The sequence below is a fragment of the Leptidea sinapis genome, chromosome 15 (genome assembly GCF_905404315.1).
Source record: "Leptidea sinapis chromosome 15, ilLepSina1.1, whole genome shotgun sequence".
NCBI classification, from domain to species: domain Eukaryota; kingdom Metazoa; phylum Arthropoda; class Insecta; order Lepidoptera; family Pieridae; genus Leptidea; species Leptidea sinapis.
In genome coordinates, this window is record NC_066279.1 from 9,787,479 (window position 1) to 9,859,567 (window position 72,089).

Genomic DNA, 72,089 nt, shown 5'->3' on the forward strand with positions numbered 1-72,089 from the left:
TAGTAGACAAATTTCAATACCTTTAGATATACTCTTTAGGAAATCTTTACATTCAGATAGTTTACTATCAATATGGAAAATGTCTTTAATTGTCCCCATTTTTAAAAGTGGTGACAGACATAATATTAAAAACTATCGTGGGATTTCAAAGATATCGGTTATCCCAAAATTATTTGAAAAAATAATCTTTGACACTTTATTTCCTTTCTTACGACCACTAATTATTCCACTGCAACATGGATTTGTAAATAAACGCTCGACGGAAACTAACCTTTGCGAATTTCTAGATGAAGTATTGGATGCCTTAAACAATGGATTCCAGGTAGACACAATTTATACCGACTATTCAAAGGCGTTCGATAAAATTTCGCATGCCCGACTATTATTTAAACTTGAGCGTGTCGGTATTCAAGGAGACCTTCTAAGATGGCTGGAGTCGTATCTCCGTAACAGAACACAAGCGGTAGCTGTTAAAGGATTTATTTCTAGTTTTGTCCCTGTTACATCTGGCGTTCCTCAGGGCTCTCACCTTGGCCCATTGTTATTTAACATATTTATTAATGATGTTTTGCAATCTTTTCAAAATTCTAATATTTTACTTTATGCGGATGACACCAAAATATTTAAAATAATAAAAGAAAAACAGGACTGTGTTGAACTACAAAGCGATTTAATTGAGTTAGGAAACTATTATTCTGCTAATGACTTATACCTCAATGTTGACAAATGCTGTATGATAACATTTTCGAGGAAAAAAAATGCCAATTTTATTCAAATATAAAATAAACAATGAACCCCTTAAAAGGGTGTCAGAAATAAAAGACCTTGGGGTAACGCTAGATTCGGCTCTCTTATTTGAAAATCATATAGACAATATGACAGCAAAAGCTTATAAAATGCTTGGTTTTATATTCAGACAGGGAAATGACTTCAAAAATATTCATACTTTTAATCTTTTATATAATGCTTATGTCAGACCATATTTAGAATATGCTTCGACTGCTTGGAACCCACGTTATACAAAGTATATAGATGCTATAGAAAGTGTACAAAATAAATTTATTAAAAGATTAAATTATAAGTTTCAAAATTGTAATACTCCTCAATTTAATTACCTATCATTACAACAGCGTAGAGAATACAGAGATCAAGTTTTCCTTTTCAAAATATTATATGACTTAATTGATTCCAATCGTATTTTAAGTAACATTAAACTGAACTGTCCAAAACATTATACACGTTCTATCGATACATTCTTTATCCCTGTTCGTAGAACTAATTATACTAGCAATTGTTTTATTATAAGAGCATGCAACACTTATAATAATAATTATCACTCAGTCATTTTTCATAGCAGCTATCGAACTTTTACTAAAAAAATTAAAGAATATCTTAAACATCCTTAAAATATGTCCAACCGATAAATTTTGTTTCATTTGTAATTTTGTGTACTTTTTTCGCCTTATGTTTAATTGTATGTCAAATCGTTATATTTTGTATTACATTCACTCCTACTTTGTTTATATTTAAGTGGAAACTTTATTGGCTTGTGGAATATAAATTATGTGTTACAATGTGTATATAACTTAAGCTGTTTGTTTTCCAATAAATAAATAAATTTCAGTAGGGTTGACTTTTTATATAATGTACGCTTTGCTTCACGGTAGTGATTATCGTTTCATGAAGTGTAACGTAGGTCAATATTGTACTAAACAGACTATGACATATTTCATAAACTTCTTGAGGTGATAAATTTATCTGGTTTAAAATTGCTAAATCATTATACAAAGCGGTCTCATCTAGTCGCTTGTTTGCTGGTCGGCAAAATTATTAATTGAGGCATTTCTAATATCCTGCTCATTTTCGGGGATGCCATTTGAATTGAATGTACGCGTGGCATGTCCGGTAATTTTTTTAAGGATACCTTTTAATAAAGAACGGTTACTGAGTTTATATCCTGGCTCCGCTCTAATAAATTGGGCTACTAGTTGATCACACAAATGCACGAACCGCGTAAGTACGTTCGGATTTCCATCGAACTCGGGTAACAAGCGGAAGGCCTTGTAAACTTGGTGTACTAAATCTGCACTCATATTTGAATGACTATTATTATACAAATTCAATAAACTAGAACATTCTATGCTATCACTAGTTTATAATATATCCTCTATATTCCTACTTGCATCAATTTGCGAGATTCTACTAATACTAATTGACCTAGGGGTCCTAGATTTCGATTTGATACACGGAGGAAATTACACTGGAAAACAAAAGGAAAGAGAAAAAAATCACAGGAAAATTACAATTAAAATGGTGAGCAACTCTAGTAAGATTTAGGTACTTACCAAATTATCTGCATTTCTCTGCTGTATCGATTTTCGAATACTCTGCCTCGCCGCAACTCAAGTAGGTTCTAATAGCCCTTATCGGTGATCGATTCACTGACTCTATTATTTTAGAATATCCTACCGACTGCGCCAATTACGTTGGTTGCAGCCAGGAGATGCAAAAAAATGCAAATTTACTTAAACTTATTTATTAAAAGAAAGTTATAACTAATTACAATTAATTATCTTAATGTCTACTGATCGATGCTTGATCAAGTAATGAATACAATTATAATATTTTCCACGATCATTGACGGCGCTTACCCGAAACGCCGTCAATGATGTCACCTAAGTCACGTTTCTGCGGCTCTTGCGCCTCGTGCCTCAAATGCCATGTACAACGTTTATGGGACTATACTTATGCGGCGGTTCGCTAGGGTTAGCTATGCGTAACAAGTGCAAAAACTAAACTAAAATCATTATATAATCTATACAGCTAAGGTTAAATGTAATCCACTAACCTAAAGCATTCCTTGGTAGTTTATGTATGTGACCAATGATCGGCAACTTTCCATCATATGTCGGCAAATCACCCGGATCATAATAAATAGTAATGTAACAGTACAACAGAAACGTTATCAAAACTAATAAAATTAACGCAATCATCGTGTTGTCGCTATTGAATTTTAAAATAACAAATAATTAATACTCAACGAAGATCACAATTTATTGAACAATCATCACAAAAGCTTAATAATCTTACGATTGGATAAATTATTAAGTGCTCTTGCTTTAATACTGGAACCACACATGGTCAAATATTATAATAACAATTTAGGGTTATTATGTCTGTACATTTATAATATTAATAATATTTCGTTTTCATTTCTTTACACTCACTGCAAATAACTTAAATTACAATATGATATTGTTCTTAATTGTAATAAAATTCAAAAACGGTTTTGCAGTGATATTAAAAGGGGTGCACTTCTGTCCACCCCTTTTGATAACTAGTTAACTTATTTATTTATTAATTTATACATAATCACAGCTCTTAAAAATATTTAATTAATACATATAAATATGATCTGACAGCCAAAAGGGATTAACATTTTAAAGGCCTTAATTTTAAGCAATCGACACAGTAAAACACCATGAATGTATTCGGATATTTGCTAGTCAGTATACAATTATATATACATGTGTGTATGTGTGTATGTGTGGGTGTGTGTGTGTGTCTGTGTGTTTGTGTATGTATTCGTTCTAATGTGATAAAAACACAGGATTTAAACTATGAAAAGATACCTAACTAACTATGTCTACTGTGTTAGAACTGTATCTTCGTGGTCAAGTGATTCCTCGACAAATGACAATGACACAGGAAACAGTTATATATAACAACCTGCCCTCAGAAATTAGAAATGCCAAAACACTGACTTCTTTTAAAGCGAGCCTTCAAAGGCATATACTCAATAATTATGAAACGTTTTAATAACATAATATGTGGGTTGTTTTATGTCTTATCTATTAACTTAACATTTAATTGCATTCTGTACCTACCAAAATCATTGTTTGTAAGTACCTACTTTAATTGTTAAAATGTTAATTTCTCATGTTAGTGACAATAGGTCTAATGAGAATAAAGTTATTTAAACCTAAACATAATTATGATGAGTAATAAATGTATGTATGTGTGTGTGTGTTTAATTATTAGAAAGAAAGTAAGTTTTGCTTAAGTAAAGTCTGAGCAAGGAACTCTCAAAAAATGTCAGCCTCCATCTGCAACACTAACAGGGCAGATGACTAATGAGGACTGATACAGGGCCGCACGCTCCGTGTACTCTTTACTACTGACATTACGAGTTGGTTCTTTCATAAACTTTTACCGTTGGTTTGCCTTTGTTGCCAGTATTTTTGAGCAGGAAATACGCTTTCCGATTAATGTTGCCCTACTACGATTTACATTTCCGGAATTGTCGTAGGTACTGTTTTTGTACCTTTATATTACTACTCTGTTGGAATTGACTAGAGTACTTGAAAACTACATAATATGAGAGTGAAGCCGCGTGATTGGATAGTATGGATTGTAAATTAAATAAAATCTAATTTATTCGAGAAAAATTATTAATTGCTATGATATATTAAATCTTGAACAAATTAGTTTTTGACATTTTTTGTTATTTTACATTCATTTAAGATTTAACATATTTATTTATTAAATTCAGGACTTTTCTTTGTACCTATAGACATTTAATAACACGCTTAGTACCGACTAATCTACTCAGCTGGAATATGTGTGTCAAGTTAGTTACACATGATGGACACATATTTCTTCCATCAGCTGGGACCCACAGTTAGTGTTAGCCACTTATAAATATGGCAAGTGACCGAGTTTTGGAACGCATCTTAACCACTAAATAAGTTTGGAAATTGAAGAGGCAACATAGCCTGCTTCTTGGGTACCTCACCTTTTTTCATTTTCGTGAACAGCCGTAATTGACATAATTTAATACGACTCAAAATGTATTCATTAATCGCTAGGCTAACTTGAACTCACAACTATGCAGCATTCTTTAACTACGTTTCTGGGGGCACGCTAGCCCCTGCCAAGCAAGAAAAACAAGCAGCTCGGCCGTACCATCCTGTTCTTGAAGCAGTTCAGGCCACTTACGACCCCTGTGGATAAAACTAAAAGTCTAAGTTTTTTTGTATCTGTAACCATGCAGCCATTGTGTAAATACGGTATATTTAAAATTTCATTAAATTTGAACCAGTAGTTTAAGTATTATACTAGAAAAGTTGCTTAATTTTGTCATTCACTGACTGACTGACCGATGATCAAAAGTCTAAGGCACTTCTAGCAGACATATATGTTTCAAATTTACAACAAAAATCTTTAATTTTCCTACATTTATACATTAAATGCAGGAAAATTAAAGATTTTTAATATTGATATGATCACTGTAGGTTGTTGATAGGTTAACCCTTAAGTAGGAACCCTTAAGTAGGGACTGAATAAATTGACCAACTTGGTATCACATGGATCTCACAACTTTATACGGTAGAGGAACTGAGTTACGAGACGTGGTTTATTTACAAGTAATGTTTGTGATAGCTAAACTTATATTATCTTTTCATTTAAAATCCAGCGCAATGTCATGAAGATAGATCGTAGGACAAAAGATCATTAATAAAAAAAACATGGTTTATACGACTTGCTACAACTATTTATAAGAAAATAAAATATAAGACGAATAAAAAATAATGACGAATAAACCAAAGATTGCGAGGCACTTACTTTGTAAAACAATTTTATAACACATTTTAATATTTAAATAGTAAATGAGTAACCAACAATTTCTAAGTCTAAGTTTAATCTTTCACACACAGGTAAAACAAGGATCAGCGAAACGACCAAGGGTCGACATATGAGATGCCTTGTGTTTCCAATCTTCATCTACGGGGCTGAAAACTGGTCCCCTAGACTGCAAGACCGCCGCACAATTGATGCCTTAGAATTGTGGTGTTGCAGACGAATCCTGAAGATACCTTGGACGGCTTTCCGAACCAACAATTCCATCTTAAAAGGACTGAAGATAAAAGAAAAGCTATCGTCGACTGTGAAACTAAAAAGTTAAAAAGTTATTTGGCCACATCTCCAGAAATGAAGGATCGATTGGGAGGTTGATAGTACAGGGCTAGGCGGAAGGGAAAAGAGCGAGAGGACGTTAACCCACGCGATGGACAGTTCTTATCTAAGCAGTGACCGTCTGGGTCTCAATACAGAATCCCCATTTACCACAAAAAAAATGTTAAAAATATTAGAAGAAGCTTGTGAACATGTGACTAAAAGAGACTGGGAAAAGGTTGTGAATAGAACTGTTAAATTAATTATGAAGGAGATGTGAAAATAGATAATATTTTAGAAAACGAACTTATAATTAATGTAGGTGATGATAGCAGTGACGACAGTGAAAATAGCAGTATGGACGAATCTGATTAAATCTGGCCTTTTGCCCACACCTTTTTTTGATCTCTTTTTTTATTCATATGTTTCTTATGTGCATATAAAGATGTATATTCATTTTCATTCCAATATTCAGTTCGTTCAAATATATTAAGTTGTTCAGACTTAACGCCTGCACAAATATTACGCCAAAGCACCCGCATCAGGGGCTTGAAAATTCTTCATTCATCTGTCATGTAATCTGTCACTCTCAATCTGTACTCAATTACTCATGTCACTTGACCTACCATCATTGTACAATTCACATCCTTTTTTGAATTACATTAATTTATTAAGTATCTGGGCCTGGCATTTAATTTACACCATTCTATTCGCTAAAGATAGAACATGGTGGCCCATGAGGGGAACAAAGAAGAATCCGCGAAATAATAACAATTAATACGTAAATACGACAAGACACCGCTTAGCGCGGCGACCTAACGATCTTCAACATCACATCAAATCATTCCTGTGGATGGAGCCTTGCAGTGGATATTTCTAAAATCACGGGCTGTCAATACAGCCCGTGATCAGCGTTTCCAATGAAAGCAGAAAAACAAAGAAGATTCGAGCAGTGAATTAGCTAAAGTTTCACATCGAGCAGTTACGAGTTCGTCCGCTTAGATAAGTGTCCTTCCTTAACTAATTCCTAAAACACCTAATAACTAACAAAATAATATTCAAAATCGTTCGTCATTTGTTTAAATTAATTGTTTTTAGACAAGTTTTACAGCGTTTTATACACGTAAATTTGTTATTTAGTGCAAAATTGCATCATCTTTTTTACGTACCCACACGTATAAAAAAGTGAACAAAGGACTTAAATTTTTGGCTATTTATCGCAATATTATCAATTATAAATTAATAAATAAATCATTCAATTGTATGTTCACTATTACGTAAAATAGGTCTTTGGAAGTATATTAAGCAATTAAAGGTCACTCAATTGATATAAAGTTAAATTATTTTACGAAGTAACGTTGGTTTCGTATTTTAGGTTTTCTTGTTTCGTACATACAATATTTAGCGTATTTGCCGAATATTCCAGGTTAATTATTCATCGCCTTGCGCCGTTAGCAAGAACATACTTATCCCGTTGGATTACATTGGCCGGCCGCGGCTCCTGCACCAGCCGGGAGCGAACTCTTGAGCGTGCGCAGCCGGGTTCCCTGAGCGGCAAGTACCACCAGAACGAGGAACGTGAGCCATTTTAATTGAATTACGGAGGAATTGCATTGTTATTTAAATAAAGATAATCAATATTTAGTTAACTGACAAAAAAGAAAATTTTAAATTATATTGTTTTGTTGTTGCAGAAGAAATGAATTAACAAAGTTTACGTTTTTATTTAATCACTAGAAGAACGTCTGCCAAGGGACAAATTACAAAATTTAAAAATTATTTAAATAGCATTGCCTGTTTAATGGAACTAAACAACGCTCAATTAACGGAATTAGTTGATGATTTGCAGAGTGAAATAGAGGTTTTAAATTATGAAAATATTTCGGCTGAAATTGAGGAACGCGATAAAATTGAGCAAGATATAATTATGAATATAGCAAAGGCCAAAACTTTAGTTGAAAAATTTTCCAAAAAATTAGAATGCGAAAAAAGGCTCAATTCGGGTCACAACGCGTCATGTTGCATAGATGATCCTAATCACCCCCACGAAATAGGGTTGAAACTCCCTCAAATTCAAATAGCCAAATTTGATGGCGCATATTTCCGTTGGTTGGAGTTTCGGGATACTTTTGAAAATATGATACATAAGAATAATCGCATATCAGACATCCATAAATTCCATTACCTCGTATCTTATTTGCAAGACGACGCGGCCAGTATAATTTCAAATTCGGAAGTGTCAACCAACAATTATGCTGAAGCGTGGAAGATGATTTGCAATAGATACAAAAACAAAATAATATTGATTAATCATCATTTAACATCATTATTTAATATTAAACAGCTTCCACGAGAATCAGAGCGATCACTACGATTTTTATTTGACCACGTGACCAAAAATTTGCGCGCCTTAACAAGCCTAGGACAACCCACTGACAAATGGGATGTACAAATAATATTTATGTTATCATCTAAGTTAGATATTAATACGTTGTTAAAATGGAAGGAATATCGCAACAATTTGGAAGGCGACGTACCTACCCTCGAACAATTTTATAAATTTATGATAAACCGTGCTGATGTGCTCGAGTCATTGAATCGTAATAATCGATCTGACGTTACTAGCGTGTCAAAGGTGACCAGTGCCCCTGTGCGTTCTATAGCTAATCATAATTATATTCAAAATCAAAACAATGTCATAAAATCGTTTGCAAGCACCAGCAATAATTATAGCAAGAAACGAAATACTACATTTATGTGTATTATTTGCAATGAGCGTCATAGGATATATGATTGTCCAACGTTTAAAGCGAAGGGAGTTGACGAGCGAATGATGGATTTGACGAAGTATAAATTGTGTGTTAATTGTTTGAGACAAGGTCATCCTGAAAGCGAGTGTCGCATGGGTCCATGCCGTGAACGCGGCTGCACCGAGCGTCACAATAGTCTGCTCCATCGCCCATCATCCTCCTCAAGCCACCTCGCTCTCATTGATGAACAAGATGAAAATGAAATTATCGTTAACTATTCTAATCACAATACAAATCAGGTATTATTATCTACTGCTATAATTGAAGTATCGAATCCAGTTGATCATCAAAAGGTCAAATTTAATTTAATTTACACTCCTCTATTCGCTAAAGATAGAACAAAGTAAACATTTATATTTTTGTTTTATTAAACCTTTCTAATCAGTTACTACTTGCAACAAGGACTAATAGATTTGATTATATTTCTTTCGAGAATAAATAATTGACATGTCACATCACTATTATAATATATCAAAACGGCCATCGTGCCGCTAGTATAATGTTGCATCATCTTAGCGACCACGACAGCTCTGACAAGAGTGACCGATTGAGAAGAAGAATGTAGATATATATATAAGACAGATAAATTATTGTTAACAATAAATTCATATTATACATATTTTCATTTCCATAAATAACAAATTCGTAATAAATACCTAACAACGTGTCGGGCAGCGACTAGTTTTCAATATATTCTAAAGTATGGTGCAGACTTCATAATATAGGTATATTTATTATATGCACTTTTTACTACTATATTATTACTATACTTATATAAGTATAATAGCTTAGTAACCTTCTTTAAACTTTCAAATTACTTAATTATTTGTCTGCGTCTGGTGGTATTCGACGACTATATAAATATTGCTTATTAGCTGCTGCCCGCGACGTCGTCCGCGTACATTCTATAAACTTTTTTGGCTTCAAATATTTAATGTACAGTTTTTTCATTTTAATGATTTTATTATATGTAAGTATAGAAAATGTGTATGGATAGTTAAATTAAAAATATATGGAAATATTATTTCTCAAAGGTTTTTTTTCTTGGAAGGCCATAACTCCTAAAATTATTTATAAAATTAGATTATTCAAACACCAATATGAAGTTTATATTTGCCGCTATTGACGAAAAACTTAGATATTATTTAAGAAGTTTTAACGAATGATTGGTTACATTTTCTTTATCATAGCTCTAATTTATGTAAGTATCGCTCATCTCTTATTAAGTTATCTGTCGCACTATATGATCGGCCCATTGGCATTGAAATTTATTACAATAGTAATTGGCAATGGGTCAGTGTGTCTTTCATTATTTTATTTATTCTTTAGTAATAATAATAATAGTATGTCTATTCTCTCCACAACAGATCTACACTAATACACTAGATATATGAGTGTTACAGATATGACAGCTGGTATTCGTTGGGAGCTGGTCTGAAGTAGGTTTACATAAGTAATTTTCGATTATAACTTAATAATTTAATATAGCATTACGTTGAAGTCTATGAGTCCTTTGATGGGATGTATATGCTTTTACATGGTCCCAGAAAATATAGAAAACTAGTGTGTTACGAAGTACAAAATAACTGTTAAGAATACTTTTATGTGGTAAAGGCTACTCTAACATAAATAATTGGGAATGAAGCGACCTCCCTCGCGTTATTTACCTAATATTTTTTTTTGAAAAATATAGAAAAAAGCCCGCTGAGCTTTGGTTGTCATTAGTTACTTCCCATCGTTGACATGAAATAAAACTCTTCAAATTAATCAGATAAAAATAATATTCATTTCAATCGTTTACCATTCGTTTACGAATATTGTCAATGGTTCCAAACTTCGTCAATGAGTCCGAATACAAAATAGAGTAGGGTCACTACCGAAACTTCGTTAAAATTTCATTCGTTTACGAAGTTTCATTTCAATATTATTTGAAATTGAAAACTATGCCAACACTTAACACGTATACTATAATATATTACTTTGTAAAACCAGAAGGTACTGAGCAAATAGCCAGGTTTTCCCAGTTTCCTGGATTCCACAGATAAACCACTTTAGCACGAAACAAACACTCACGAGGTTTAATACTTAACTAAATTTAGCTTTGGTTTTGAGATAAGAAATAAAGTGAATTCATGAAGGTAGTTCTAAATTGGATAAACAGTAAATAAACATCAAGATACTGTTAAAGTCGTACATTATGAAATTCTGTTTCCAAAATAAAGAATAGCTCCGTGGTTTAACAAATATTTGTTATTTAATAATCCATTATCTATTGTATTATTAACAATAAGGTGGTTGTTGTTATCTAAATTGAATGTGCTAAATACTAAGTAATTATGGAAAAATAATACATTAAGTAAAGTATCTCTTGCACCAAAACATTGCTGGTGTTTTAAATAAGCTAGAATGGATTGAGCTAGCGTTGTCTGAAATAGAAGAAGATATAAGTATCATTTGTCTTACTGAAACTTTTATAAAAAGGGGAGAAGAATCTAATCTCATACTTCAAAATTATGATGTCGTTTCGACGTTTTGTAGATTGAATGAAAGACGAGGAGGTAGTTGTATTTTATTGGAGAAATCACTCGATTATAAGATTCTCGATCAGTGTACTGAATACTCAACCGAAAAAATATTTGAATGTTGTGCTGTTGAAGTAAGAGCGATAAATTGCTACATTGTTTGTATATACAGGACATCAAACTCAAATATTCCTTTATTTTTTGAAAAATTAGAACTACTTCTCCATAAATTAACCATCAATAATAATAAAAATATCATATTAGCCGGAGACTTTAACATTGATAAATTAAAAGAAAATCAGATATCCAATTATTTCAAAATATATTAAGTAATTTCAATATTAATATAAATATAACGGAACCAACTCGACAACAAGCATGCCTAGATATAATAGCGACAAATATTCCTACAGCAGAAGGCAAAGTAATTAAAGTTTTTCTATCGGATCATGAATCATGCCAACTAGTAAGTTTACCGAAAATATTTATAAATAAACCGAAAAATTGGTCTATAAAAATTAGGGATTATTGTCAAGAGAATATACATAAATTTAATATGTACTTACAATCTCTATATTGCATAGATGTAATAAATGAGTCAAATGCCAATACAGCCTTCAAAATTTTCATGATTTTTTCTGCCTGTTATACGATCTTTGCTTTCCCATATATAATAAGAAAATGTCCAATTATGTTGGCAATAATAAATGGATATCAAAAGGTATTAAGGTAGCTTGTATTAAGAAAAGACAGTTGCGATTTAATCACTACAAATCAAAGTCTCGTGAAAGTAAGATAAAGTTAAAGAAATATAGCAAAATATTACGGTCTTGTATTGACTGCTCTAAGAGACACCTAAATAATCAATATATACTAAACTCAAAAAATAAAATTAAAGCTACATGGAATATAATAAAGAAAAAAGGTAGTCATAATAATATGATAGCTAAAAATTGTATTGATCTAATTCATTATAACGACGTTGATATAACAAATCCATTAGACATTGCAAAAACATTTAATTATTCCTTTATTGATTTGACTAAAAATTGTAATCATAATTGGAATAATCAATATAAATACAAAATAAATTCAATCAATAATAGTATATATCTCTCTTCATGTTCCGAAAACGAAGTAATAAAGATAATAAATTCTCTTAAAAATACAAAGGCAACAGGTTATGATTCCATATCTACACATATACTCAAACACTGCAAGCACAATATCTCTCATATATTGACTTACTTAATTAATATATCCTTTTCACAGGGTGTCTTTCCAGAAAGCTCAAAGTTATCTGTTAGTAAGCCTTTACTCAAAAAGGGTACTAAAACCGATATCAATAATTATCGCCCAATTAATCTTATATCTATTTTCTCAAAGATAATGGATAAAGCAATGTATGTAAGAATAATGCATTTTCTAAATAAACATAATATTATAAAAAAAGAACAAACTGGATTTCAAGCTAACAAATCAAGTACTTTGGCTGCCTTTTATTTAATAGAAGAAATAACTTCATGTGTTAACAAGAAAGTACCTGTTATATCAACCTTTTTTGATATGTCAAAAGCATTAGATTTTGATGATCATCATATCTTAATATATAAATGTGAAAAATAAGGTATAAGAGGCCCTGCTCTAAAATGGATTGAAAGTTATTTAGCCGATAGACAACAAATTCTAGAAATAAATAAAATAAATGAGAAACTGGAGATGACTACATACAAGTCACCCTATTTAATTAGTAAATTTGGAGTTCCTCAAGTAAGTCTTATGGGACCCTTACTGTTTTTAATTTATTTGAATGATTTACCCGATGTGGTTGACTATAACTGTGTATTATTTGCAGATGACATATCCATAATTATTCCTGACGAGCATAGAGCGATAAATAATTATAATATGACTATTAATAAAAATTTTGAAACTATATTGACATGGTTCAATGAGAATAATTTATTCGCTAATATGACAAAAACTAAATATATACAATTTCCCAATTATAAAACAATACATAAATCTCTAAATATTCACAGTGACCAAACGATTAAAGAAACAAACACAATAAAATTTTTAGGCCTTATATTAGATTGCAATTGTAACTGGAAAGCTCAATGTGATACAGTGGCAGGCAAAATAAATAAGTTCGTTTTCGCTTTAAGAAGGCTCAGACAAACTGTATCCTTTAATGCTGCACTTACTGCATACCACGGTTATATTGCGTCAGTTTTACGGTACGGGTTAATGCTATGGGGAAACTCCACTAATATTTCAAATGTTTTTCTGGCACAAAAAAAATGTATAAGAGCTTTATGCAATGTCAGTCCTCTAGAATCGTGTAGACCATTATTCAGAAAGCACCGTCTGTTAACGCTTACTGGTCTATATACACTAGCCTGCAAAAGTAAGTATCACACATTTAAATTAAATTTTTTTCTTAACTATAGAAGGTAGAGATTTAAGATTAAAAACGTTTTGTTGCAAATTTTATAGGCTTTAATTCTTAGAAACTAAAATTATACATTAGTAACATTTTTTTACTTAAAAAAGATAAAACAATGAAAATATACATTTTTAGTTTAGTGTAAAAAAATTCAACTAAAATGTATTACATGTTATTTAATTTTTAATAACTGGTATTGCCTCCTCGAGCTCTGATAACAGCTTCGAGCCGGTTTGGCATACTGAACACTAGGTTTCGGAGCCGATGTTGGGGAATATTCTCCCATTCTTCTACCAGGACCTGCTTTACTGCCCTGAGGGTAGTAGGTGGTGGTCTGCGATTTCTGACTAGCCTCCCAAGCTCATCCCAGGCGTGTTCAATCGGTTTGAGATCAGGACTTCTTGATGGCCAAGCCATCACGCTGATACCGACCTCCTGAATATACTCTTGTACGTTATGAGCCGTGTGTAGCCGGGCATTTTCATGCATCAGCATCGATCCATCACCCATATTTGCTAAATACGGCCCTGCATACTCATTGAGAATCTTTTGAGCATATCTTTGCCCAGTGAGGGTGACATATTCTATGGCTACTAGCTCTGTGCGACCTTCTGAAGATATGCCAGCCCATACATGTACACTGCTTCCACCGTATTGGACTCTTTCTGAGATGCAGGCTTGAAGGTATCGCTCACCAGGTCGCCTGTAAACACTTCGCCTTCCATCAGAAGTGTAAAGGGAGAATCGAGACTCATCTGCAAACAAAATTCTTGACCATTCTTCTTCATCCCACTCCACGTGTTCACGGGCGTATCGCAGTCTCGCTACTCGATGCTGTCTCTCGAGTTTTGGGCCACTCGCTGGTCTTCGGGGTTTCAAATTTGCTTCAGCAAGTCTTCTTCTCACTGTACTGTCACTAATGTAGTCCCTCCGGGTCTGAAGTAGCTGTTGCTGGACTTCAACTGCATTTTGGTGGCGATTTCTTAACACAGTGGAAATAATATAACGATCTTCTCGGGCACTGGTACACCTGGGTCTGCCATTACAAGGTGTCCAGTCTCTTCGTACCTTCGCTTTACCTTCTGGACCGTTCGTACCGTCACACCTACCATTCTTCCAGTGCGACCCATACTGATGCCTAGTTCCAGAAAAGCCATGATCCTAGCACATTCTTCAACTGAAAGAGGCATGATAAATAAATGTTATGTATCGATCTTGAAAAAAATTTAAAACAGAAAGAAAAATGTGAATGGTAAAATTGTAATTCGGAAACGTCCACTTTGAAAAAGGAATGGTTTTGTTTTTGAAGTTTTTTTTCAGCCAATTCTTAAAAGAAGGTTACCGGCTATAGAGTATTTATGTACAAAATTAAATTCTCTTTGGAGTCCTTTTTATTTCGAAAGTATATCATGTGAACTTAAAAAGTTATCCCAATTTTAAAAGTGTGATACTTACTTTTGAAGGCCAGTGTATATTAGAAATTTTTATGTTCATTAAAAAACATGGTGAACTTTTTAAACCAGCAAAGGACTATTCCATATTAGGATTAAGAGATCCAACTCGCCTTCTGATGCCATACTGTAGAACATCGCTTCATCAAAATAACGCAAATGTTATGTGTATTAGGGTATTTAACCACCTTTCTAAAGAATATTAGAGAGATGCCTAAAACATTAATGCATAAAAAATTAAAATTATGGTTAATAGATAAATGCTTTTATTGTTTAAAAGAATTCTTTAGCCAAAAATAATAGTATTCAAATGTAATTTTTTTAGAGGTACCTACAAACTAATGTTTATTTTATATTGTATTATTGAATTAAAGCTATGTAATGTGTATTAAGAACGTATAAGTATAAATTATATATAATATTCCAATACTGACAATCAAATATTTGTATGCCGATATATTGGCGAATTGTGCTGTACACCAATTAATTGTTAACAACTATGTTACCACGATTCATACAAATAAATCATTTCATTTCAAACTTTATGTAGTAGTTTTTAAGCATGATAAAGTTTTATCCCCCAACACGTAGATAGGGTTGTAGAAATAAGTTTTCTGATACCTACATATAAAAGGCTTAATTGTAAATTGCTTTAATAAGTAGATTATAAGTAATTTTATATATATATTTTACTATCAAATATAGAAATTTGGAATTTGATTATTTTTTTTGAGCCAGAAGGTAGGTTGAGATTTTCACAGGCTGGTCTAAGATGTGGTTGTAAGACTAAGTTTAGAATGTATCGATGTACCTATTTATTATGTCTGACCTGAAAGACTTGTCGTTCTCACACTTTGCCTCACGTGGAAATGACGATTTGTAAATTTTATAAAACACATTGTTATATCGGCAATTTAAGGTTTCAACATGACAACTAAATTAGGTGTATAAGTTGGTGTGTACTAAGCTATATAAGCTACTATAGTTTTTAACTAACCCGCGGGAACTCTCTAATTTTCTGGGATGATGACCGGCAATACAAGGTATCAACATGCTAAAATTTACTAAATTAGATGCATAAGTTGTTCTGCACTAAGCTATATAAGTTTTTTTAACTTTTAACCTATAATATGGTAACTATTTAATTTACCGGGATGAAAAGTATCTAAGATATTGACCGGAAACATAGGGTATCTACATGCCAAATTTTACTAAATTAGGTGCATAAATTGTTGTGTACGAAGCTATATAAGTTGCTTTAATTTTTTAAGCTATCCCACGGGCACTCCTAGATTTTTCGGTATGAAAAAAAAAAGATGTTGACTGGGGATGCAAGGTAACATCACGAAAAATTTCAATTAAAATATGGGTCAAACAGTTTCAGAGGTTAGCCCGTACAAACAGAGAAACAAAAATTAAAAACAAGAAGTCTGGTATTGTTCTATATCTCTTCTTATATCTCCCTGACCTGATTTTTTTTCATTGTACTGAAATTAAATCTATACAGCTTTATTAGAAGTATAGATAATGTATGTTTATAATGTACGCAAATTACATAATACATTTGTAAAGTAATAAATATCTCTGTCAACAACGATTAATTATTGTGCTCAGCTTATAATATAAGAATTATTATTTATATTGTAAAATATAATTGCTTTACATGATAATGAATGTCTTATGGTCATTACTATTGTTGTTTGGCATTTTTATCTTATTTTACTATTTAGCGTCTGGTGGCGAGGGTCTTGAACAGCGTAGGTACTTAACATTATACATAACGGAACGTTTTTTTCTGGAGAGGAGGAAAGTACATTAACGTATTGAAGACCCCGAAACGGGGCCCATATTTAGGGCTCTCCCTGCCGACTAAAATCCACCTCAATGCTGTCAGCACTAAAGGCCATGCAAATACTCCGCAACAACAGTCGCGGGCCGTCTCTTAAGGAGACTTGAACTGTGGCTTATGGGAAGAAGGTGACAGAAGGTGTTGAGCACGGCTTTTGACACACATGCTCACGTCGTGGCGGCTATAGTACGCGAGTCAAAGAATGTCGGCGCCCACATACTAAGGTAGGATTAATACAAAAACCAAAACATAAAATAAGGGATATCTGGCAAGGGGTGAAGTGATTTTGAATAATATTCTGAAGATCACACTTTATTATTTGCCAAAGCCACGGTAACACAAACTCCACTATGGTCCATCGTTCTCACCTGTGTTGGGAGCATGCGCTGACAAACTTTTAGCTTTTATAAAGTAACGAAGTTCTGGGTTTCCCGGGCTATTGCTCTAATAGTATATGGACCAATTTGTAACTTATTTGTTATTGTGAAAACTAAAAACATAGATATCTATAATACATTACATAATATACATCTTAATTGTATATACCCGAATAATTACGGATGCCTGTTTAAAAATTAATATTATATTTAATACTTTTATAAAAAATGAATAAGTAATAAATATGTGTACTACTAATAATATAATTATTCAATATCAAGCGAATAATAACTAATTAACTAATAATAAATATTGAATTCCGATTGTGATTTAAAAAAAATGTACAACTTTAAATAATATTTATTTATTTATTCATGTTTATGAAACAAACAGTATTATGATAAATGTTAACAAATCTTAAAACTCACACTTTCACCAGTGAAGTTATCAACAATTTATACGACACTTTTAGTTAAAACGGTAAGGTAAAAATCACAAAACAAAAGTCATACAAATTAACAACTCATCACAAGCTTTATAAGTTACACAATACTATACACGCCTATTATACAATACTATAATGAAATAGTTACAATGAGTTAAGGATTCAAAAAAAAAATAAGAATGGGGTTAAAAAAATCAGTAATTATACTACTATAACACATCTTTACATCGGGATGTAGGCCTTTGGCCTATTTTACTTGGACATGGAGAATCAGCTATATTATGTAATAATTTATATAAAAATATTGTCTCTATGGGTGCGAGAATGGAATAACCATTCCATTCGGAAGCTTCAATGATTGGTTCCATTGTATGGAAAAATGTGTCAAATTTCGTGGAGAATACTTCGAAAAGCAATAAATACATTTTTAAATGGTAATGTTGAGTCACTACCTTGATTCCCGAAATTTTCAGTGCCGCCCTCGTATTAGTCGACACTTCAATTTTAGGAGCCATTAAGATAAATATTTTAATTATAATGCGGATTATTCAATAAGCTAGCTAGCTTTCATTTGCCTGATCTGGTTTATGACCCTAATTTAGTGTAATATGTTCTTATCGTGAATTAGCACTGAGTAAAAGTGAGTAACACATAGATTGGTGTGGTGTGAAATATTTCATGAAATTCGTGACTTTATGCGCCAGCTATCTGGATATATGTGGATATAATATACTGGTGGAATAATTTCTTTAACTTTTATCATAGTAAACATATGCCACCTTATTACAAAAACTTAAATAGACCTGGCTTAAACCCAGACTTTAAAGTCTTGGTTTATCTTTAGTACAGTCGTTTAAACTTGTTCTTATTACAAAACATAAATAAACCATGGTCTCAGTAACGATCACAGATTATATTATAACTCATTCATTCACACTGATTTCATTTGATTGTAACGTTCCGTATGCAACGAAAACAAAACCATTTTCTTATTTAATTGGCGATTGATATTATTTAGGATGACAAAAAGTAATAGGAATTTATATAAATCGAACAAAGATTCATTATTGCATGATCGATGACAGCATTTTTATAGTTCGTCCACTAGGTAATAGTTTTATGATATCAGGCATTTGCGTTATGTTAATTTTAATTTTAAATGTTTAATATTTTAATATCTCCCATTTTCTTTTTCAGATTTACCATCACAGAGCTGTTTAAAGATTAATTAATTGTGTATTAATGTAAATACAATGTTGTTTATAATTATTATAATAATATATTATTAACTAAAAGTGTATTTGAATCACACTGCCTCCTTTTACTATTTCCACGTACACTATTTTCCACTGGCAAAACTACTGTTCTGGATGAATCAGTCTGATTTATATCAAAATCTTCTGGAAAAAAATCTTCTTGCATATTAATTGCTAAATTGTATGTAGAACAGCGCATACCCAAATAATCTTTCTGGGGGTTTCAATAATACCAAATAATCCCCTTAATAAACAACGGAATCTTTGCTTCCACAAACCAAAACATCTCTGTATTGTATTTCTGGTGTGAATATGTGCACAGTTGTACCTTTCTTCTTGAGGTGTTGTAGGGTTGATTAAATGTGTAAATAAATATGGTGTGCATGCATAACCACTGTTTCCCAACAATAGCCCTAAAAATGCTTCAGCCTCAAATCATTGTTTCAAGCGACTCTCTAAATATTCTTGAGTCTTGAACACTACCATGCCATCGAGTGAAAATGTCCATGATTTTTAACGCAGCATCACATCTCTCTTCCCACTTGCAGCCGACAGACCGCTATAGAAGCGGTAGCAGAACAGTTGGTGACCATTACTTCGTTCGTCGTCGGACTGTGAACATCTCACCGAAACTCTGTCACTTTTCGTATTGATTGTTTGTAGTCAGTAATTATTTAAATTGGGTTGACAGTGACAGGTGGACAGGGTGAAGACATATATGTATAAAAGGCGACATCTCCCTAGCGTCGACACATTTTTGCTGCAACCGTTGACTAGTTAGGACGTTATTCTGCCCGATTTCTATTGAAATATTAGTCTTTGTGTTGTTTGAAATTTATTCTTAGAAGCTTAAAATCCCTTTTTGATCTTATTTCCTTTTTTATGGAATAGGAGGACAAATGAGCGTACGGGTCACCTGTTGTTAAGTGATGACCGCCGCCCACAATCTTTTGCAACACCAGAGGAATCACAGGAGCGTTGCCGGCCTTTAAGGAAGGTGTACGCGCTATTTTGAAGGTAGCCATGTCGTATCGTCCCGGAAACACCGCACAAGGAAGTTCATTCCACAGCTTTGTAGTACGTGGGAGAAAGCTCCTTGAAAACCACACTGTGGAGGACCGCCACACATCCGGATAGTGGGGATGATTAGGATATCATATCATCTTGTGGCGTGTCGTGCGAAGGAATTATGGGCTTTTTTTAATTTAGGAATTTGGTGGCAGGAATCAGGTGAAATAGCTCTTCGGAACTCTCCGTGATAAATGGGATGTGTAGTCGGCAGAAGATCTAATAAGGACGGCATGTAGCTATTCACATCCGGGAGCCGCGTTGGCCACTCAACCAATAGCGACAGACCATACGCCAATGAATAATTATGCACAGATCGTCCTGCATAGTCTGTGGTACGTGATCCAAGCCATTCGGCATTGTGCCCGTTGAAATCACCCAAGACTACGATTTCAGCGGAGAGGATCTGTGCAATGTGCCTGTGGTTTCTGCGTTACCACTATGGGACCTGTAGACACACGCATAGATGCGCACGCGGTCCTCAATCTACGCGGAGCCAGAGAGTAGACAGGTCACTACCCTCAAAATTGCCGAGACGGCGACAGCAGATATCCTCCCTAACGTACACACATACCCCGACATGAGGCACAAAATTTTGCTCAATTTTGTACCCGGGGTATGTTACCCAATGCAGTGCCGCTTAGAATTATTGATAAACGCAAAAACTCTGAGCGGCACTACAACTGCACTTTACTTACAACTTTGTACTCCCCAGAATACGAGGGTAGCCCGAGCTAGAGTGCTCGGGGAGGGATTCTCCGACTCTGGTAGAGCCGGTATCCTCCTGGGGTAAAATCTTTTTTAGATCCGCTGTCATATTCAGATGGAGGGGGGGGGGGGGTATGGCTACCGGTCCTCGATACTAACCTATGCGAAACATAGCGGCACTAGGCAAATGTGGTAATTAACCCGGACGAGTCTGGCCCGATTGTGCTGACTTCAAAAAGCCCTTAGTCGCCTCTTACGACACCCATGGGCCTGGGACTCCCCTATTCGTTTTACGCCCCGGGGAAAGTACAGGCTAATTATATTATTGATGAATTGAATCCTTTCCTATTAATATACAGTTGACCTCTGTTCAAATAATACAAGAATCATTGTTTAAAAAGAACTTAATACTTACTCAATTAACTAGATTGTTATGTTGATACCTATATTACAAATTTAATACTCACTTTATGTCGAGCCCAGCTTTGTAATGCACAGACCACTTGCATTTCAAAAGACGTTGGACATCCCCTTGTGAGGTAACTGTTATTTTACTCAATTTATAATTTTTATGGCAAAACGTTTTGTAAGCCTATGCTTTTCCATAAAATCTCTCACACAGTTCCTCAAAAGAGTTTAATGGAATACGATGTCTGATAGATCTGTGTGCCATCACAAATGACTTCGCAACTTCCATATCCTCAATATCATTGAAGTCAATGTAGTTAATATCCATTTTCAATTAATAAACATAACAAGAAATTATTAACTGATTCTAATCTCGAAACAATGAATTTGACGTAAAGTAAAGGACTACAATGAAAAACCATCGTAAAACCAGGGATCGCAAAGGTTTATCTTTAAACCATAGAAAGGTCTGTGGTTTAACGATAAAACGTGTTTTGTAATAAGACTTTTACTTAGACCATGGTTTAAATATGATTTAGCCCTGGTTTTTTAGATGGTCCATGTTTTGTGATAAGACGGATGAAGTACAGTATTTAGTATGTACCTGTGAACTCTAGTCGCCTAAACCATTTTAGAACAAAAACTTCAATGAAGTTACCTAGTTAAAATTATTGTGTGGACCCCAATGAACTGTATGATTCTGTCATTCATGTTATCAAAGGTTAATATAATGTATATGTAAGTCCAAATATGTACAGAAAAACAAATTAATGGCTTTCAGCGATTGGGCGACAATTCATATTAACATGAAGAAATTATACTCATATATGTGGAGAAATTGTATAATTAATCAGAGAGTTTTGCTACATATGTAAAAAAATATTCAAAAATATTTAACCGCTCATATATCCTAGCAAAATCTATCTATATAAATACTAAAATTAAAAACATTGTAACAATTTTCTAACATAAGTTACATCGATTAAACGTAAAGGTAAATGAATCATATGTCGTAATACTATGGTTCATTTATAATTGTATATTTTGCACAACACATAAAAAATTTTTTTTATTGTATTTAAATCGGAAAATTATGATTACCGATGATAGGAAATCCCTTCGTTGGACATATTTATATTGCGGCTATGATTTCTACAGTCCAATATGGCGCAATAAGGCATATTTGTATTTTTTTTAAATATAATAATGTTTATCAAATGACTGGTTTCACTTGAGCCTTGAGTAGGTACATTTGTACACAATAGTGGCGACAGGGTAACGTCCACATGCCACTTCCACTAGTTTTTTCCGTGCCGTGAGAAAAAACATTTCAAAAACTGGTTTTGACACAAAATAATCTTGCGGCAGCAAAAGTGTCGAAAAAAACCCACTATCCGACTTCAGTGATGGTTTGGTGGGGTATTAGCTATGAAGGAATGACTGAGCCATTCTTTTGTGAAATAGGAATCAAAACATCGGCACACGTGTCAAGATACCATTGTTGAGAAGGTAGTGAAGCCCCTTAACAACACCATGTTCAAAATCTAAGAATGTTCCTTCCAGCAAGACTCGGCGCTGGGTCATAAAGCTCGGTCTACGCAGTGCGGTTCGGTTGGATCAGAGCTGAAGACTGGCCATCGTCTATTCCATTCTTAATCCGCTGGACTATGGTCAGTTTTAGAGAATACGGCTTGCTCTAAGCGCTAAGAGGCCTATTTTGGAGTCCCTAAAACAATCTATACGATTGACAGTGAAGAATTTTCCCGTGAAAGAGTACAAAAACTTCTGTAGATAACTTGCCTCAACGTTTAATGCATTGTATTGCAGCCAATGGAGACCACTTCGAATAAGCTTTTTATATTTAAATTATTTTATATTTATGTATTAAACTAACGGTCTCTAATTATTTGTGGAGAAGTCCAGAGAAGGTATAAAAGGTGAATAAATATGAAAATTCTCGGTAAAAATAAATAGAAAATAAAATTTTGTTTTTCCTTTGATGTGGGGGACACACAAAAGGGTCCCCCTTTGTATCTTTCTAACTTTTTCAGGAGGTAAAAAATAAACTTAATTTTAGCTAACTTTAGTTTGTAGTTATACAGGTGTTGTTAACTATCTATCAGATTTTTTTAATGTAGACTGATAAATCATAAGTTTTGTCACAAATTAAATTTCCGAACCTAGCCATAATATTTCTCATTTGACAACCATATTGGTCGATCCATCCTCTATGTCGATTGATACCTTAGACAAAGAGTGCATCCTTCTATCTTTGTGAGTGACGATTACTCACTTTGATTAATTACAATTAACGATGCCGAGGAGAAGACTACCTGACTAAGGTCGACGCAGTCAACCAAATGTGTGAAGAGCTACCTCACGTGCTAACCGCAACGATGACCAGAGAGAGACAGATCAAGAAAAAAGTCAAGGAAGTAGATAGGCTTAGAATGCGTCCGTGCACATCAAACACAACAAACAGTGAGCACGACATAATGAAATTGAACGATTCCGCAGACGGAGTGCTCCTGTGATTCTAGAACCAGTTACATTCCGATTTAGTTTTAATTTTATATATTAATCCCCCCCCCCCCCCGCGCTGTCAACTCAAATAGTCGTGTTGAGTCACGTTGCAGCAAATTTAATTGATTAAAAATAGTTTAAAATGTTACAGGGCTGTGATTTCGTCTATGTCGAACAGCTCTGACAGCTCGAACATGAAGGCAAAGGCGCTGCCGCCTTGGTTGCCTGTTGCCGCGGACGCGGGCGCCGGTGGCCTCGGTCGCTTCGGTTGGGATCCTATTTTTGATCACCAACCAGCAGCCTCGGTCTCCTATAAAAATAGGGGGCGGGCGCTTGGTCGGAGGCGGTACGCGGGCTTTAGCGGGCGCGGGCGCGGGAGTGGAGATAGTGGTGGCCGCGGCTTTCTTGGCGGGCGTGCCAATGACAGAAGGCGATTCGCGACCGCGCTTCTTTTTACGGCTCACGGTGGTGAAGCCGTCCGTGTCCGACGCGACACTCTCCGCTCTCGACGGTAGAGCGGCGAAGGACAGGCGGGCGGGCTGATCGGGTGATCACTTTTCTCGGCTTGACCGAGGCCACGGAACTAACATCGGAGATGTTGCCTAATTCCATTTCGGATTCCCCGTCGGAACCCGAAACGTCACACAACGAGTTATAGTTTTTGGATTTCGCTTTGATAGCGGCATCCACTGTCTCGTTGATTGTTACTTTCATTAGCGGAGCGATCTTCTCCGTGGATAACCTATCTAGTAGGGCGCTTAGAAGTCCCTCGTCGGCAACCATTGGTGAAGACTAATATTCGAATAGAAATCGGGCAGAATAACGTCCTAACTAGTCAACGGTTGCAGCAAAAATGTGTCGACGCTAGGGAGATGTCGCCTTTTATACATATATGTCACCCTGTCCACCTGTCACTGTCAACACAATTTAAATAATTACTGACTACAAACAATCAATACGAAAACTGACAGAGTTTCGGTGAGATGTTCACAGTCCGACGACGAACGAAGTAATGGTCACCAACTGTTCTGCTACCGCTTCTATAGCGGTCTGTCGGCTGTGAAGAGTGATGTGATGCTGCGTTAAAAATCATGGACATTGTCACTCAAAGGCATGGTAGACTGAAGTGCCACTGCAATACCGCGCTTTACAGCCTGCAATAGGAGCTCATTCATTGCAAGCTTCATTTTCTAAGGGTTCGCTTGTATTATTTTGTACGAATTTTTATCTTCTTGGGTGCCCTCAGCAGTACGCCACGGCCGATCGGGCGAGCTTATCCCATTTGCGGCGCAGGGGGCAATCCAGACTAAATGTATTATGTTCAGTATGATCTAGTTTGCCTTTGATATAGTTTTGGGCATCTAGGCGGAACCCCCGCGAGGCGATCAACACATTCGGTGCGGAGATGAGGCCCCCCGCAGTGGCTGCACAAGTCCACTTGCTCCCTCCAAAAGCGCTTTCCGTGACGAAAGCCCAAGCAACGCGTACATTGCACGAGTGGGGATTGGTCTTCGACCCTTTGCAGGTCTATGTGCAGAAAGCCAATGTCCGTGGCCCTTCTCCATATCACAGGTGACACGCTTACAACTACATTGTTAATGTGTGGATTCCTCGCCCTTTTCCTATACCTGACCTCTACCCGATCATCTTCTTTTCCAAGGCTGTGAATTATGCCCTTATTTTGATTTCTAAGGGCCCTGATTATGTCATCGTCGGTATTCACTGTTAAAACTCCCTTAAGTATCAGGGGTGGGTCCTTATTTTTAATTTCCTCCACTATTAATCCTCCCCATTCCTCTCCTATACTTTCCCTTACCTTTTTCAGCTCTTCCTTATCCTCACAACCGATTATTATTTTCCTGTCTTTTGCCTTTCTTATTTTATCTATTTTTATCCCCTCTGTTTTGGCCCTTACTGCTTGCCTAATTTTCTCGATTACTTTCTCCCCTGTATCTTGATCATCTTTCAAAGTCACTATCACGGAGTGCATGCTCATTGGTGTTCGCTGAGAATTAGGAACTCTTCTGTCTCCTGCTACAACACTCGCGTATGTGGTTTTACCGAGTGCGGCTTGGTAGTCTGCCAACGCTACCTTTAACTCCTCTATTTGAACCATGCTTTCCGTTATCATTTTGCTGTGCGCACAGAGGAGAGAAAGTAGTATTTTTTCTTCTTCAGTATTTTCCCTTTTCCCGAGCGCCGGTACCTGGTGTGGTGATATTCTGCTGTTTTTACAGCCGCCGTCTCTTTTAATAATTGGTAGAGATTATCAATCGTCGTGATGATACCTTGCTTGAGGTCAGACTTCAGGTTTCGCGATTGACTTGTTTTTGCCCTTTGAACCCAGATGCGCGCCTGTGCCATCCTGTCTCCCTGTTTGGGCAGACTTGGGAATACTCCTGGATGGTCTGCGCTTCCCTGTACGTCCTTTTGGGCTGTCGTCTGTTGTGGCGGCTGCTTTTTAACGATATCAGCATGTTTTGTAGAGGTCCCTTCTCTCGCTACCGCTGTAGAAGCCTCCCACTTCCCAATGCTTCTTCTAACGGCCGAGATTGATTGTCCTGCGCTGGGGGGTGATTTGACGCTATCCGTCTCTTTGGGAGGGGGGGTTCGAATACCGAACATGTCGGAGGCGAGTGTCAATTTATAAAAAATAACTAAAATGTAAAAAGTGTAAATAGGTGTAAACAATGTGTAAATACAGTAAAAATAAAATGTAAATTCTTATATAGACGAATCTATAGCTATATAGATATATGGGTCTAGAGCTATATGGGTCAAAGATTGTAAACTCGTGAGAGTAAAATGGGTGTAATACTGGCAAGAGCCGTATGTACGTACGTAATAATAAAACAATTAGTTTATCTCCATTTACAGAAATGTCATCAACTAATATATAACTAATTATTAAAAAGAAAAAAGAAAAAAAATTTACAAAGAAAATGTATCTATACACTTGATTTGTAAGGACCCAGTCAGTATGTAACGCCAGATTACTAAAATATAAAAAGAAAAAAAAATTAAATTATCAATATTTTTACAAAAAGTATTTAAAACAAATAAAGAATTAGAATTTAGAAAAAGCTGCCTTTGCCGACCTCAGCGGTGAAAACCGCGTCTCGCTGCGATGCCTGGAAGCCGAGCTATTGCGATCTTTAACTTTTCAAGATGGCGGCCAAAAACGAAAAATGTGTATAACTCGCGTTCCAGATGCCGCACCGAGTCGTGTGATGGTTCCCTGAGATGGTCACGACGTACTCTACGCGTCTATAATGAGACTCTACTTAGTAGAGCTGTCAAAATATTTTGTTTCAAAACGCACAAAACGCATAGAGCTGACGTAGGGAAGCCAAAGACCAAAAACCTCGGCTTTGTAGGACATTTGGTTGCCGAGATATAATAGATTTAAATTTTTCAAAATGGCGGCTAATATGGTCGGTCTGGTCAAAATTTTTCTTTGTTTTTGCCCCCGTGGAGATAAAATACCCGTGTTTAGGCTTGTCTGAGAGGTAATTTTAAAAGGAGTTTAAAAATGAGCTTGAATTTTGACACTTTTCAAATTTTCCCACCCTCCGATTTAATATTAAGCAAAAACTAAGAATTTTAACGAAAAATTAATTTTAAAAATATAAAAAGACTTAAAAATTTTGAAAAAATTTGTACCGCTTAACAAACTGTGTTTCTATTTAATTGGGTTAAATTTAATTTTCTAACTTAAAGGGAAACACCCCCACGTGTCAACCCCAAAATTTAAAAAATTCATAACTTGGAAAGTACTGAAGGGAAAATTATAAAATTTGGTAAGATGTGTTTACAAATTACTTTAATAAACACTTATTAAAAATATGGGTCACCGATCTTCCCACCGAGATATGAATTTTTGAAATTTGGCCGAAATTTTAAAATCTTATAATTAAACTGCTGTTGGTTGCAGATCTTGGATAACACAAGCAGTGTTATCCAAGATCTGCAACCAACACGTGTCTTGAATAGCTTGATAGTACCGATGTGCGTCACTGGATCTGGTCCAGCACACGCGCAAGTGTGACCACGCCGCCACGTGGTACTTGTTTTTTTGTTGTTATTTCCTCGCTCGTCAACGGGAAAAATCCAAAACTTGTTTCAGGAGATAGATCTTGTCAAGGCGGATCCGGGAACATCAGTACCTTACCGCGCTTGTTTGCGCAGCGTAATTTTTTGAAGATTTTCAAAACTTAAAAGTTTGGGTTTTTTCCCCCTCCTACTTCGGGAGAGTGTATTTAAGAACTAAATTTATCACAGTCTTTTAGATCTTAAAATTGCGCAACTTTTGACGTATAGCACTTGAATGTACGTGAAACTTTTATGACTTTTTAGATTTTTTCAAGTATTTAAAACAAACAATTTTGCACGGATCGAACTCGGATCAACTGCGCGCGTGTGTTCTCGCTTCAGAGGGTGAAGGGGAAGAGGGTTAGGTTAGGTTAGTTTATTTTTTTTGTCCTATGCTGTTCCCTCCAACTCGGGGGTCGAAGCTCTTGTAAATCTAGCGACTCATTCACACCTGCTCTCTGTTCATCATTCTTACTTCATACAATATCTTTCTCCATCCATCCACTTTCTCACTATACAACGGTGGGGTGCCGATGCTATTACTGCCCTACATAAATGTGTACCTATTCTATTTTTAAGTTCTTTATTTATTTATTGCCTTATTCTACTTATTTCTATATACACTATATCCTTATTTTCTTATTTATTTTATTCTATTTATGCTTTACATTCTAGTTACATCTCTCAGTATATTACAATATTAATACATTAAGTTTTATCTTTGTTTATTACCCTTTCTATAATAACTTTACAAAATCTTAAAAATATATTTCTAGTTTTATCGTCCTCCATTATTGTACATATATTATCCTGCCTTATTTCTGTTCCTATTTCTATCTCTACCTTTGCTCTACTAATACTATATACTGGACATTCTGTGATTATGTGTGCAACTGTTTCGTCTACATTAAGATCACAGATACATAATGGGCTCTCACTCCGCTTAAATCTATTTAAGTAGTGGGAGAATCCCCCATGCCCTGTAAACAGTTGCATAAGTACTGGGTCAAGTTTGATGTTCTTTAAAATTTTATATGATTGAACTACATTTGGGAAGAATATTTTAGTAACCGACGCAGTCCCTCCTTCTTTGTACCTACTATCCCATTCTTCTATGGTTCTCATTCTTAATTCCCTTTTTATACACGAGATAGGTTACTTGTTATACTCGGGCTTTGTCTTTAATAGCAGAGCTGCGTCCTTTGCCAACTCATCAGCCCTCTCATTTCCCTCCAGTCCCGATTGCACCTTAACCCAAAATAATTGTACAATTTTGTTTTGCATTTCGATCTTTTATAAATTCTCGCGCGTTTGAACTGCCAAAGGATGGAGGGAAATTCCGCCCACCACTGTTTCCAGTGCCGAGCGGGAGTCGCTGTAGATATTCGCACTGCTCGTATTTCTCTTAAGAATTAGCTCGGTCGCTTTGCAGAGCGCTAACAGTTCCGCCTGGTAAACGCTGCAGATAGACTCCAACTTTGCTTTTCTCGGGCCAGTCTCTTTGCCGTTTTCCCACTGGGATAAATCTATATAATATAATTGTGCGAACACTTATGGAGAACGGGTCAACTGATTTCATGATTTTTATTTTAATCATTGAAAAATTTACGAAAAAAGATAGACTTTCCTTCATTTAAAATCAATATCACAATTTTCTAGATATTATGAGTCTATAGATGTCTCTCATCCATGATCCAATGTGAACTCTAATTATTGTAATAATATGTATTTGAAACATTTGTTCAAAAATAACTTTAATCTCAATCCATATAATAAACCTGTAGAGCCGACGATTGGATAATTTTCAAACTTATAAACTCAAAACACAAATTACTCAGTACAATCTGTCTGATTATCATTCAAAACTAATATTTTTTCTTCATATTGTAAGTAGGTGAGGTTAGGGTAGGTTCCCTTCCACATGTCTATTCCCACGGGGTCCAGGCCTTGTCGTGGTGGAAGGGCTCAGTACCTGGGGTGCAATCCAGCACCTTGGGGAAGCCAACTGGACTTAGGGAGGCTGCTCCCAACTAGTTCTTTCCTTAAGAACTATTTGGGACGCAACCTGACTGGGGGGGGGGGGGGCTCATAGTTGAGCATCGAGGACGGGCTCAGTGTGCATTCGACTTGCCTCCGAGCAGGTGGGAAAACCTAGCTTTCCTGCCACCGTCAGTAAGCCCGTCTTGGCTTAGCCGCCCGGACGGTGAGGAAGAAAACCTCTTTAAAAAATCACCCCGAATCCCGTGCTCTAGTGCGTGGCCAGGGGATGCATGGCTGATGGGTAGTTCAGTCGCAAGCGCACTCCCAGCCGGGGTACCTGCGGACCCCTCGGTTGGGCACAAATTTACGCTTGCCCGGGTATTGGGGGATCTCTGCCCGGGTTGACCTTTATTTCTCCCCCACTCGTGGGAACAAAGTCAAATAAATCAAATGAGAGGAAGAATACATGTGAAAAAAGCGGAAATTCGTCGACCGACGACGAAATTGAGGTGACTATATTAGAGGAGCCTCTAGCAGACGCTCGGAGAGGTAGTCGGAAATCAGAGCGCCTCCGCTCGAAGGTCGATGGGATCTTGAGAGGACGGTCTCCTAAACCACTGTCATCAGACACAATGGGCGGAAATGCGGAGTTTGATGCCGAGACCCGCAAGCGGGGTCACCCAAGGGAAGAGGAGGGTGACGCACCCCAAGGCTTGTTGCCTCCTAAGGTGGCAAGTAGCCTAAGAGGGCGGTCACGTACCCCAGTCCCGGCCCCAGCAGGTTTCGCATTCTCGAGAGCGGGAGCCTACAACAGAGCTCGTGTAGAAGGCGAGATCGTCGCCGAAGAGGAAATTGCTGATCTTCTGGAGAAGATCCGGGCGCCGGTGGTGGGGGATTCTGATTCCCAAGCACCGGCGTCTTTACAGGAGAGGATGAGCTATGCGGTGGCCATCATCACCAAAGTGGCCACCAAGTCCACTAACCTTAAAGGTCCCTTTCTTAGGGCCCTAAAGGACTCCTCAGCGACGATCTCTAGTATAGTGGACGCACTCGTGGAGGACGTGGTTCGTCTTCGTGCTGCGAATGAGCGCCTGACAGAGAAGGTCGCTGACCTAAGCGCACAATTCGCCCAATTTCAAGCACGAGCGCGGCCAGAGCACTCGGAGCAGCCGAATTCTGCTCCGGAACTGACTGCTCCGTCCCCTACGCCATCAGACGCACATCTGCGTCAAGTAATTGACGCAGTTTGGAGGATGATGGACGGGCGGCTCACCGGTTTGGAGGCTAGGCTACCTCCGGCACCTATAGTCCGGCCGCCACTCGCTTCATCCCAACCGAAGCCCGCTCCGGTCCCGAGACGGTCTCCCATCTCTGGAGGCCACGTCCTAGTGACTAATTTGGCAGCTACACCACCGCCAGCATCAGCCGTTGCTCCAAAAACAAAAGCAACACGCTCCATCAAGGCTGCTCCAAGGGCAGGTCTTGCCCCTGCTGTTATGGAAACTGAGCCTGGCCCATCCTCGTCTGCCTCCCAAAATAATGGCTGGACGGTTGTGAAAAGTGCCAAAAAATCCAGGGGGAGGAAAAAGACAGATACCTCCTCACAGCCCCAGGCGGTAAGTACGAAAACTAAGAGGACCCGAAAGCTACAGCCGCCAAAAACGGCAGCTGTAGTGGTGACCTTACTGCAGGAGGCGGCTGGCAAAGTCTCACCTACGCTGCAGTCTTCAAGAAGGCGCGAGACACCCTTGCGTCTTAATTCGGGAGCGTAGGTGCACGCCTGCGCCTCGCTCAGACGGGGGCTCGAGTCCTCGAGTATCCCGGGGCCGATGGCGCAAAGACCGCTGATACATTCGCCCAGAAACTGCGGAGTGTTTTAGCTGACTCTGAAGGAGTGCGGGTCGCCAGGCCCACCAAATGCGCGAAGATGCGCATCTCGGGCCTGGACGACTCCAACTCTGTCGACGATGTCCGAGTGGCAATCCAGTCGAAGACGGGTTGCTCCTCGGACAATATAAGAGTCGGCACCATCCGTCCCGGTCAAGGAGGCCTTGGTGCGGTGTGGGTCAGCTGCCCAGTGGCAGCTGCCAAAACCTTAGCAGACGCCGGCAAGATCCTTGTCGGTTTCGTCAATGCCAGGATCACAATCCTGGCGGCGAGACCGATGAGGTGCTTTAAATGCCTTGGGTTAGGACACACTCGTGCCAACTGCACGAGCCTCTTTGACAGCAGCGGAGTCTGCTTTCGTTGCGGTCAACCCGGGCACAAGGCGGTGGGATGCTCTGCTGCCCCACACTGTGCAGCATGTGCGGCGGGCAACTTGCCTGCCAATCACCTGACGGGACAGGGAGGTTGCAAGCCTGCCCAAGCTCCCAAGAAGACTTCGGGGGTAAGCCAGGCGGCCCAGGCTGCCTCCGGAATTCTTGAGACGCCGTTGCCCATGGAGGAGGCTGTAGAGACAGTCCAATAATGGACCAAGTCTCCAGCCTCTTTGTCCAGACGAACCTGAACCACTGCGCCAGTGCGCAGGACCTCTTCCTGCAAACTTTGGTGCAGTGGTCTATTAGTGTTGCCGTAGCTGCAGAGCCCTACTATGTTCCTCCCTGCACAAACTGGGTGGGCGATCGGGACGGTTCTGTAGCAATCGTCGGTTCCACGGCGGCTCATTCCCCACCGTTGTCGCTAAGAGACAAGGGTGCGGGATATGTTGCTGCAGATTGGGGGGGAATAACCATTTATGGTGTCTACTTTTCCCCCAACCGGTGTCTGAGCGATTTCGACGTTTTCCTGGGCAACCTGGAAACCTCGATACGGCAAATTGCGTCTGGGCACGTTCTTGTGCTGGGGGACTTCAATGCTAAATCCGTAGCATGGGGCTCCCCCGGAACGGACGTCCGGGGCCAGGCAGTAGAGGAGTGGGCGGCTACGATGGGCCTCTGCCTACTCAACAGAGGCTCTACAAATACGTGTGTGCGACAGCAGGGGGGGTCGATAGTGGACCTTTCGTTCGCTACCCCTGCTGTTGCCGCACGAGTAAGGAACTGGCGGGTCCTGGAAGAGGTTGAGACGCTCTCGGACCATCTTTATATCCGATTTGAGCTCTCCCGAACTCAGGACGCCAGAAGGGGTCACATGGCGCGGCATTCTTCCCGCTTTCCGCGGTGGGCTATTACTAAGTTAAATAGGGACCTACTGGAGGAGGCAGCCATACTTTTTTCTTGGCTGTCTCCTCGGCCTCCTCACGAGGAGGTAAACATGGGGGCAGACTGCTTTCACGATGCGATTACGCAGATTTGCGATGCAGCCATGCCCCGCATTCAAGGCCGCTGGCCTCTAAGGAGGGAGGTCTACTGGTGGTCCCAAGAGCTGTCGGATCTCCGTGCGGCCTACATTCGTGCCCGGAGGTCCTACACCCGCAGCCGGCGGCATCACCGCGATGCGGGGGAGGAGGACCAGCTTCACGAGGAGTACTGAGCTGCACGGAAAACTCTGAAGGTGGCCATATGCCGCGCCAAAGAAGACCAAAGAAAGGAGATGCTGGAGGGTCTCGATCGTGACCCCTGGGGTCGCCCATACCGTGCGGCGTAACAAAAGCTGCGTGCGCAGGCCCCACCCCCCTTACGAAGACTCTCCAGCCCAGCTTCCTGCAGGAAGTGGTTAAGGGCCTTTTCCCACAACGGGTGGAACACGCGCCCCCGTCGATGGCCCCTTTCGCCAGAGATGACGGGGAGGCCGAAAGAGAAGTCGTGCCGCCCGCTACAGGGGCGGAGATAGGGGTGGCTAATCTACGAATTCGTTCGAAGAACACCGCCCCTGGGCCGGACGGTATTCCTGCCCGAGTGCTGGCCTTAGCCCTCAACCACATGATGGACCGCCTCAGGGAACTGTTCGACGCGAGCCTGGTGTTCGGACGGTTTCCTGACTGCTGGAAGAGTGGGAATCTGGTTCTCTTGTCGAAGCCGGGGCGGCTTGCAGACTCGGTCGCAGCCTACAGTGCATACAGCCCATAGTGTTGCTGGACGAGGCGGATAAATTGTTTGAGAGGGTGATATTTACCCGCATCGTCCGACATCTGGGCGAGGTTGGCCCCGATTTGTCGGACGCCCAATTTGGCTTCCGAGCCGGGCGTTCGACGATCGACGCTGTTATGCGCCTGAGGGCTGTGACCGAAGAGGCAGTGAGCTGCGGAGGCGTGCTGTTGGCGGTGTCGTTGGACATCGCCAACGCATTCAATAGTCTGCCGTTCAGCTGCATTAGGGAAGCACTCCTTTATCACGGAGTGCCGCAGTACCTGAGGCGGCTGGTGGCAGACTATTTAGAGGAGCGTACCGTCATGTACGAGGACCGAGATGGATTGCTCAGACGTCGGCCCATGTCGTGCGGTGTGCCACAGGGGTCTGTTCTAGGACCACTCCTGTGGAACACGGGGTACAACTGGGTCCTTCGAGGGGATTTTTCCCCGGGGCTGGGGGTCATCTGCTATTCAGATGACACCTTGGTCACAACCCGGGGGAAAAACTTTGAGGAGGCGGCGTGCCTGGCTACTAGAGGCGTCTCTCAAGTGGTCGGGCGCGTCGAGGCGTTGGGCTTACGGGTGGCTTTGGATAAAACTGAGGCCCTTTTATTCCACGGGCCTCGTCGTGGTCCGCCACCCGGGGCCTCAATAGAGGTGAATTCGGTCCTCGTACCGGTTCAGGCCCACATAAAATATCTGGGCCAGATCCTTGACGGTAGATGGCTCTTCGACGAGCACTTCCGCCAGCTTTCACCAAGGCTGGTTGACGCTGCGTCCGCCCTTGGGCGACTTCTGTCCAATTTGGGCGGACCCAGCGTCGCTACGAGACGGCTATACACGGGGGTTGTTTGGTCAATGGCACTGTACGGTGCACCGGTGTGGGCGGCGGGTCTAACCGCCCAGAATAGGGCGCGCCTCTGGCGCCCTCAGCGGGTAATGGCGGTTAGAGTCATACGCGGTTATCGCACCGTGTCGACGGAGGCAGCGAGCGCGTTGGCCGGAACGCCCCCGTGGGACTTGGAAGCGGAGGTGCTCGCCGAAGTTTATCGGCAGACGGCTGAGTTTCGAGCGGGTTGTGGCAGTCGGCCCCCGCCCGAAGAGGTACGTGAGTGGCGAAAAGCCGCCCGCCGAGCCATCCTAGTTCGATGGTCGTCCCGGCTGGAGGCTCCACGTGCTGGATTTGCTGCCGTGGAGGCGCTCCAGCCGGTCATTGTCGAGTGGGCAGGGCGATAGCACGGGGCTTTTTCCTTCCGCCTGACGCAGGTGCTTTCTGGGCACGGTTGCTTCGGGAAGTACCTGCACTCAGTCGCCAGGAAGGAACTGAGTCCCGCCTGTCACCACTGCGACTGCAGTGAGGACTCGGCTCAGTATACGCTGGCAGTATGCCGGGCCTGGGTAATTCAGCGCCGGGTCCTCACTGCAGTCATTGGAGAGGATCTCTCGCTGCCGGCTGTCATACGCTCCATGGCCGGCAGCGAAAGGCATTTTACCGCGGTCGCGACCTTCTGCGAGGATGTCATCTCGCAGAAGGAGGTGGCGGAGCGGGCTCGGGAGGAAGATGTCCACTCGGACCGTATCCGCCGCTGGCGAACCGGGCGGCGGAGGGGCGCTTACATGCGCCACATGCCGCCCTGAGTGTGGCCGCGGGTGGGCTGGACGGGTTTACCCATCCACCCGCCTTAGTGGTCAGCCGCGAAGGGGCAACGTCCGCGTGTACCTGGACGCCGCCTAATTGAGAGTTTATATAGAAGATGGTGCCCGCACTCACGCGGGCACGCGCCAGGAGGTGTACCGGATGTGTTAATAACGCCGTTCCCGGATTCCTCCTACCAAGGCGTGGTATGGTACACCGTGTGGTTTTAGTCGGTTCGATTCCGACACACCACCCTGCTGAAAACCCCGGTGTGGTGACGGCTCGTGGGGTTTCCACACGTATAAAAAAAAAAGGTTAGGTTAGGTTAGGTTTTTTTTTTTAATTTTATTATCGTTCTACCTCCAACATAATCGGAGCCTATTGTAATCAGTTCAATCATTCATACTAGTTCTTGCATTTATTCCTCTCGCACTTCCATGCTACATACAGTTTCTTTCTTGCGTACTTCACCAAGCATGTTACATATGGGGGGACCACCCATTTACTTACACCTATGCTACTCTAGTTTCTATTTCTTTACTTATTTCTATAGGGGAATGATCTTAACAACGAGGTGTATATTTTATTTACATTGAACCTTAGTTTATACAAATATGCTATATCTACATTAATTCCATATGTTAAATGCTTAGCCGTTATATTGTACATAATATTAGATAAACATTTTTAAGATACTCTTATTTCTACTTATATCTTACATATTTTTTCACAAAAATGTATAAACTTTTGCTTGTTCTCACCTTTTATAATTCTTCTTATGGCATCACTGCTCAGTCTTACACCCAATTGTTGTTCTATATCATATCTCTCTCTAAAAAAGGTTGGATATTCCAATAATATGTGGAACACCGTTTTCATCTCGTCCGTCCGTCGTTCCACTTGAACCGATGCAGGTACTGAGCAAACCCACCGTGACCTGTCATGATTTGAGTTGTTATGTTTGTCGGTGTCTGCTTCCTAATTATCCTATACGCCTCCACTGCGTCCGGGAAAAACAGCTTGGTTGTTGAAGCTGTTTCTTCCACTTTGTACCTGCTATTCCATTACTCAAGCGTGGCCTCCCGGAGGCTACGCCTGACAAATTAGATTGGGCAGAGATCATAGTCGGGCCTTCGCTTTGAGTTAAGAGCCGCATCTTTTGCGAGTTCGTCAGCTCTCTCGTTCCCCATCAAACCTGCGTGGGCCTTAATCCAACACAAAACCACAGTTTTGCCTTGGAGGGACGTTGATCTTAAATTGTCCCTGGCTTGTACTGCTAGGGGATGCAGAGAGCTGTAACTCTTGGTCGTTTGAAGGGCTGCCATCGAGTCGCTCAGAATTGCAAACGATTGCTCCGCATATGTTAGGATCTCTTTCGTTGCCCTGCATATCGCCAGGAGCTCTGCCTGATACACGGTAGAATAGTTCGGGAGAGCAAGTTTGAGAGCTTTAGTTTCCGAGATCCCGGTCCAAAAGGATAGGGAGGCCCCAACTTTGCATTCAATCTTGCTTCCGTCTGTGTAGATACGAACATCATGTTCGTTGTCGGCATCAACTTGTACCTGATTTGCTAGAATTTTGATCTCCAGGGCGATATGCAGAGCACTATGCGGACTTCCATTTGCTGAGACCAATCGTTCGACTTCTCTGCCGCAGAGCTTGTGATAGGGCAGTCCCTTTCTGGCCTCATATAATGAGGCGGCCTCTTTCACTCTTAGTTCAAGCGGAAGCAACCCGGTTAGGAGGAGCGCAGAGTTCAAGCAGACGGTACGATACGCCTTACATATTTTTTGGGCAATGCCACGTTGTACCACTCCCAATTGTTTCTGGATCCCGAGTTTTTTGGATGCTGAGACCCACACACTAGAGGCGTATAGGATAATGGGTTCTATTTTTGCCACATAAATGGTTTTAATCACTTCGGGGTGGAGGACCCTACTAGCCTTGGCTGACCTGGATAGGTGTTTATAAATTCCCAAGGCATTTCTGGATACGCTGGATACGTGCAACTTAAATGTTAACTTATCGTCGATAATCACGCCCAATATTTTTATCTCGATATCAATTCCACCCATAGTCAAACGCGGGGTATCGTACTTTAATTTGCGGGTTAGTTTCCGAGTTTCTCGAGGGTGCAGAGAACAATTCTGCGATCATTTTTGAAATCCAAGATGGCTGCCACACACAATTATGTTTTCAGCAATATGAATATCGTGTCCGAGGATCTCGAGGGTGCAGAGAAAGATTTTGGTATCATTTTTGAAAACGAAGATGGCCACCGCAAAAAATTATGATTTCAACATTATGGGTATCGTATCCGAGGTTTTCGAGGGTGCAGAGAACAATTTTGGTATCATTTTTAAATCCAAGATGGCCGTCACGCAAAATTATGATTTCAGCAATATGGATATCGTGTCCGAGTTTCTCGAGGAAGCAGAGAACAATTCTGTGATCATTTTTGAAATCCAAGATGGCTGCCACACACAATTATGTTTTCAGCAATATGAATATCGTGTCCGAGGTTCTTGAGGGTGCAGAGAACGATTTTGGTATCAGTTTTGAAAACGAAGATGGCCACCGCACAAAATTATGATTACAATATTGAAGGTATCGTATCAAGGGTTCTCGAGGGTGCAAAGAACGATTTAGTGATCATTTTCAAATCCAAGATGGCCGCCGCACAAAATTATGATTTCAGCAATATGGATATCGTGTCCGAGATTCTCGAGGGTGCAGAGAACGTATTTGGTGATCATTTTTCAAATCCAAGATGGCCGCCGTACAAAATTATGATTTAAGTAATATGGATATCGTGTCCGAGGTTATCGAGGGTGCAGAAAACAATTCTGTGATCATTTTTGAAATCCAAAAGGGCTGCCGCAAACAATTATGTTTTCAGCAATATGGATATCGCGTCCGAGGTTCTTTTTGTGCGGCGGCCATCTTGGATTTTAAAATGATCACAAAATCGTTCTCTGCACCCTCGAGAACCTCGGATATGATACCCATAATGTTCTAATCATAATTTTGCGCGGCGGCCATCTTGCATTTAAAAAATGATCCCAAAATCGTTCTCTGCACCCTCGAGAAATTTGGACACGATATTCATATTGCTGAAATCATAATTTTGTGCGGCGGCCATCTTGGATTTGAAAAATAATCACAAAATCGTTCTCTGCACCCTCGAGAACCTCGGATACGATATCCATAATGTTGTGATCTCAATTTTGAGAGGCGGCCATCTTGGATTTCAAAAATGATCCCAAAATCGTTCTCTGCACCCTCGAGAACTTCGGAAACGATCTCCATATTGCTTAAATCATAATTTTGCGCGGTGGCCATCTTGGATTTCAAAAATGACCCCAAAATCGTTCTCTGCACCCTCGAGAACCTCGGACGCGATATCCATATTGCTGAAATCATTATTTTGTGCGGCGGCCATTTTGGATTTGAAAAATGATTACAAAATCGTTCTCTGCACCCTCGAGAACCTCTGATACGATACCCATAATGTACTTATCATAATTTTGAGCGGCGGCCATCTTGGATTTCAAAAATGATCTCAAAATCGTTCTCTGCGCCCTCGGGAACCTCGGACACGATATCCATATTGCTTAAATCATAATTTTGTGCGGCGGCCATCTTGGTTTTCAAAAATGATCCCAAAATCGTTTTCTGCACCCTCGAGAACCTCGGACACGATATCCATATTGGTGAAATCATTATTTTGTGCGGCGGCCATCTTGGATTTGAAAAATGATCACAAAATCGTTCTCTGCACCCTCGAGAACCTCGGATAGGATATCCATATTGCTGAAATCATAATTTTGTGCGGCGGCCATCTTGGTTTTCAAAAATGATCCCAAAATCGTTCTCTGCACCCTCGAGAACCTCGGACACGATCTCCATATTGCTTAAATCATAATTTTGCGCAACGGCCATCTTGGATTTCAAAAATGATCCCAAAATCATTCTCTGCACCCTCGAGAACCTCGGACGCGATATCCAAATTGCTGAAATCATTATTTCGTGCGGCGGCCATCTTGGATTTGAAAAATTACCACAAAATCGTTCTCTGCACCCTCGAGAAGCTCTGATACGATACCCATAATGTAGTTATCATAATTTTGCGCGGCGGCCACCTTGGATTTGAAAAATGATCTGAAAATCGTTTTCTGCGCCCTCGGGAACCTTGGACACGATATCCATATTGCTGATACCATAATTATGTGCGGCGGCCAACTTGGATTTCAAAAATTATCACAAAATCGTTCTCTGCACCCTCCAGAACCTCGGATATGATACCCATAATGTTCTAATCATAATTTTGCGCGGCGGCCATCTTGGATTTAAAAAATGATCCCAAAATCGTTCTCCGCACCCTCGAGAAACTCGGACACGATATTCATAATGTTGTGATCACAATTTTGAGCAGCGGCCATCTTGGATTTTAAAAATGATCACAAAATCGTTCTCTGCACCCTCGAGAACCTCGGATACGATATCCATATTGCTGAAATCATAATTTTGTGCGGCGGCCATCTTGGTTTTCATAAATGATCCCAAAATCGTTCTCTGCACCCTCAAGAACCTCGGAAACGATCTCCATATTGCTGAAATCATAATTTTGTGCGGCGGCCACCTTTGTTTTCAAAAATGATCCCAAAATCGTTCTCTGCACCCTCGAGAACCTCGGAAACGATCTCCATATTGCTTAAATCATAATTTTGCGCGGCGGCCATCTTGGATTTCAAAAATGATCTGAAAATCGTTCTCTGCGCCCTCGAGAACCTCGGACGCGATATGCATATTGCTGAAATCATTATTTTGTGTGGCGGCCATCTTGGATTTGAAAAATGATCACAAAATCGTTCTCTGCACCCTCCAGAACCTCGGATATGATACCCATATTGCTGAAATCATAATTTTGTGCGGCGGCCATCTTGGATTTAAAAAATGATCCCAAAATCGTTCTCCGCACCCTCGAGAAACTCGGACACGATATTCATAATGTTGTGATCACAATTTTGAGCAGCGGCCATCTTGGATTTTAAAAATGATCACAAAATCGTTCTCTGCACCCTCGAGAACCTCGGACACGATATCCATATTGCTGAAATCATAATTTTGTGTGGCGGCCATCTTGGATTTCAAAAATGATCCCAAAATCGTTCTCTGCACCCTCAAGAACCTCGGAAACGATCTCCATATTGCTGAAATCATAATTTTGTGCGGCGGCCATCTTGGTTTTCAAAAATGATCCCAAAATCGTTCTCTGCACCCTCGAGAACCTCGGAAACGATCTCCATATTGCTTAAATCATAATTTTGCGCGGCGGCCATCTTGGATTTCAAAAATGACCTCAAAATCGTTCTCTGCACCTTCGAGAACCTCGGACGCGATATGCATATTGCTGAAATCATTATTTTGTGTGGCGGCCATCTTGGATTTGAAAAATGATCACAAAATCGTTCTCTGCACCCTCGAGAACCTCTGATACGATACCCATAATGTAGTAATCATAATTTTGAGCGGCAACCATCTTGGATTTCAAAAATGATCTGAAATTCGTTCTTTGCGCCCTCGGGAACCTCGGACACGATATCCATATTGCTGATATCATAATTTTGTGCAGCGGCCATCTTGGATTTAAAAATGATTGCAGAATCGTTCTCTGCACCCTCGACAACCTCGGAAACGATCTCCATATTGCTCAAATCATAATTTTGTGCGGCGGCCATCTTGTATAACAAATATGATCACAAAATCGTTCTCTGCACCCTCGAGAACCTCGGATATGATACCCATAATGTTCTAATCATAATTTTGCGCGGCGGCCATCTTGCATTTAAAAAATGATCCCAAAATCGTTCTCTGCACCCTCGAGAGACACGGACACGATATTCATATTGCTGAAATCATAATTTTGTGCGGCGGCCATCTTGGATTTGAAAAATTATCATAAAATTGTTCTCTGCACCCTCGAGAACCTCGGATACGATATCCATAATGTTGTGATCTCAATTTTGAGAGGCGGCCATCTTGGATTTCAAAAATGATCACAAAATCGTTCTCTGCACCTTCGAGAACCTCGGATACGATATCCATATTGCTGAAATCATAATTTTGTGCGGCGGCCATCTTGTATAACAAATATGATCACAAAATCGTTCTCTGCACCCTCGAGAACCTCGGATATGATACCCATAATGTTCTAATCATAATTTTGCGCGGCGGCCATCTTGCATTTAAAAAATGACCCCAAAATCGTTCTCTGCACCCTCGAGAACCTCGGACGCGATATCCATATTGCTGAAATCATTATTTTGTGCGGCGGCCATTTTGGATTTGAAAAATGATCACAAAATCGTTCTCTGCACCCTCGAGAACCTCTGATACGAAACTCATAATGTAGTTATCATAATTTTGAGCGGCGGCCATCTTGGATTTCATAAATGATCTCAAAATCGTTCTCTGCGCCCTCGGGAACCTCGGACACGATATCCATATTGCTTAAATCATAATTTTGCGCGGTGGCCATCTTTGATTTCAAAAATGACTCCAAAATCGTTCTCTGCACCCTCGAGAATCTCGGACGCAATATGCTGTTGCTAAAATCATTATTTTGTGCGGCGGCCATCTTGGATTTGAAAAATGATCACAAAATCGTTCTCTGCACCCTCGAGAACCTCTGATACGATACCCATAATGTAGTTATCATAATTTTGCGCGGCGGCCATCTTGGATTTGAAAAATTATCACAAAATTGTTCTCTGCACCCTCGAGAACCTCGGATACGATATCCATAATGTTGTGATCTCAATTTTGAGAGGCGGCCATCTTGGATTTGAAAAATGATCACAAAATCGTTCTCTGCACCCTCGAGAACCTCTGATACGATACTCATAATGTAGTTATCATAATTTTGAGCGGCGGCCATCTTGGATTTCAAAAATGATCTCAAAATCGTTCTCCGCGCCCTCGGGAACCTCGGACACGATATCCATATTGCTTAAATCATAATTTTGTGCGGCGGCCATCTTGGTTTTCAAAAATGATCCCAAAATCGTTCTCTGCACCCTCGAGAACTTCGGAAACGATCTCCATATTGCTTAAATCATAATTTTGCGCGGTGGCCATCTTCGTTTTCAAAAATGATCCCAAAATCGTTTTCTGCACCCTCGAGAACCTCGGACACGATATCCATATTGGTGAAATCATTATTTTGTGCGGCGGCCATCTTGGATTTGAAAAATGATCACATAATCGTTCTCTGCACCCTCGAGAACCTCGGATAGGATATCCATATTGCTGAAATCATAATTTTGTGCGGCGGCCATCTTGGTTTTCAAAAATGATCCCAAAATCGTTCTCTGCACCCTCGAGAACCTCGGAAACGATCTCCATATTGCTTAAATCATAATTTTGCGCGGCGGCCATCTTGGATTTCAAAAATGATCCCAAAATCATTCTCTGCACCCTCGAGAACCTCGGACGCGATATCCATATTGCTGAAATCATTATTTCGTGCGGCGGCCATCTTGGATTTGAAAAATTACCACAAAATCGTTCTCTGCACCCTCGAGAAGCTCTGATACGATACCCATAATGTAGTTATCATAATTTTGCGCGGCGGCCACCTTGGATTTGAAAAATGATCTGAAAATCGTTTTCTGCGCCCTCGGGAACCTTGGACACGATATCCATATTGCTGATATCATAATTATGTGCGGCGGCCATCTTTGATTTGAAAAATGATCACAAAATCGTTCTCTGCACCCTCCAGAACCTCGGATATGATACCCATAATGTTCTAATCATAATTTTGCGCGGCGGCCATCTTGGATTTAAAAAATGATCCCAAAATCGTTCTCCGCACCCTCGAGAAACTCGGACACGATATTCATAATGTTGTGATCACAATTTTGAGCAGCGGCCATCTTGGATTTTAAAAATGATCACAAAATCGTTCTCTGCACCCTCGAGAACCTCGGATACGATATCCATATTGCTGAAATCATAATTTTGTGCGGCGGCCATCTTGGTTTTCATAAATGATCCCAAAATCGTTCTCTGCACCCTCAAGAACCTCGGAAACGATCTCCATATTGCTGAAATCATAATTTTGTGCGGCGGCCACCTTTGTTTTCAAAAATGATCCCAAAATCGTTCTCTGCACCCTCGAGAACCTCGGAAACGATCTCCATATTGCTTAAATCATAATTTTGCGCGGCGGCCATCTTGGATTTCAAAAATGACCTCAAAATCGTTCTCTGCACCCTCGAGAACCTCGGACGCGATATGCATATTGCTGAAATCATTATTTTGTGTGGCGGCCATCTTGGATTTGAAAAATGATCACAAAATCGTTCTCTGCACCCTCCAGAACCTCGGATATGATACCCATAATGTTCTTATCATAATTTTGCGCGGCGGCCATCTTGGATTTAAAAAATGATCCCAAAATCGTTCTCCGCACCCTCGAGAAACTCGGACACGATATTCATAATGTTGTGATCACAATTTTGAGCAGCGGCCATCTTGGATTTTAAAAATGATCACAAAATCGTTCTCTGCACCCTCGAGAACCTCGGATACGATATCCATATTGCTGAAATCATAATTTTGTGCGGCGGCCATCTTGGTTTTCATAAATGATCCCAAAATCGTTCTCTGCACCCTCAAGAACCTCGGAAACGATCTCCATATTGCTGAAATCATAATTTTGTGCGGCGGCCACCTTTGTTTTCAAAAATGATCCCAAAATCGTTCTCTGCACCCTCGAGAACCTCGGAAACGATCTCCATATTGCTTAAATCATAATTTTGCGCGGCGGCCATCTTGGATTTCAAAAATGACCTCAAAATCGTTCTCTGCACCTTCGAAAACCTCGGACGCGATATGCATATTGCTGAAATCATTATTTTGTGTGGCGGCCATCTTGGATTTGAAAAATGATCACAAAATCGTTCTCTGCACCCTCGAGAACCTCTGATACGATACCCATAATGTAGTAATCATAATTTTGAGCGGCAACCATCTTGGATTTCAAAAATGATCTGAAATTCGTTCTTTGCGCCCTCGGGAACCTCGGACAAGATATACATATTGCTGATATCATAATTTTGTGCAGCGGCCATCTTGGATTTAAAAATGATTGCAGAATCGTTCTCTGCACCCTCGACAACCTCGGAAACGATCTCCATATTGCTCAAATCATAATTTTGTGCGGCGGCCATCTTGTATAACAAATATGATCACAAAATCGTTCTCTGCACCCTCGAGAACCTCGGATATGATACCCATAATGTTCTAATCATAATTTTGCGCGGCGGCCATCTTGCATTTAAAAAATGATCCGAAAATCGTTCTCTGCACCCTCGAGAGACACGGACACGATATTCATATTGCTGAAATCATAATTTTGTGCGGCGGCCATCTTGGATTTGAAAAATTATCATAAAATTGTTCTCTGCACCCTCGAGAACCTCGGATACGATATCCATAATGTTGTGATCTCAATTTTGAGAGGCGGCCATCTTGGATTTCAAAAATGATCACAAAATCGTTCTCTGCACCTTCGAGAACCTCGGATACGATATCCATATTGCTGAAATCATAATTTTGTGCGGCGGCCATCTTGGTTTTCAAAAATGATCCCAAAATCGTTCTCTGCACCCTCGAGAACCTCGGAAACGATCTCCATATTGCTTAAATCATAATTTTGCGCGGCGGCCATCTTGGATTTCAAAAATGACCCCAAAATCGTTCTCTGCACCCTCGAGAACCTCGGACGCGATATCCATATTGCTGAAATCATTATTTTGTGCGGCGGCCATTTTGGATTTGAAAAATGATCACAAAATCGTTCTCTGCACCCTCGCGAACCTCTGATACGAATTTCATAATGTAGTTATCATAATTTTGAGCGGCGGCCATCCTGGATTTCATAAATGATCTCAAAATCGTTCTCTGCGCCCTCGGGAACCTCGGACACGATATCCATATTGCTTAAATCATAATTTTGCGCGGTGGCCATCTTTGATTTCAAAAATGACTCCAAAATCATTCTCTGCACCCTCGAGAATCTCGGACGCAATATGCTGTTGCTAAAATCATAATTTTGCGCAACGGCCATCTTGGATTTCAAAAATGATCCCAAAATCATTCTCTGCACCCTCGAGAACCTCGGACGCGATATCCAAATTGCTGAAATCATTATTTCGTGCGGCGGCCATCTTGGATTTGAAAAATTACCACAAAATCGTTCTCTGCACCCTCGAGAAGCTCTGATACGATACCCATAATGTAGTTATCATAATTTTGCGCGGCGGCCACCTTGGATTTGAAAAATGATCTGAAAATCGTTTTCTGCGCCCTCGGGAACCTTGGACACGATATCCATATTGCTGATATCATAATTATGTGCGGCGGCCAACTTGGATTTCAAAAATTATCACAAAATCGTTCTCTGCACCCTCCAGAACCTCGGATATGATACCCATAATGTTCTAATCATAATTTTGCGCGGCGGCCATCTTGGATTTAAAAAATGATCCCAAAATCGTTCTCCGCACCCTCGAGAAACTCGGACACGATATTCATAATGTTGTGATCACAATTTTGAGCAGCGGCCATCTTGGATTTTAAAAATGATCACAAAATCGTTCTCTGCACCCTCGAGAACCTCGGATACGATATCCATATTGCTGAAATCATAATTTTGTGCGGCGGCCATCTTGGTTTTCATAAATGATCCCAAAATCGTTCTCTGCACCCTCAAGAACCTCGGAAACGATCTCCATATTGCTGAAATCATAATTTTGTGCGGCGGCCACCTTTGTTTTCAAAAATGATCCCAAAATCGTTCTCTGCACCCTCGAGAACCTCGGAAACGATCTCCATATTGCTTAAATCATAATTTTGCGCGGCGGCCATCTTGGATTTCAAAAATGACCTCAAAATCGTTCTCTGCACCCTCGAGAACCTCGGACGCGATATGCATATTGCTGAAATCATTATTTTGTGTGGCGGCCATCTTGGATTTGAAAAATGATCACAAAATCGTTCTCTGCACCCTCCAGAACCTCGGATATGATACCCATAATGTTCTAATCATAATTTTGCGCGGCGGCCATCTTGGATTTAAAAAATGATCCCAAAATCGTTCTCCGCACCCTCGAGAAACTCGGACACGATATTCATAATGTTGTGATCACAATTTTGAGCAGCGGCCATCTTGGATTTTAAAAATGATCACAAAATCGTTCTCTGCACCCTCGAGAACCTCGGATACGATATCCATATTGCTGAAATCATAATTTTGTGCGGCGGCCATCTTGGTTTTCAAAAATGATCCCAAAATCGTTCTCTGCACCCTCGAGAACCTCGGAAACGATCTCCATATTGCTGAAATCATAATTTTGTGCGGCGGCCACCTTTGTTTTCAAAAATGATCCCAAAATCGTTCTCTGCACCCTCGAGAACCTCGGAAACGATCTCCATATTGCTTAAATCATAATTTTGCGCGGCGGCCATCTTGGATTTCAAAAATGACCTCAAAATCGTTCTCTGCACCTTCGAGAACCTCGGACGCGATATGCATATTGCTGAAATCATTATTTTGTGTGGCGGCCATCTTGGATTTGAAAAATGATCACAAAATCGTTCTCTGCACCCTCGAGAACCTCTGATACGATACCCATAATGTAGTAATCATAATTTTGAGCGGCAACCATCTTGGATTTCAAAAATGATCTGAAATTCGTTCTTTGCGCCCTCGGGAACCTCGGACACGATATCCATATTGCTGATATCATAATTTTGTGCAGCGGCCATCTTGGATTTAAAAATGATTGCAGAATCGTTCTCTGCACCCTCGACAACCTCGGAAACGATCTCCATATTGCTCAAATCATAATTTTGTGCGGCGGCCATCTTGTATAACAAATATGATCACAAAATCGTTCTCTGCACCCTCGAGAACCTCGGATATGATACCCATAATGTTCTAATCATAATTTTGCGCGGCGGCCATCTTGCATTTAAAAAATGATCCCAAAATCGTTCTCTGCACCCTCGAGAGACACGGACACGATATTCATATTGCTGAAATCATAATTTTGTGCGGCGGCCATCTTGGATTTGAAAAATTATCATAAAATTGTTCTCTGCACCCTCGAGAACCTCGGATACGATATCCATAATGTTGTGATCTCAATTTTGAGAGGCGGCCATCTTGGATTTCAAAAATGATCACAAAATCGTTCTCTGCACCTTCGAGAACCTCGGATACGATATCCATATTGCTGAAATCATAATTTTGTGCGGCGGCCATCTTGTATAACAAATATGATCACAAAATCGTTCTCTGCACCCTCGAGAACCTCGGATATGATACCCATAATGTTCTAATCATAATTTTGCGCGGCGGCCATCTTGCATTTAAAAAATGACCCCAAAATCGTTCTCTGCACCCTCGAGAACCTCGGACGCGATATCCATATTGCTGAAATCATTATTTTGTGCGGCGGCCATTTTGGATTTGAAAAATGATCACAAAATCGTTCTCTGCACCCTCGAGAACCTCTGATACGAAACTCATAATGTAGTTATCATAATTTTGAGCGGCGGCCATCTTGGATTTCATAAATGATCTCAAAATCGTTCTCTGCGCCCTCGGGAACCTCGGACACGATATCCATATTGCTTAAATCATAATTTTGCGCGGTGGCCATCTTTGATTTCAAAAATGACTCCAAAATCGTTCTCTGCACCCTCGAGAATCTCGGACGCAATATGCTGTTGCTAAAATCATTATTTTGTGCGGCGGCCATCTTGGATTTGAAAAATGATCACAAAATCGTTCTCTGCACCCTCGAGAACCTCTGATACGATACCCATAATGTAGTTATCATAATTTTGCGCGGCGGCCATCTTGGATTTGAAAAATTATCACAAAATTGTTCTCTGCACCCTCGAGAACCTCGGATACGATATCCATAATGTTGTGATCTCAATTTTGAGAGGCGGCCATCTTGGATTTGAAAAATGATCACAAAATCGTTCTCTGCACCCTCGAGAACCTCTGATACGATACTCATAATGTAGTTATCATAATTTTGAGCGGCGGCCATCTTGGATTTCAAAAATGATCTCAAAATCGTTCTCCGCGCCCTCGGGAACCTCGGACACGATATCCATATTGCTTAAATCATAATTTTGTGCGGCGGCCATCTTGGTTTTCAAAAATGATCCCAAAATCGTTCTCTGCACCCTCGAGAACTTCGGAAACGATCTCCATATTGCTTAAATCATAATTTTGCGCGGTGGCCATCTTCGTTTTCAAAAATGATCCCAAAATCGTTTTCTGCACCCTCGAGAACCTCGGACACGATATCCATATTGGTGAAATCATTATTTTGTGCGGCGGCCATCTTGGATTTGAAAAATGATCACAAAATCGTTCTCTGCACCCTCGAGAACCTCGGATAGGATATCCATATTGCTGAAATCATAATTTTGTGCGGCGGCCATCTTGGTTTTCAAAAATGATCCCAAAATCGTTCTCTGCACCCTCGAGAACCTCGGAAACGATCTCCATATTGCTTAAATCATAATTTTGCGCGGCGGCCATCTTGGATTTCAAAAATGATCCCAAAATCATTCTCTGCACCCTCGAGAACCTCGGACGCGATATCCATATTGCTGAAATCATTATTTCGTGCGGCGGCCATCTTGGATTTGAAAAATTACCACAAAATCGTTCTCTGCACCCTCGAGAAGCTCTGATACGATACCCATAATGTAGTTATCATAATTTTGCGCGGCGGCCACCTTGGATTTGAAAAATGATCTGAAAATCGTTTTCTGCGCCCTCGGGAACCTTGGACACGATATCCATATTGCTGATATCATAATTATGTGCGGCGGCCAACTTGGATTTCAAAAATTATCACAAAATCGTTCTCTGCACCCTCCAGAACCTCGGATATGATACCCATAATGTTCTAATCATAATTATGCGCGGCGGCCATCTTGGATTTAAAAAATGATCCCAAAATCGTTCTCCGCACCCTCGAGAAACTCGGACACGATATTCATAATGTTGTGATCACAATTTTGAGCAGCGGCCATCTTGGATTTCAAAAATGATCTGAAATTCGTTCTTTGCGCCCTCGGGAACCTCGGACAAGATATACATATTGCTGATATCATAATTTTGTGCAGCGGCCATCTTGGATTTAAAAATGATTGCAGAATCGTTCTCTGCACCCTCGACAACCTCGGAAACGATCTCCATATTGCTCAAATCATAATTTTGTGCGGCGGCCATCTTGTATAACAAATATGATCACAAAATCGTTCTCTGCACCCTCGAGAACCTCGGATATGATACCCATAATGTTCTAATCATAATTTTGCGCGGCGGCCATCTTGGATTTGAAAAATTATCATAAAATTGTTCTCTGCACCCTCGAGAACCTCGGATACGATATCCATAATGTTGTGATCTCAATTTTGAGAGGCGGCCATCTTGGATTTCAAAAATGATCACAAAATCGTTCTCTGCACCTTCGAGAACCTCGGATACGATATCCATATTGCTGAAATCATAATTTTGTGCGGCGGCCATCTTGGTTTTCAAAAATGATCCCAAAATCGTTCTCTGCACCCTCGAGAACCTCGGAAACGATCTCCATATTGCTTAAATCATAATTTTGCGCGGCGGCCATCTTGGATTTCAAAAATGACCCCAAAATCGTTCTCTGCACCCTCGAGAACCTCGGACGCGATATCCATATTGCTGAAATCATTATTTTGTGCGGCGGCCATTTTGGATTTGAAAAATGATCACAAAATCGTTCTCTGCACCCTCGAGAACCTCTGATACGAATTTCATAATGTAGTTATCATAATTTTGAGCGGCGGCCATCCTGGATTTCATAAATGATCTCAAAATCGTTCTCTGCGCCCTCGGGAACCTCGGACACGATATCCATATTGCTTAAATCATAATTTTGCGCGGTGGCCATCTTTGATTTCAAAAATGACTCCAAAATCATTCTCTGCACCCTCGAGAATCTCGGACGCAATATGCTGTTGCTAAAATCATAATTTTGCGCAACGGCCATCTTGGATTTCAAAAATGATCCCAAAATCATTCTCTGCACCCTCGAGAACCTCGGACGCGATATCCAAATTGCTGAAATCATTATTTCGTGCGGCGGCCATCTTGGATTTGAAAAATTACCACAAAATCGTTCTCTGCACCCTCGAGAAGCTCTGATACGATACCCATAATGTAGTTATCATAATTTTGCGCGGCGGCCACCTTGGATTTGAAAAATGATCTGAAAATCGTTTTCTGCGCCCTCGGGAACCTTGGACACGATATCCATATTGCTGATATCATAATTATGTGCGGCGGCCAACTTGGATTTCAAAAATTATCACAAAATCGTTCTCTGCACCCTCCAGAACCTCGGATATGATACCCATAATGTTCTAATCATAATTTTGCGCGGCGGCCATCTTGGATTTAAAAAATGATCCCAAAATCGTTCTCCGCACCCTCGAGAAACTCGGACACGATATTCATAATGTTGTGATCACAATTTTGAGCAGCGGCCATCTTGGATTTTAAAAATGATCACAAAATCGTTCTCTGCACCCTCGAGAACCTCGGATACGATATCCATATTGCTGAAATCATAATTTTGTGCGGCGGCCATCTTGGTTTTCGTAAATGATCCCAAAATCGTTCTCTGCACCCTCAAGAACCTCGGAAACGATCTCCATATTGCTGAAATCATAATTTTGTGCGGCGGCCACCTTTGTTTTCAAAAATGATCCCAAAATCGTTCTCTGCACCCTCGAGAACCTCGGAAACGATCTCCATATTGCTTAAATCATAATTTTGCGCGGCGGCCATCTTGGATTTCAAAAATGACCTCAAAATCGTTCTCTGCACCCTCGAGAACCTCGGACGCGATATGCATATTGCTGAAATCATTATTTTGTGTGGCGGCCATCTTGGATTTGAAAAATGATCACAAAATCGTTCTCTGCACCCTCCAGAACCTCGGATATGATACCCATAATGTTCTAATCATAATTTTGCGCGGCGGCCATCTTGGATTTAAAAAATGATCCCAAAATCGTTCTCTGCACCCTCGAGAGACACGGACACGATATTCATATTGCTGAAATCATAATTTTGTGCGGCGGCCATCTTGGATTTGAAAAATTATCATAAAATTGTTCTCTGCACCCTCGAGAACCTCGGATACGATATCCATAATGTTGTGATCTCAATTTTGAGAGGCGGCCATCTTGGATTTCAAAAATGATCACAAAATCGTTCTCTGCACCTTCGAGAACCTCGGATACGATATCCATATTGCTGAAATCATAATTTTGTGCGGCGGCCATCTTGGTTTTCAAAAATGATCCCAAAATCGTTCTCTGCACCCTCGAGAACCTCGGAAACGATCTCCATATTGCTTAAATCATAATTTTGCGCGGCGGCCATCTTGGATTTCAAAAATGATCCCAAAATCGTTCTCTGCACCCTCGAGAACCTCGGACGCGATATCCATATTGCTGAAATCATTATTTTGTGCGGCGGCCATTTTGGATTTGAAAAATGATCACAAAATCGTTCTCTGCACCCTCGAGAACCTCTGATACGAATTTCATAATGTAGTTATCATAATTTTGAGCGGCGGCCATCTTGGATTTCAAAAATGATCTCAAAATCGTTCTCTGCGCCCTCGGGAACCTCGGACACGATATCCATATTGCTTAAATCATAATTTTGCGCGGTGGCCATCTTTGATTTCAAAAATGACTCCAAAATCATTCTCTGCACCCTCGAGAATCTCGGACGCAATATGCTGTTGCTAAAATCATTATTTTGTGCGGCGGCCATCTTGGATTTGAAAAATGATCACAAAATCGTTCTCTGCACCCTCGAGAACCTCTGATACGATACCCATAATGTAGTTATCATAATTTTGCGCGGCGGCCATCTTGGATTTGAAAAATTATCACAAAATTGTTCTCTGCACCCTCGAGAACCTCGGATACGATATCCATAATGTTGTGATCTCAATTTTGAGAGGCGGCCATCTTGGATTTCAAAAATGATCACAAAATCGTTCTCTGCACCCTCGAGAACCTCGGATACGATATCCATATTGCTGAAATCATAATTTTGTGCGGCGGCCATCTTGGTTTTCAAAAATGATCCCAAAATCGTTCTCTGCACCCTCGAGAACCTCGGAAACGATCTCCATATTGCTTAAATCATAATTTTGCGCGGCGGCCATCTTGGATTTCAAAAATGACCCCAAAATCGTTCTCTGCACCCTCGAGAACCTCGGACGCGATATCCATATTGCTGAAATCATTATTTTGTGCGGCGGCCATTTTGGATTTGAAAAATGATCACAAAATCGTTCTCTGCACCCTCGAGAACCTCTGATACGATACTCATAATGTAGTTATCATAATTTTGAGCGGCGGCCATCTTGGATTTCAAAAATGATCTGAAATTCGTTCTTTGCGCCCTCGGGAACCTCGGACAAGATATACATATTGCTGATATCATAATTTTGTGCAGCGGCCATCTTGGATTTAAAAATGATTGCAGAATCGTTCTCTGCACCCTCGACAACCTCGGAAACGATCTCCATATTGCTCAAATCATAATTTTGTGCGGCGGCCATCTTGTATAACAAATATGATCACAAAATCGTTCTCTGCACCCTCGAGAACCTCGGATATGATACCCATAATGTTCTAATCATAATTTTGCGCGGCGGCCATCTTGCACTTAAAAAATGATCCGAAAATCGTTCTCTGCACCCTCGAGAGACACGGACACGATATTCATATTGCTGAAATCATAATTTTGTGCGGCGGCCATCTTGGATTTGAAAAATTATCATAAAATTGTTCTCTGCACCCTCGAGAACCTCGGATACGATATCCATAATGTTGTGATCTCAATTTTGAGAGGCGGCCATCTTGAATTTCAAAAATGATCACAAAATCGTTCTCTGCACCTTCGAGAACCTCGGATACGATATCCATATTGCTGAAATCATAATTTTGTGCGGCGGCCATCTTGGTTTTCAAAAATGATCCCAAAATCGTTCTCTGCACCCTCGAGAACCTCGGAAACGATCTCCATATTGCTTAAATCATAATTTTGCGCGGCGGCCATCTTGGATTTCAAAAATGACCCCAAAATCGTTCTCTGCACCCTCGAGAACCTCGGACGCGATATCCATATTGCTGAAATCATTATTTTGTGCGGCGGCCATTTTGGATTTGAAAAATGATCACAAAATCGTTCTCTGCACCCTCGAGAACCTCTGATACGAATTTCATAATGTAGTTATCATAATTTTGAGCGGCGGCCATCTTGGATTTCATAAATGATCTCAAAATCGTTCTCTGCGCCCTCGGGAACCTCGGACACGATATCCATATTGCTTAAATCATAATTTTGCGCGGTGGCCATCTTTGATTTCAAAAATGACTCCAAAATCATTCTCTGCACCCTCGAGAATCTCGGACGCAATATGCTGTTGCTAAAATCATTATTTTGTGCGGCGGCCATCTTGGATTTGAAAAATGATCACAAAATCGTTCTCTGCACCCTCGAGAACCTCTGATACGATACCCATAATGTAGTTATCATAATTTTGCGCGGCGGCCATCTTGGATTTGAAAAATTATCACAAAATTGTTCTCTGCACCCTCGAGAACCTCGGATACGATATCCATAATGTTGTGATCTCAATTTTGAGAGGCGGCCATCTTGGATTTGAAAAATGATCACAAAATCGTTCTCTGCACCCTCGAGAACCTCTGATAATGTAGTTATCATAATTTTGAGCGGCGGCCATCTTGGATTTCAAAAATGATCTCAAAATCGTTCTCCGCGCCCTCGGGAACCTCGGACACGATATCCATATTGCTTAAATCATAATTTTGTGCGGCGGCCTTCATGGTTTTCAAAAATGATCCCAAAATCGTTCTCTGCACCCTCGAGAACTTCGGAAACGATCTCCATATTGCTTAAATCATAATTTTGCGCGGTGGCCATCTTGGATTTCAAAAATGACCCCAAAATCGTTCTCTGCACCCTCGAGAACCTCGGACGCGATATCCATATTGCTGAAATCATTATTTTGTGCGGCGGCCATTTTGGATTTGAAAAATGATTACAAAATCGTTCTCTGCACCCTCGAGAACCTCTGATACGATACCCATAATGTAGTTATCATAATTTTGAGCGGCGGCCATCTTGGATTTCAAAAATGATCTCAAAATCGTTCTCTGCGCCCTCGGGAACCTCGGACACGATATCCATATTGCTTAAATCATAATTTTGTGCGGCAGCCATCTTGGTTTTCAAAAATGATCCCAAAATCGTTTTCTGCACCCTCGAGAACCTCGGACACGATATCCATATTGGTGAAATCATTATTTTGTGCGGCGGCCATCTTGGATTTGAAAAATGATCACAAAATCGTTCTCTGCACCCTCGAGAACCTCGGATAGGATATCCATATTGCTGAAATCATAATTTTGTGCGGCGGCCATCTTGGTTTTCAAAAATGATCCCAAAATCGTTCTCTGCACCCTCGAGAACCTCGGAAACGATCTCCATATTGCTTAAATCATAATTTTGCGCGGCGGCCATCTTGGATTTCAAAAATGATCCCAAAATCATTCTCTGCACCCTCGAGAACCTCGGACGCGATATCCATATTGCTGAAATCATTATTTCGTGCGGCGGCCATCTTGGATTTTAAAAATGATCACAAAATCGTTCTCTGCACCCTCGAGAACCTCGGATACGATATCCATATTGCTGAAATCATAATTTTGTGCGGCGGCCATCTTGGTTTTCGTAAATGATCCCAAAATCGTTCTCTGCACCCTCAAGAACCTCGGAAACGATCTCCATATTGCTGAAATCATAATTTTGTGCGGCGGCCACCTTTGTTTTCAAAAATGATCCCAAAATCGTTCTCTGCACCCTCGAGAACCTCGGAAACGATCTCCATATTGCTTAAATCATAATTTTGCGCGGCGGCCATCTTGGATTTCAAAAATGACCTCAAAATCGTTCTCTGCACCTTCGAGAACCTCGGACGCGATATGCATATTGCTGAAATCATTATTTTGTGTGGCGGCCATCTTGGATTTGAAAAATGATCACAAAATCGTTCTCTGCACCCTCGAGAACCTCTGATACGATACCCATAATGAAGTTATCATAATTTTGAGCGGCGACCATCTTGGATTTCAAAAATGATCTGAAATTCGTTCTTTGCGCCCTCGGGAACCTCGGACACGATATCCATATTGCTGATATCATAATTTTGTGCAGCGGCCATCTTGGATTTAAAAATGATTGCAGAATCGTTCTCTGCACCCTCGACAACCTCGGAAACGATCTCCATATTGCTCAAATCATAATTTTGTGCGGCGGCCATCTTGTATAACAAATATGATCACAAAATCGTTCTCTGCACCCTCGAGAACCTCGGATATGATACCCATAATGTTCTACTCATAATTTTGCGCGGCGGCCATCTTGCATTTAAAAAATGATCCCAAAATCGTTCTCTGCACCCTCGAGAAACTCGGACACGATATTCATATTGCTGAAATCATAATTTTGTGCGGCGGCCATCTTGGATTTGAAAAATTATCACAAAATTGTTCTCTGCACCCTCGAGAACCTCGGATACGATATCCATAATGTTGTGATCTCAATTTTGAGAGGCGGTCATCTTGGATTTCAAAAATGATCACAAAATCGTTCTCTGCACCCTCGAGAACCTCGGAAACGATCTCCATATTGCTTAAATCATAATTTTGCGCGGCGGCCATCTTGGATTTCAAAAATGACCTCAAAATCGTTCTCTGCACCTTCGAGATCCTCGGACGCGATATGCTGTTGCTAAAATCATTATTTTGTGCGGCGGCCATCTTGGATTTGAAAAATGATCACAAAATCGTTCTCTGCACCCTCGAGAACCTCTGATACGATACCCATAATGTAGTTATCATAATTTTGCGCGGCGGCCATCTTGGATTTGAAAAATTATCACAAAATTGTTCTCTGCACCCTCGAGAACCTCGGATACGATATCCATAATGTTGTGATCTCAATTTTGAGAGGCGGCCATCTTGGATTTCAAAAATGATCACAAAATCGTTCTCTGCACCCTCGAGAACCTCGGATACGATATCCATATTGCTGAAATCATAATTTTGTGCGGCGGCCATCTTGGTTTTCAAAAATGATCCCAAAATCGTTCTCTGCACCCTCGAGAACCTCGGAAACGATCTCCATATTGCTTAAATCATAATTTTGCGCGGCGGCCATCTTGGATTTCAAAAATGACCCCAAAATCGTTCTCTGCACCCTCGAGAACCTCGGACGCGATATCCATATTGCTGAAATCATTATTTTGTGCGGCGGCCATTTTGGATTTGAAAAATGATCACAAAATCGTTCTCTGCACCCTCGAGAACCTCTGATACGATACTCATAATGTAGTTATCATAATTTTGAGCGGCGGCCATCTTGGATTTCAAAAATGATCTCAAAATCGTTCTCTGCGCCCTCGGGAACCTCGGACACGATATCCATATTGCTTAAATCATAATTTTGTGCGGCGGCCATCTTGGTTTTCAAAAATGATCCCAAAATCGTTTTCTGCACCCTCGAGAGCCTCGGAAACAATCTCCATATTGCTTAAATCATAATTTTGCGCGGCGGCCATCTTGGATTTCAAAAATGATCCCAAAATCGTTCTCTGCACCCTCGAGAACCTCGGAAACGATATCCATATTGCTGAAATCATTATTTTGTGCGGCGGCCATCTTGGATTTGAAAAATGATCACAAAATCGTTCTCTGCACCCTCGAGAACCTCGGATAGGATATCCATATTGCTGAAATCATAATTTTGTGCGGCGGCCATCTTGGTTTTCAAAAATGATCCCAAAATCGTTCTCTGCACCCTCGAGAACCTCGGAAACGATCTCCATATTGCTTAAATCATAATTTTGCGCGGCGGCCATCTTGGATTTCAAAAATGATCACAAAATCATTCTCTGCACCCTCGAGAACCTCGGACGCGATATCCATATTGCTGAAATCATTATTTCGTGCGGCGGCCATCTTGGATTTGAAAAATTACCACAAAATCGTTCTCTGCACCCTCGAGAAGCTCTGATACGATACCCATAATGTAGTTATCATAATTTTGCGCGGCGGCCACCTTGGATTTGAAAAATGATCTGAAAATCGTTTTCTGCGCCCTCGGGAACCTTGGACACGATATCCATATTGCTGATATCATAATTATGTGCGGCGGCCAACTTGGATTTCAAAAATTATCACAAAATCGTTCTCTGCACCCTCGAGAACCTCGGAAACGATCTCCATATTGCTTAAATCATAATTTTGAGCGGCGGCCATCTTGGATTTCAAAAATGACCTCAAAATCGTTCTCTGCACCCTCGAGAACCTCGGATACGATATCCATATTGCTGAAATAATAATTTTGTGCGGCGGCCAGCTTGGTTTTCATAAATGATCCCAAAATCGTTCTCTGCACCCTCAAGAACCTCGGAAACGATCTCCATATTGCTGAAATCATAATTTTGTGCGGCGGCCACCTTTGTTTTCAAAAATGATCCCAAAATCGTTCTCTGCACCCTCGAGAACCTCGGAAACGATCTCCATATTGCTAAAATCATAATTTTGCGCGGCGGCCATCTTGGATTTCAAAAATGACCTCAAAATCGTTCTCTGCACCCTCGAGAACCTCGGACGCGATATGCATATTGCTGAAATCATTATTTTGTGTGGCGGCCATCTTGGATTTGAAAAATGATCACAAAATCGTTCTCTGCACCCTCCAGAACCTCGGATATGATACCCATAATGTTCTAATCATAATTTTGCGCGGCGGCCATCTTGAATTAAAAAATGATCCCAAAATCGTTCTCCGCACCCTCGAGAAACTCAGACACGATATTCATAATGTTGTGATCACAATTTTGAGCAGCGGCCATCTTGGATTTTAAAAATGATCACAAAATCGTTCTCTGCACCCTCGAGAACCTCGGATACGATATCCATATTGCTGAAATCATAATTTTGTGCGGCGGCCATCTTGGTTTTCATAAATAATCCCAAAATCGTTCTCTGCACCCTCAAGAACCTCGGAAACGATCTCCATATTGCTGAAATCATAATTTTGTGCGGCGGCCACCTTTGTTTTCAAAAATGATCCCAAAATCGTTCTCTGCACCCTCGAGAACCTCGGAAACGATCTCCATATTGCTTAAATCATAATTTTGCGCGGCGGCCATCTTGGATTTCAAAAATGACCTCAAAATCGTTCTCTGCACCTTCGAGAACCTCGGACGCGATATGCATATTGCTGAAATCATTATTTTGTGTGGCGGCCATCTTGGATTTGAAAAATGATCACAAAATCGTTCTCTGCACCCTCGAGAACCTCTGATACGATACCCATAATGTAGTTATCATAATTTTGAGCGGCGACCATCTTGGATTTCAAAAATGATCTGAAATTCGTTCTTTGCGCCCTCGGGAACCTCGGACACGATATCCATATTGCTGATATCATAATTTTGTGCAGCGGCCATCTTGGATTTAAAAATGATTGCAGAATCGTTCTCTGCACCCTCGACAACCTCGGAAACGATCTCCATATTGCTCAAATCATAATTTTGTGCGGCGGCCATCTTGTATAACAAATATGATCACAAAATCGTTCTCTGCACCCTCGAGAACCTAGGATATGATACCCATAATGTTCTACTCATAATTTTGCGCGGCGGCCATCTTGCATTTAAAAAATGATCCCAAAATCGTTCTCTGCACCCTCGAGAAACTCGGACACGATATTCATATTGCTGAAATCATAATTTTGTGCGGCGGCCATCTTGGATTTGAAAAATTATCACAAAATTGTTCTCTGCACCCTCGAGAACCTCGGATACGATATCCATAATGTTGTGATCTCAATTTTGAGAGGCGGTCATCTTGGATTTCAAAAATGATCACAAAATCGTTCTCTGCACCCTCGAGAACCTCGGAAACGATCTCCATATTGCTTAAATCATAATTTTGCGCGGCGGCCATCTTGGATTTCAAAAATGACCTCAAAATCGTTCTCTGCACCTTCGAGATCCTCGGACGCGATATGCTGTTGCTAAAATCATTATTTTGTGCGTCGGCCATCTTGGATTTGAAAAATGATCACAAAATCGTTCTCTGCACCCTCGAGAACCTCTGATACGATATCCATAATGTTGTGATCTCAATTTTGAGAGGCGGCCATCTTGGATTTCAAAAATGATCACAAAATCGTTCTCTGCACCCTCGAGAACCTCGGATTCGATATCCATATTGCTGAAATCATAATTTTGTGCGGCGGCCATCTTGGTTTTCAAAAATGATCCCAAAATCGTTCTCTGCACCCTCGAGAACCTCGGAAACGATCTCCATATTGCTTAAATCATAATTTTGCGCGGCGGCCATCTTGGATTTCAAAAATGACCCCAAAATCGTTCTCTGCACCCTCGAGAACCTCGGACGCGATATCCATATTGCTGAAATCATTATTTTGTGCGGCGGCCATTTTGGATTTGAAAAATGATCACAAAATCGTTCTCTGCACCCTCGAGAACCTCTGATACGATACTCATAATGTAGTTATCATAATTTTGAGCGGCGGCCATCTTGGATTTCAAAAATGATCTCAAAATCGTTCTCTGCGCCCTCGGGAACCTCGGACACGATATCCATATTGCTTAAATCATAATTTTGTGCGGCGGCCATCTTGGTTTTCAAAAATGATCCCAAAATCGTTTTCTGCACCCTCGAGAGCCTCGGAAACAATCTCCATATTGCTTAAATCATAATTTTGCGCGGCGGCCATCTTGGATTTCAAAAATGATCCCAAAATCGTTCTCTGCACCCTCGAGAACCTCGGAAACGATATCCATATTGCTGAAATCATTATTTTGTGCGGCGGCCATCTTGGATTTGAAAAATGATCACAAAATCGTTCTCTGCACCCTCGAGAACCTCGGATAGGATATCCATATTGCTGAAATCATAATTTTGTGCGGCGGCCATCTTGGTTTTCAAAAATGATCCCAAAATCGTTCTCTGCACCCTCGAGAACCTCGGAAACGATCTCCATATTGCTTAAATCATAATTTTGCCCGGCGGCCATCTTGGATTTCAAAAATGACCCCAAAATCGTTCTCTGCACCCTCGAGAACCTCGGACGCGATATCCATATTGCTGAAATCATTATTTTGTGCGGCGGCCATTTTGGATTTGAAAAATGATCACAAAATCGTTCTCTGCACCCTCGAGAACCTCTGATACGATACTCATAATGTAGTTATCATAATTTTGAGCGGCGGCCATCTTGGATTTCATAAATGATCTCAAAATCGTTCTCTGCGCCCTCGGGAACCTCGGACACGATATCCATATTGCTTAAATCATAATTTTGCGCGGTGGCCATCTTTGATTTCAAAAATGACTCCAAAATCGTTCTCTGCACCCTCGAGAACCTCGGACGCGATATGCATATTGCTGAAATCATTATTTTGTGTGGCGGCCATCTTGGATTTGAAAAATGATCACAAAATCGTTCTCTGCACCCTCCAGAACCTCGGATATGATACCCATAATGTTCTAATCATAATTTTGCGCGGCGGCCATCTTGGATTTAAAAAATTATCCCAAAATCGTTCTCCGCACCCTCGAGAAACTCAGACACGATATTCATAATGTTGTGATCTCAATTTTGAGAGGCGGCCATCTTGGATTTCAAAAATGATCACAAAATCGTTCTCTGCACCCTCGAGAACCTCGGATACGATATCCATATTGCTGAAATCATAATTTTGTGCGGCGGCCATCTTGGTTTCCAAAAATGATCCCAAAATCGTTCTCTGCACCCTCGAGAAACTCGGAAATGATCTCCATATTGCTTAAATCATAATTTTGCGCGGCGGCCATCTTGGATTTCAAAAATGACCCCAAAATCGTTCTCTGCACCCTCGAGAACCTCGGACGCGATATCCATATTGCTGAAATCATTATTTTGTGCGGCGGCCATTTTGGATTTGAAAAATGATCACAAAATCGTTCTCTGCACCCTCGAGAACCTCTGATACGATACTCATAATGTAGTTATCATAATTTTGAGCGGCGGCCATCTTGGATTTCATAAATATTCTCAAAATCGTTCTCTGCGCCCTCGGGAACCTCGGACACGATATCCATATTGCTTAAATCATAATTTTGCGCGGTGGCCATCTTTGATTTCAAAAATGACTCCAAAATCGTTCTCTGCACCCTCGAGAATCTCGGACGCAATATGCTGTTGCTAAAATCATTATTTTGTGCGGCGGCCATCTTGGATTTGAAAAATGATCACAAAATCGTTCTCTGCACCCTCGAGAACCTCTGATACGATACCCATAATGTAGTTATCATAATTTTGCGCGGCGGCCATCTTGGATTTGAAAAATTATCATAAAATTGTTCTCTGCACCCTCGAGAACCTCGGACGCGATATCCATATTGCTTAAATCATAATTTTGCGCGGCGGCCATCTTGGATTTGAAAAATGATCACAAAATCGTTCTCTGCACCCTCGAGATCCTCGGAAACGATACCCATAATGTAGTTATCATAATATTGCGCAGCGGCAACCTTGGATTTGAAAAATGATCTGAAAATCGTTCTCTGCGCCTTCGGGAACCTCGGACACGATATCCATATTGCTGATATCATAATTATGTGCGGCGGCCAACTTGGATTTCAAAAATAATCACAAAATCGTTCTCTGCACCCTCCAGAACCTCGGATATGATACCCATAATGTTCGAATCATAATTTTGCGCGGCGGCCATCTTGGATTTAACAAATGATCCCAAAATCGTTCTGTGCACCCTCGAGAAACTCGGACACGATATTCATTATGTTGTGATCACAATTTTGAGCAGCGGCCATCTTGGATTTTAAAAATGATCACAAAATCGTTCTCTGCACCCTCGAGAACCTCGGATACGATATCCATATTGCTGAAATCATAATTTTGTGCGGCGGCCATCTTGGTTTTCATAAATTATCCCAAAATCGTTCTCTGCACCCTCGAGAACCTCGGAAACGATCTCCATATAAGGTGCCGGCCCAGATGAGATCCCTCCCGTATTTGTAAAGCGCTGCGGCCCTACTCTTGCTCTGCCACTGTCCCTCCTTTTCAACAAGTCTTTACATGACGGGGTATTTCCTGAATTGTGGAAAAAAGCTAAGATCGTTCCAGTGTACAAAAAAGGTGACAATAAAGACGTCAAAAACTACCGTCCTATATCCATACTTTCCTGTATACCTAAACTGTTTGAATCCCTTGTTTGCCCAATTGTCACGCGCCACTTGGAAAGCCTGATATCAGATTGTCAACATGGGTTTCGAAAAGGACGTTCTGTCACAACGAACTTGGTGTCGTTTATGTCCCATCTCAGTAATGAAATAGATAGTCGTCAGCAAGTAGACTGTGTGTACATGGATTTTTCGAACGCTTTCGATAAGGTGTGTCACTCGCTTCTTGTAGATAAATTGAGAAGGTCTGGTGTGGGCGGGACCTTGCTAGAATGGTTTAAGTCATACCTAGCAAAAAGACTTCAGTTTGTGGTGCTAAACGGTCATATATCACATGAGTATGTTGCGTGTTCAGGAGTACCACAAGGATCCCACCTGGGCCCTGTTCTCTTCTCGGTGTTTATAAATGATATTACCTCTTCTATACATCGCTGTAAATACTCACTTTTTGCCGATGACTTAAAAATATTTAAAACTGTTAGTTCGAATAATGATGTGGAGCTCATCCAAGCTGATCTTGATGCAATAAATATGTGGTGTAAATTAAATGGTATGGTTATTAACACAAAGAAATCTTATCACATAAAGTACACAAAGAAAAAAATACAATTTCCATCATCGTATAATTTACAGTCCGAAAAGTTACAAGAGGTAACTGAGATTCGAGATTTGGGCGTGACAATGGACTCACAATTGAAATTCAAAGTACACATGGATATGACAGTAAAACAAGCAGCCAGGATGTTAGGTTTCCTTAAAAGAAACACAAAAGGATTTGTTTCTCCTCAAACCAAAATAATTCTTTATAACTCACTGGTTCGCAGCAAATTAGAATTTGCATCAGTTGTGTGGAGTCCCCAATACGCAGCACCTTCTCAACGTTTAGAGAGACTACAAAGATCCTTTACTAGATACTTGGCATATCATAGTTCCGGCATCTTTCATAAGGCCACCTACGACCAGCGGCTGAAACACTTTAAAATGTTGTCACTCTACAATCGCCGCATAATACTGGATCTAACATTTCTCAAAAAGCTGTTATCAGGACAGACAGCGTGCAGTGAATTGTTGGATAAAATAAATTTCAAAATCCCGCACAGATATCCACGAAATCCGATTACTAACATACTTGTGGAACCAGTAAGTAGGACAAATGCCCTTAAACATTCTCCATTATCAAGAATGTGTTCTGAGTACAATCGATTTTCCGCGTCCATAAAAGATTTTGATATTTTTCATGACACAGTGACAATTCTGAAAAAAAAACTAACCGCACATTTCTGTCTGTAAATAATAATAATATATTAGTTGATATTCATACAAACTATTTCTTCGTTATATTGTATCTATTATTGTTAGTAATCTGCTTAAAATCCATGTTAAATTTGTAGGTCGAACTGTATTTTGTATTTAAATTAATATCTTACAATGAGAGTGGTGTATGCACCAGTAACTGGCATTCATACCAGATTATAAACCTATAAGACCATAATTATTTTTAATGTTTTGTATGTAATGCTGTTGGTGTGTCAATAAATAAATAAATAAATAAATAAATAAATAAATATTGCTTAAATCATAATTTTGTGCGGCGGCCATCTTGGATATCAAAAATGATCACAAAATCGTTCTCTACACCCTCGAGAACCTCGGATACGATATCCATATTGCTGAAATCATAATTTTGTGCGGCGGCCATCTTTGTTTTCAAAAATGATCCCAAAATCGTTCTCTGCACCCTCGAGAAACGCGGACGCGATATGCATATTGCTGAAATCATTATTTTGTGTGGCGGCCATCTTGGATTTGAAAAATGATCACAAAATCGTTCTCTGCACCCTCAAGAACCTCTGTTACGATACCCATAATGGAGTAATCATAATTTTGCGCGGCAGCCGTCTTGGATTTCAAAAATGATCCCAAAATCGTTCTCTGCACCCTCGAGAACCTCGGACGCGATATCCATATTGCTGAAATCATTATTTTGTGCGGCGGCCATCTTGGATTTGAAAAATGATCACAAAATCGTTCTCTGCACCCTCGAGAAGCTCTGATACGATACCCATAATGTAGAAATCATAATTTTGAGCGGCGAACATCTTGGATTTCAAAAATGATCTGAAATTCGCTCTCTGCGCCCTCGGGAACCTCGGACACGATATCCATATTGCTGATATCATATTTTTTTGCGGCGGCCATCTTGGATTTCAAAAATGATTGCAGAATCGTTCTCTGCACCCTCGACAACCTCGGAAACAATCACCATATTGCTCAAATCATTATTTTGAGCGGCGGCCCTCTTGTATAACAAATATGATCACAAAATCGTTCTCTGCACCCTCGAGAACCTCGGATATGATACCCATAATGTTCTTATCATAATTTTGCGCGGCGGCCATCTTGCATTTAAAAAATGATCCCAAAATCGTTCTCTGCACCCTCGAGAAACTCGGACACGATATTCATATTGCTGAAATCATAATTTTGTGCGGCGGCCATCTTGGATTTGAAAAATTATCACAAAATTGTTCTCTGCACCCTCGAGAACCTCGGATACGATATCCATAATGTTGTGATCTCAATTTTGAGAGGCGGCCATCTTGGATTTCAAAAATGATCACAAAATCGTTCTCTGCACCCTCGAGAACCTCGGATACGATATCCATATTGCTGAAATCATAATTTTGTGCGGCGGCCATCTTGGTTTTCAAAAATGATCCCAAAATCGTTCTCTGCACCCTCGAGAACCTCGGAAACGATCTCCATATTGCTTAAATCATAATTTTGCGCGGTGGCCATCTTTGATTTCAAAAATGACTCCAAAATCGTTCTCTGCACCCTCGAGAACCTCGGACGCGATATGCATATTGCTGAAATCATTATTTTGTGTGGCGGCCATCTTGGATTTGAAAAATGATCACAAAATCGTTCTCTGCACCCTCCAGAACCTCGGATATGATACCCATAATGTTCTAATCATAATTTTGCGCGGCGGCCATCTTGGATTTAAAAAATGATCCCAAAATCGTTCTCCGCACCCTCGAGAAACTCGGACACGATATTCATAATGTTGTGATCTCAATTTTGAGAGGCGGCCATCTTGGATTTCAAAAATGATCACAAAATCGTTCTCTGCACCCTCGAGAACCTCGGATACGATATCCATATTGCTGAAATCATAATTTTGTGCGGCGGCCATCTTGGTTTTCAAAAATGATCCCAAAATCGTTCTCTGCACCCTCGAGAACCTCGGACGCGATATCCATATTGCTGAAATCATTATTTTGTGCGGCGGCCATTTTGGATTTGAAAAATGATCACAAAATCGTTCTCTGCACCCTCGAGAACCTCTGATACGATACTCATAATGTAGTTATCATAATTTTGAGCGGCGGCCATCTTGGATTTCATAAATGATCTCAAAATCGTTCTCTGCGCCCTCGGGAACCTCGGACACGATATCCATATTGCTTAAATCATAATTTTGCGCGGTGGCCATCTTTGATTTCAAAAATGACTCCAAAATCGTTCTCTGCACCCTCGAGAATCTCGGACGCAATATGCTGTTGCTAAAATCATTATTTTGTGCGGCGGCCATCTTGGATTTGAAAAATGATCACAAAATCGTTCTCTGCACCCTCGAGAACCTCTGATACGATACCCATAATGTAGTTATCATAATTTTGCGCGGCGGCCATCTTGGATTTGAAAAATTATCACAAAATTGTTCTCTGCACCCTCGAGAACCTCGGACGCGATATCCATATTGCTTAAATCATAATTTTGCGCGGCGGCCATCTTGGATTTGAAAAATGATCACAAAATCGTTCTCTGCACCCTCGAGAAGCTCTGATACGATACCCATAATGTAGTTATCATAATATTGCGCGGCGGCAACCTTGGATTTGAAAAATGATCTGAAAATCGTTCTCTGCGCCTTCGGGAACCTCGGACACGATATCCATATTGCTGATATCATAATTATGTGCGGCGGCCAACTTGGATTTCAAAAATAATCACAAAATCGTTCTCTGCACCCTCCAGAACCTCGGATATGATACCCATAATGTTCTAATCATAATTTTGCGCGGCGGCCATCTTGGATTTAACAAATGATCCCAAAATCGTTCTGTGCACCCTCGAGAAACTCGGACACGATATTCATTATGTTGTGATCACAATTTTGAGCAGCGGCCATCTTGGATTTTAAAAATGATCACAAAATCGTTCTCTGCACCCTCGAGAACCTCGGATACGATAACCATATTGCTGAAATCATAATTTTGTGCGGCGGCCATCTTGGTTTTCATAAATTATCCCAAAATCGTTCTCTGATCCCTCGAGAACCTCGGATACGATATCCATATTGCTGAAATCATAATTTTGTGCGGCGGCCATCTTTGTTTTCAAAAATGATCCCAAAATCGTTCTCTGCACCCTCGAGAAACGCGGACGCGATATGCATATTGCTGAAATCATTATTTTGTGTGGCGGCCATCTTGGATTTGAAAAATAATCACAAAATCGTTCTCTGCACCCTCAAGAACCTCTGATACGATACCCATAATGGAGTAATCATAATTTTGCGCGGCAGCCGTCTTGGATTTCAAAAATGATCACAAAATCGTTCTCTGCACCCTCGAGAAGCTCTGATACGATACCCATAATGTAGAAATCATAATTTTGAGCGGCGAACATTTTGGATTTCAAAAATGATCTGAAATCCGCTCTCTGCGCCCTGGGAACCTCGGACACGATATCCATATTGCTGATATCATATTTTTTTGCGGCGGCCATCTTGGATTTCAAAAATGATTGCAGAATCGTTCTCTGCACCCTCGACAACCTCGGAAACGATCACCATATTGCTCAATTCATTATTTTGAGCGGCGGCCCTCTTGTATAACAAATATGATCACAAAATCGTTCCCGCACCCTCGAGAACCTCGGATATGATACCCATAATGTTCTAATCATAATTTTGCGCGGCGGCCATCTTGCATTTAAAAAATGATCCCAAAATCGTTCTCTGCACCCTCGAGAAACTCGGACACGATATTCATATTGCTGAAATCATAATTTTGTGCGGCGGCCATCTTGGATTTGAAAAATAATCACAAAATCGTTCTCTGCACCCTCGAGAACCTCGGATACGATATCCATAATGTTGTGATCTCAATTTTGAGCGGCAGCCATCTTGAATTTCAAAAATGATCCCAAAATCGTTCTCTGCACCCTCGAGGACCTCGGAAACGATCTCCATATTGCTTAAATCATAATTTTGCAAGGCGGCCATCTTGGATTTCAAAAATGACCCCAAAATCGTTCTCTGCACCCTCGAGAACCTCGGACGCGATATCCATATTGCTGAAATCATTATTTTGTGCGGCGGCCATTTTGGATTTGAAAAATGATCACAAAATCGTTCTCTGCACCCTCGAGAACCTCTGATACGATACCCATTATGTAGTTATCATAATTTTGAGCGGCGGCCATCTTGGATTTCAAAAATGATCTCAAAATCTTTCTCTGCGCCCTCGTTAACCTCGGACACGATATCCATATTGCTTAAATCATAATTTTGTGCGGCGGCCATCTTGGTTTTAAAAAATGATCCCAAAATCGTTTTCTGCACCCTCGAGTACCTCGGAAACGATCTCCATATTGCTTAAATCATAATTTTGCGCGGCGGCCATCTTGGATTTCAAAAATGTTCCCAAAATCGTTCTCTGCACCCTCGAGAACCTCGGACGCGATATCCATATTGCTGAAATCATTATTTTGTGCGGCGGCCATCTTGGATTTGAAAAATGATCACAAAATCGTTCTCTGCACCCTCGAGAACCTCGGATAGGATCTCCATATTGCTTAAATCATAATTTTGCGCGGCGGCCATCTTGGATTTCAAAAATGATCCCAAAATCATTCTCTGCACCCTCGAGAACCTCGAACGCGATATCCATATTGCTGAAATCATTATTTCGTGCGGCGGCCATCTTGGATTTGAAAAATTACCACAAAATCGTTCTCTGCACCCTCGAGAAGCTCTGATACGATACCCATAATGTAGTTATCATAATTTTGCGCGGCGGCCACCTTGGATTTGAAAAATGATCTGAAAATCGTTTTCTGCGCCCTGGGGAACCTCGGACACGATATCCATATTGCTGATATCATAATTATGTGCGGCGGCCAACTTGGATTTCAAAAATAATCACAAAATCGTTCTCTGCACCCTCCAGAACCTCGGATATGATACCCATAATGTTCTTATCATAATTTTGCGTGGCGGCCATCTTGGATTTAAAAAATGATCCCAAAATCGTTCTCCGCACCCTCGAGAAACTCGGACACGATATTCATAATGTTGTGATCACAATTTTGAGCAGCGGCCATCTTGGATTTTAAAAATGATCACAAAATCGTTCTCTGCACCCTCGAGAACCTCGGATACGATATCCATATTGCTGAAATCATAATTTTGTGCGGCGGCCATCTTGGTTTTCATAAATGATCCCAAAATCGTTCTCTGCACCCTCAAGAACCTCGGAAACGATCTCCATATTGCTTAAATCATAATTTTGTGCGGCGGCCATCTTGGATATCAAAAATGATCACAAAATCGTTCTCTACACCCTCGAGAACCTCGGATACGATATCCATATTGCTGAAATCATAATTTTGTGCGGCGGCCATCTTTGTTTTCAATAATGATCCCAAAATCGTTCTCTGCACCCTCGAGAACCACGGACGTGATATCCATATTGCTGAAATCATTATTTTGTGCGGCGGCCATTTTGGATTTGAAAAATGATCACAAAATCGTTCTCTGCACCCTCGAGAACCTCTGATACGATACCCATAATGTAGTTATCATAATTTTGAGCGGCGGCCATCTTTGATTTCAAAAATGATCTCAAAATCGTTCTCTGCGCCCTCGGGAACCTCGGACACGATATCCATATTGCTTAAATCATAATTTTGCGCGGCGGTCATCTTGGATTTCAAAAATGACCCCAAAATCGTTCTCTGCACCCTCGAGAATCTCGGACGCAATATGCTGTTGCTAAAATCATTATTTTGTGCGGCGGCCATCTTGGATTTGAAAAATGATCACAAAATCGTTCTCTGCACCCTCGAGAACCTCTGATACGGTACCCATAATGTAGTTATCATAATTTTGCGCGGCGGCCATCTTGGATTTGAAAAATAATCACAAAATGGTTCTCTGCACCCTCGAGAACCTCGTACGCGATATCCATAATGTTTTGATCACAATTTTGAGCGGCGGCCATCTTCGATTTCAAAAATGATCACAAAATCGTTCTCTGCACACTCGAGAACCTCGGATACGATAACTATATTGCTGAAATCATAATTTTGCGGAGCGGCCATCTTTGATTTCAAAAATGATCCCAAAATCATTCTCTGCACCCTCGAGAACCTCGGACGCGATATCCATATTGCTGAAATCATTATTTCGTGCGGCGGCCATCTTGGATTTGAAAAATGATCACAAAATCGTTCTCTGCACCCTCGAGAAGCTCTGATACGATACCCATAATGTAGTTATCATAATTTTGCGCGGCGGCCACCTTGGATATGAAAAATGATCTGAAAATCGTTCTCTGCGCCCTCGGGAACCTCGGACACGATATCCATATTGCTGATATCATAATTATGTGCGGCGGCCAACTTGGATTTCAAAAATAATCACAAAATCGTTCTCTGCACCCTCTTGAACCTCGTATATGATACCCATAATGTTCTAATCATAATTTTGCGCGGCGGTCATCTTGGATTTAACAAATGATCCCAAAATCGTTCTGTGCACCCTCGAGAAACTCGGACACGATATTCAAAACGTTGTGATCACAATTTTGAGCAGCGGCCATCTTGGATTTTAAAAATGATCACAAAATCGTTCTCTGCACCCTCGAGAACCTCGGATACGATATCCATATTGCTGAAATCATAATTTTGTGCGGCGGCCATCTTGGTTTTCATAAATGATCCCAAAATCGTTCTCTGCACCCTCGAGAACCTCGGAAACGATCTCCATATTGCTTAAATCATAATTTTGCGCGGCGGCCATCTTGGATTTCAAAAATGACCTCAAAATCGTTCTCTGCACCCTCGAGAACCTCGGACGCGATATGCATAATGCTGAAATCATTATTTTGTGTGGCGGCCATCTTGGATTTGAAAAATGATCACAAAATCGTTCTCTGCACCCTCGAGAAACTCTGATACGATACCCATAATGTAGTAATCATAATTTTGAGCGGCGACCATCTTGGATTTCAAAAATGATCTGAAATTCGTTCTTTGCGCCCTCGGGAACCTCGGACACGATATCCATATTGCTGATATCATAATTTTGTGCAGCGGCCATCTTGGATTTAAAAATGATTGCAGAATCGTTCTCTGCACCCTCGACAACCTCGGAAACGATCTCCATATTGCTCAAATCATAATTTTGTGCAGCGGCCATCTTGGATTTCAAAAATGACCCCAAAATCGTTCTCTGCACCCTCGAGAACCTCGGACGCGATATCCATATTGCTGAAATCATAATTTTGTGCGGCGGCCATCTTGGATTTGAAAAATTATCACAAAATTGTTCTCTGCACCCTCGAGAACCTCGGATACGATATCCATAATGTTGTGATCTCAATTTTGAGAGGCGGCCATCTTGGATTTCAAAAATGATCACAAAATCGTTCTCTGCACCCTCGAGAACCTCGGATACGATATCCATATTGCTGAAATCATAATTTTATGCGGCGGCCATCTTGGTTTTCAAAAATGATCCCAAAATCGTTCTCTGCACCCTCGAGAACCTCGGAAACGATCTCCATATTGCTTAAATCATAATTTTGCGCGGCTGCCATCTTGGATTTCAAAAATGACCCCAAAATCGTTCTCTGCACCCTCGAGAACCTCGGACGCGATATCCATATTGCTGAAATCATTATTTTGTGCGGCGGCCATTTTGGATTTGAAAAATGATCACAAAATCGTTCTCTGCACCCTCGAGAACCTCTAATACGATACCCATAAT